The 72,089-nt window shown below is 39.8% G+C and overlaps 2 protein-coding genes and 1 pseudogene across 4 annotated transcripts in view; 2 read left to right on the top strand and 1 right to left on the bottom strand.

The window, feature by feature from the left end:
- The first annotated feature begins 22,055 nt into the window (after positions 1-22,055).
- HPSE (heparanase) lies at positions 22,056-52,650 on the top strand. 3 transcript variants are annotated; one of them, XM_063108394.1, is made up of 12 exons: positions 22,056-22,282; positions 33,505-33,650; positions 35,406-35,531; positions 38,362-38,535; positions 39,549-39,717; positions 40,032-40,079; positions 40,715-40,808; positions 41,244-41,350; positions 42,419-42,533; positions 45,557-45,675; positions 46,816-46,962; positions 52,366-52,650. In XM_063108394.1, the coding sequence occupies exons 1-12, from the start codon at positions 22,056-22,058 to the stop codon at positions 52,523-52,525; spliced, it is 1,632 nt and encodes a 543-aa protein (XP_062964464.1). In that variant the 3' UTR covers positions 52,526-52,650. The 3 variants fall into 3 exon arrangements, with proteins under 3 accessions (XP_062964464.1, XP_062964465.1, XP_062964466.1); XM_063108395.1 differs by lacking the exon at positions 38,362-38,535; XM_063108396.1 differs by lacking the exons at positions 41,244-41,350; positions 42,419-42,533.
- Positions 52,651-57,386: 4,736 nt separating this feature from the next.
- Positions 57,387-58,739, bottom strand: LOC134385742 (zinc finger protein 124-like; annotated as a pseudogene).
- An 8,472-nt stretch (positions 58,740-67,211) lies between these two features.
- The window catches only part of COQ2 (coenzyme Q2, polyprenyltransferase), a 19,415-nt gene continuing 14,537 nt past the window's right edge, over positions 67,212-72,089 (top strand). Inside the window, exons 1-2 of the mRNA XM_063108378.1 lie at positions 67,212-67,479; positions 70,838-71,004. Of these exons, the coding sequence (XP_062964448.1) occupies positions 67,227-67,479; positions 70,838-71,004 (420 nt within the window). The 5' untranslated portion in view covers positions 67,212-67,226. The remainder of the gene's footprint in view (positions 67,480-70,837; positions 71,005-72,089) is intronic.

Genomic DNA, 72,089 nt, shown 5'->3' with positions numbered 1-72,089 from the left:
AGAGGTTCTCTCTTCAACTTCGACAAGCCTGCTGGTTAAACTCTCCATTGTGTTTTTTATTTCGCTGAATAACTTCTTCAGTTCAGCAAGTTCTGCTACATTTTTTTTCAGGACATTGATTTCCTTGTATATTTCCTCTTTCAGATCCTGTATACTTTTCCTCATTTCATCATGATGTCTAGCTGAGTTTTCTTGTATCTCATTCAGTTTCCTTAGAATTATCACTCGAAATTCCTTGTCAGTTATTTCAAGGGCTTCTTGTTCTATAGGATCTAGAGTATGAGATTTATTAACTTTTGGTGGTGTACTTTCTTGATTTTTTGTATTTCTGGTGTCTTTTTTTTGGTGTTTATTCATTGTGGCAGGGGGTTTCACAGTCCACCGGTTTGAGACTAATGACTAACTAGGATGTTGCTGTGGTTGCCAATTTGGTATGGCTCCCGCCGTGACTGCTCAGTTGGCCTCTAGTGTCTTGTGTGTGTGGTTGCCTCGGGTCTTGGGCTTCTCCGGGGATCCACCTTTCTGGTCAGCTTGGACTCTGCTGGGCTGGTGGATCACGTACCACAGGGTGTGTGATCTCTGTTGAGCTTTCACTTCCTGTACAGGACTTCTCCCCGTTCCGTGTGCTCTGGCCCAGGCTGTTAGATCGTGCAGTGGCGACCCCACCGGGTGTGTGGTTTCTGTCGAGTCTCCGCCTCCCTGGCCGCACGTCTCCCCCCTCTGTGCACACTGTGCTGGGCTGGGGTGTGTCTTCTGCACCCCTCGTCTATCAGCTGGGCCTTCAAGACCCTGCTCAGCACCGCCTCGCCCTGGAAGTCTACCAGGTTTCTGCTAGGCACAGACGACCGGTCTCTCTGGGTGCCTTTGTAGCACTGTGTAGATCTTTCTCGGGTCTTGTTCACCTTTGTATTCCCCCAGGATAAACCGAGTCTAGTGCCCGCCTGCAGCCTGCTCTCCGGCAGGTTCAAGCGGACCTGGGAACTCTCCTACCACACTATTCCCAACCAGAAATTCGTTAGGCTTTTTTCCAAACTGGTGGTCGCAGAGATGGTATCTGCCTCCCAGTAACAGGAAGTTTACCGGGGCCGGAGTCCAGGGTGTGGTGGAGTGACAGTCGGCCCGCCCGTACTTCCTTGCCCTCCCAACACTGGTCGGGATGCCCCACACCCCCAGCCCCGCCAGAGAACCGCGGAGGGAGTGGGAGAGGAGGCCGGCCCGCAGGCTCCGGAAAGCCCCGCGCCAGGCCCAGCAAATGGGCTCAGTGATGGCCAAGCAGGGCGGAGCTGCCCGCACCTGGGAAAATGGAGGCAGCACCGGGCGGTGGGTGGCCTGGTGGTGCAGGCGGGAGCCGCGTGGGCATCCACCCCCCGAACAGAGCTGTGCCAGGGATCACTCACAGTGCTGTGCCAGGTCGGGCGCTCGCTCTGTCTCTGGTTTGTCGCCTTCCGTGTTCTCGGCGCTGCCGCCTCGGGCTGTTCAGTCGCGGCGCGGCTCGGGCGCTCCCAGGAATCTTCTTTAATGCCGGCCTGAAACCTCGAATCCTGAATAGGGCAGCTGGCCGCCTTCAGTGCGGCCCCAGCCTCCGGGATCCTGGCTGCATCCACAGCAGCCCTGGCGCCGTGTTCCCTGTTTCAAGACTCGCTTTTGCAGCTAAGAATCAGTTCTTTTCCTGCTCCACACTTCAAAGCTGTTGCCTGTAAATGAGGCAGCCTCTCCTGCCGGGGGCAAAGTGGCGTTGAGTCCCCACGACCGGCCAGCAGCAGCAGACCTCCCTTAAGAGATGGCGAGAGGAAGGTCCACAAGTTTACCTGCTGCCTGAGGCCCAGTGGCCACCTTTTCCACCTCAGCTACTCCGCGCCAGCCGCCGCCTACAACCCATGTTCTTATAATGAGGATGTGTGGTTAGAGTGCAGCCTTATTACACCAAGGTCATGGGTTTGGATCCCCACATCCACTGCCAGCTGCCAAAAAAAAAAAAAAAAAAAAAAAAGATGATGTGAAGACACAGGGGGAGAATGTCATGTGATTTTATAGACTGAACTGTGTCCCCCCAAAGTTTAATGTGTTGGATGGAGGCTTAATCCACACTGTAACTGTTGAGGGTGGGGAATCCTATTAAGATAATTGAAAGGTGAGGCTTCAAAAAGGTGATTAGTTGTGAGGACCATGCCCTAGTGAATGGAATAATAAGTTAATGGTTTAATGGTGGCCATGGGCATGGTTCTGAGGGCTTTAAAAGGAGAGTGCAGGAGCAGCTCTCTCTCTGCTCAACCATCTGCCATGTGAGACCCCTGCATCACTGTCACCATCAACAAGGCCTTCACCAGGTGTGTTCCCTGTATTTTGGACTTTCCAGCCGCCAAAATTGTAAGCAATAAATAAATTGTAAGCAATGTTTCTTTATAAGTTACCCAGTTCCAGGTATTTTGTTATAAGCAACAGAAATGCACTAATAGACGTGATGACAGAAGCAGAGACTGGAGTGATGTGTCTACAAGCCAAGAATGGCCCTGGGGCACCTTGATTTCGGACTTCTAGCCTCCAGAATTGTGAGAGAATAAAATTTTGTTGTTTTAAGCCCCCTAGTTGTGGTGCTTTATTGCAGCAGCCCTAGGAAACTCATTGGTGGTGATGCTTCTTCCCCTTCCTGGTCTTCCAAGTAGGCGGAGGCAGCCCTACAAATATATCACCCCACCTCTCTCTACCCCTTCACCCACTCTTCCCTAGCAGAGAAGGAGTAAATTGTGACTGCTGAGCTTGGGATAAGGAACAAGGCTGTGTCCCAGCTCTGTCTTCTCCTGCTCTCCTCTTGGAAATGCTCCTGCCCTCTTCTGCTCAGCTCTGCCATGCTATAAATGTTACCAGGTTCTCTAGAAGCAGAACCTGAGAGGAGCCTTCTTGTTCAAGTGCTTGACTGGAGGAGTGCTCTCAGGAGGAGCAGAGTGAGGGCAGCAGGTGGGCACAGGCAAATGAAGAGCAGCAAGAGGTGGCCTGGCTTCAGTCTCATCCATGGAGATGCTCCAGAGCATGCATTGCAGTACAGAGTTAGTCTCCTTGAGGGGAGAGGGACAGCCTTTTGCTTCTCCCCCATAGGCCGGTTATCTGACGACCCAGGGGAGGGGGGTTAGAACGTGGCAGAGCCTCCTGGACAGGTCAAGGTAGCTTGCATTTGGTTGAAGGCAATTCTCCAGCAAAGGGGGCAGCTGTGGGATGTTATCGGCAGCTAGGGGGTGGGCGCACCCTCTGGCGAAGAGGATGGGGGGTGGCTCCCAGTTACCACCCAGCTCCACCACTGGGAGGCTGCTATATAGTCCAGTGCTGCTTCTGCCTGGGTGAGCAGATGAATGGAAGAACCAGAACCAGAAGTCCCCTCCTCCTGCAGTGTCCTTCCAGCGTCCTCTGTTGACAAAACCTAGCAGTGCTCACTGCAAAGGGGAATTGCTTACAGAGCAACTAATAAATACATTATTAATAATTACATTATTACAGAGCAGATAACGATGTGTAGATTTTGAGCTGAGTGACAGTCAAATAACTGGCACACCCACTAGGATCACATCTACACACTAACCCTTCCTTTGTGTTTCTTCTCTTTTCTCCTGATTTTTGAGTGTTTATAATATTCTCCAAAACATTAGCAACAGAGCCTGTCCTGCCTTGCTCTTTTGCTTGGGCCTGCAGTGTTGGCAAGATAGTCACAGTCTTCATATTGCCAGGACCAAGCTCTGTAGCCACCGATGCGACCAGAGGTGACATGATAAACAGTACTAGAAAATCCATATGGGCACAGCCCTAAAGACCAACCCCTTTGGAGGCACGTCCTGTGCAAAGGGAATTGTGCTGGAAAAAGCAAGCCAAATTTTGCCATGCGAAAAATGCCATGCATCTGTTCAAGTAATCATGACTTCTCAAACTTTATTGAGGAAAATGATGAAGTTCTGGTGGCTGGATTTGGTGGGATTTGGTGCTGTTGGTGACATTCCTGGAACCCACTTTAAGGTTGTTAAGGTAGCCAGTGTCTCTCTTTGGCCTTATACAAAAGGCAAGAAGAAAAGACCAAAATCATAAGGTTTTGATGATGCAAACATGGTAGTAATAAATCTCCATAAAATATCTTCATCTTTTTATATTTACATTTTACATATTTTTATATTAAAACATATTTGAAATAAATTTTCTAAAAAATTAGCAAAAGAAAATAAAATCACATGATATTTTCCAAATAATTTTTTCATCTGTCATAAAGAGAACACACATTGTCATAGCTCTCCCCAGAAGATATAGAGGAGACTGTACAAAGCACTGAAGAAGGTTTTTTCATGTTCTCTTGTCTGTGCTGACTGACCTTGAAAATTAATTTCAAATAGTGTGCTCAGCATTTACTGTGACTGTAGAGCTGAGTGAACCCATCAGGCACAGAGCTCATTTATACTCTTGAACCTTGGGGGGGAAAATCTGAACCACTCACTAGTATTATATACTTGTCAATCCTATATATTAGGAAATAGCTTTACATTACTTGTATTGCTGGATTTTTCTTTTCTTTTCTTTTTTTTTTAGTGTTTTAATTGTGCACTTACATGTATTAGAAAAGCTATTCATTTTTTCCAGTAATCAATAGGAAAATGTTCTAAAAATCAGCAATTGCCATCATCTTTATGGGGTGATTTTAGAAATTATTATTATGATGTTCTTCCATTTCTGGGAACATTAACATTTAGAGGATTAATGGTGATAGGTGAAAAGTACAATACAGCATATTTAATGAAAGATATCATTACTGTTATTCTCTTTAAGTCGACTTCTGTGAATGAAACAAATGTATTAAAATGTTTGTCCACTTGATGATATGGATAAGTATGGAGAAGTAAATTGGGTAACATTGTGGTGTCTTAGTGCTGGTGACTTCTCTGTAGCCACATCCAATGGCCTGTTCTCAGTTCTCATTGAAATGCCTAATTCTGTCAGTCAATTCCACGCTTCTCTTTACTCTCAGATGCTTAACAGTGACTGCTTCTCCTTTTCTCTGTGCACTAGTCCATACCACTGTTCGTTCCTCTCGCCCCTCTGACCTGGGGGTACACCAAACACTCCTCACGCTCCTCCTCTTTGCTATAATCATAGGATTAAAATGCATCTTGCTGGTCATAGATTCCAAATTCCTGCCCCCAAATTACCTCTCCCTAAAGGTTTCCTTGAACACCTAATGAAACTCTCATATCTTTCTACACGCTCTCAGCCAGGGCTCGAGGAGCTGGGACCACAGTCAGAAATTGCACTACATTCTCTCATCAGCTCCCTCCTCCCATCACCAGAATGGCTACTTCAAACTTTCACACCCATCAGACCCCTGAAGAATGTAAGGTTCTGTTGCCCTCTAGAATGGAGGAAAAAACCTACCTTACCTGTCTCAGAAGCAAAAGGCAAATTATTTCACAGCCTCAACCACTGGAAGTGGGAGCAAAGTGGAGTCTAGACCCTGAGGGACTGTAGGAGAGACCAGAGCAAGGAGGGAAGTAGATTTGTAGGAGACCATCCTAAGCTGCCTTCGGATAAACAGAGGGATGACTCAGCATGTAGACAGAGGTGGGAGTTTCAAAATGTGAAGAAATGTTTTGCAGTTCTTCCTAGAAATAGTTCGTACCTATACACAGATTGAGTACCCCTAATCCGAAAATCTAAAATCCAAAATGCTCCAAAATCTGAAAGTTTTGAGCACTGATATGATGCTCAAACGATTCATTGGATCATTTCGGGTCTTTGGATTAGGGATGCTCAACTGGTAAGTATGAAGCAAATATCCCAAAATCCCAAAATATCTGAAGTTCAAAACACTTCTGGTCCCAAGCATTTCAGATAAAGGATCCCGGGAAGAGGGCTCTCACCAGATGCACTCCCTCAACCTTGGACTTCTCAGCCTCCAGAACTGTAAGAAATAAATTTTGTTTCTCTATAATTACCCAGTTTCAAATATTCTCTTATAAGCAACAGAAAACAGACTAATACAAGAATACAATCAATAAATGAAAGAATTCAAAGCCAGAAGGGAAATCTTCACAAAAGAGGTGACATTTGAGCTTGCTTGGTCCTGAAAAACAAAGAACTGTTGACATCCAATCAGCTTGTAAGTATTATTCAGTATTGGCTTGCTTCATTTTTTTCTTTAAAAAAAACCCAGTACATATGTTGCCAAAAAATGAGTAAATTGGAAACACCAAACTTAAAGTTAAATTTGTAATTTTGTATCCATAAAAAACACAGGCAACAAAACTAATTTCAGTTTTGTTCAAACATAAATGTGTATCAGATACGATCTAGAAGTCATCTGTATTGCTTTGATAGAGTTTTGTGGTGAGCTAATCTTAGAGAAACAGATGACAAATAGATTGTATGCTTTGAATGACTGTTCACTGTTGCTGTGGCATTTCTGCCATTTAAGCCTTGGGTCTGCAGCTGCCCCAGGGGGATCGATGTGGTAGACAGCCACACAGTTGCAAGCCTAACTTCCTTCTAGTGTGCCCTCATGAGCTGCAGAGTTGGGAAAACCAAAATCCATATTTTGCTTCCCAGACTTCCTTGTAGCTAGGTTCTAGATTTGAAATAGATTCCATCAATGAGCACATCTCTCCTGCTACTTATTTCCTGTGTGACCTGAGTATGCTTAATCCACCTCTATTTCAGTTTCCTTGTCCGAAAAATGGGGATAATAACAGCATCTACTTTACAGGGTTTTTATGAGAACTAAGTGAATTAAATCACATAAATTGCTTAGCCTGTGATAGAGTTTGGATGTGTTGTCCCCACCAAAACTCATTTGGAAATCTGATTCCCAACGTGGCAGTGTTGGGAGCTGTTTGAGTCATAGGGGTAGATCCCACATGAATGGATTAATGCTCTCCCTGGGGGGGCGGGGGGGGAAGGTGCTGAGTGAGTTCTCGCTCTATTAGTTCCCATGAGAGCTGGTTGTTTAAAAGACCCTGGTACCTCCCCTCTCTCTTTCTCTTGCTTCCTCTTGCCATGTGATCTGCTTATACCCACCACCTGCCTGCTTCTTTCCACCATGAGTAGAAGCAGCCTGAGGCCCATGCCAGAGGCAGCTGTCCCAGAATAGTGAGCCAAATAAATCTCTGTTCTTTATAAATTACCCAGTCTCAGGTATTCTGTTATAGCAACACAAAATGGACAAATACAGCCTGGTACATACTTAGTACCAGTAAGTGTCAGCTTTATTAGAATCATTATTGTTTTTTGTTGTTGTTTTGAAAGTGGAAGTGAGGTGGAGGCCACCTATCCCACTATACTGTCTTCCTCTGGCAAGTGCTACCTTGGATCCATTGGGGTTTTCTACAGCAGGGTTCTGGTGTCCATCATCAGCTTTCCTGGGTGTTGGGAGGCAGCTGGTCCTGGATCAAGGTTATGGAAATGTGTCCTTGAAGTTAACATGCCCTGCTTCAGCCTCAGATTCCCTGGCAGGCCAATTCAGCCATATGTTCTTGAGAATCATCCCAGAGGCCCAGCCTAAAGCCCTCTTCTCCAGCCCGTTCAGCAATTTTGTAAGTGCTTAATTACCTTTTAAAAAATTTTCTTTCTGCTTAAAGTACGTGGAATGTATCTATGTTCTGAATCTAAAGTGATCTACCCATGTGAGCCCCTTTCTCGGTTTCCCTTTGCCCTATTTTTATTTGTGAAAATAAACAGGAAAATTATTTTAGGAAAAGGCTTCTGCAGGCTGGATGTAGGAACCGCAGAGCTGTGCTGGTATAGGCAAAGCCCAGCCTGGAACCCAGGTCTCCATTCTCCTATTCAGTGCTTTTCTTTTAGCTCAGACTCTGAGGAAGGTGGCCTATCCAGAGTCCTAATGGCAGAGAAATGGGGGAAAGGAACTGATGTTTAATTTATCCACTTAGTCCATTCAGGCTGCTGTAATGAAGTACCATACACTAGAGGCTTAGAAACAACAGTTCCTTCTCACAGCTCTGCGGGTTGGAAGTCCAAGATCTAGGTGCTCACAGACTCAGTGTCTGGTGAAGGCCCACTTCCTGGTTCATAGAGGGTGCCTTCTTGCTGTGTCCTCACATGGCAGAAGGGGCAAGAAAGCTCTCTGGGGTCTCTTTCCTAAGGGCACTAATCCCATTCATGAGGGCTTCGTCCCCATGTCCTAACCACCTATCATAGTCCCCACCTCTTAATACCATCACCTTGGACATTAGGTTTTAACATATGAATTTTAGAGGAACATACACATTCAGTCTATGGCATTGACATTCTCTGTTCATGTGTTGGACACTCCCTCTAGAGTCCAGAGACCATTGTTATTCTTTTTGTATCCCCAATATTGGCATAATCTATTATACACACATTAAATGTCTGTTAAAAGATCTCAACTGAGCTCTTGAGCAGGATATATTATATTATAGAATTCCCAAATCTCCACTGGAAAGTAAAAGTATATGAAGAAAAAGTTGCAATGTGGCTATTTGCATGTGTGTTCAGTGGTATTCTAAATTGGGCTCACTGTGCGCTTTATTTGCTTTAAGCAGGAATGGAAAACCTAAGACAGTAGAACCCAATAAAACTGATTGGACCATGATCCTTCTTTCATTTAAAATTAAATTATTTTTCTCCTAAATAAGTTAATTTTTTTAAAAAATTCAGATTCCATGACTAATATTTAGTAAATGGCCTTTACTTCTTAGTCAAGGTTCTTTGGGTTACAAGTAAGAGAAACCCAAGCAAAGTAAACTAGGATGAAACAGAGGCCTTACTGTAATACGTGGTGGCACTTCACAGATTCCAAGGACAGGACGTACACCCGGGTTCATGAGGGACTGGAACCAGACAGACAGCTGTCAGAAACCATCTGCGCTGTCTCTCTCCTGTGACTGTTTTGCTGGGCATGTCTGCTTCGCCTTCTCTCTCTGCTGACAGCTCCCCGGCATCTACGGATATGTGGTACAGGATGGCTGCCTCACCACTGTAGCCTCAGAACCCATTCACAAGCCCGGCATTGTATACCAACAAACAGGCAGCCAGGTCTCTATGTCTCAATTTCTCAGAAAGGAGTGGCCAAGCTTCGATTAGATTCCCATTCTTGATCAATCAATTGTAGCCAGGAAGCAGTGGCCATCACACTGTACAAATTTATGGCACCAAATCAATTCTGTGGGCCAGTTGGAGAAGCAGTTCTCGGAGTCATGAAGAATATGCAAGGGCTGGCCTGTGGCTCACTCAGGAGAGTGTGGTGCTGATGACACCAAGGCCATGGGTTTGGATCCCTATATAGGGATGGCCGGTTCGCTCACTTGGGAGAGTGTGGTGCTAACAACACCAAGTCAAGGGTTAAGATCCTCTTACCGGTCACCTTTAAAAAAAAAAAAAAAGAGTATGCAAATATACTATAGTACGTGGGTAACAACATCCCAGGGAACAAAGATTAGCCAACAACAAGCTTCCTTCTCTCTCTGCCTTCCAGAAATTTATAATCTGTCATTCATTCTCTTCACTATGTGGGGTTGATATTTATAAATTTAATGTGAAATTAATATAACTCTTAAACTGTCTGCATATAGGAATATCATGACCTTCACCTTTAAAAAATGATACTCTTTGCATGTGAATATGTATTCTCATATAGCAACTTGAAATAGCCCACATTAATTAGCTCAATGGCTTTAGGGTTTTCCTTATCCAAGCAATATGATATGGCTACTCTGAGAATAATTATCAAAGTAACTAGAAAGTTAAATAATGAGATAAATAAAAATAGAATTCTAGATGTTGCTTGGTGGCTAAATTGTACTCTGGATGCAAATTAGGCAGTTTGAAAGGGGCATCCATTTATTCAGACCACCAGGGCACCATTTAAGGAATTATTATTCTGGTAAATGAGGGTAAATAGGACCCTAGTGACTGAAAAATTTGAGGCTGCTTCCAGAAGCTCTAATTTTCACCCAGGGAGTACAACGAAGAATTTTTGGTGGAATAAATAGCCAGATAAATAATGCAAAAGCAGAAAGTGTGGGCCCAGGTGGAGGCCGTATTTGAGAGATCAGGTATTGATGGTAAGTTTGAAAGTGTGTTTTGCAGAAAGTTTAATTCTTAGGCTTAGCCACAGAACCAAAGAGGGTAGAAGCAAGTTTTTCCTTCCCTACAATGGCTATAATAAAAAAGACACATGATAAAAATTGATTGACATAGGGCTATGACATTGGGGTATCAGTATGTATAGCATGTGCCATATAAATTCACAGATAAATTCATAGCCCAAGCTGAGTTTGAGCTTAGGACTGAGACCAAAAAAAAAATTGCAAATATGAGGGTTGGGCAAGAAGAGCAGGCTTCTATTCTCACTTGGTTCTTGGAATTTCTGCTTTACACACCTGCCCTTTTCACTGCTGATTTTAAGCACATTTCCTTTATTGTGGCACATATATTGTCAGCACAAGGTTTTTTTCTATGTCCTCATGGGCGATTTTTGCACACAGAGAGAAAACTATTTTCATTTTAAATATTAGTATTCAAATTATTCAAAACCTAATTATTTCTTAAGCTTTTTTTGTGTGTGTGTGACTGGTAAGGGGATTGTAACACTTGGCTTGGTGTCGTCCGCACCGCGCTCAGCCAGTGAGCGCACGGGCCATCCCTATATAGGATCCAAACCCGTGGCAGGGAGTGCCACTGCACTCCCAGCGCTGCACTCTCCTGAGTGAGCCATGGGATCGGCCCTATTTCTTAAGCTTTTAAGAAGCCACAGTTATAAAAACATTTATTTATAAATCTAGACAATTTTAGCACTCATCTTAAAGAAGGATTTTTAAATTTGAGTAAATCCCTTAAATATTTTCAACTATATTTCTACATTTAATATATTTTATTTTCCTTTCAAGTACTGCTTAAACAAAATCTTCCCACATTCTTAGATAAGTTAAAATTTAATCTAATTAAACTTTTAACACATCAACTTAAAATCATTAACTAAATCCATTGCTTAATTACACATTCAGTTGGGAATTACAAACCTAAAATATTACTCTAATAGGCCAAATTCTCTTAAACACTTCCATATCAAATATGTATATTTTCTGTAACCCAAAAATATTCATGTATAGGTGTGCTTCTCCTAAACACTTTCATATCTAGTACTTTCTGAGGTTGAGAGATGCTTACCTACCAAGAATAAGATGATGTCATTCCACACTCTTTGGGGATCACTTTCTCAGGTGCTTGAAAGGTTACAGAACGACCAGAGGTTTCCGCCAGGACATTAGGCTTGGACTACAGAACTTTAGGGCAGCTTTCCTAAGAACCCTGACCTAAGCTGAGTCAGGGTTTGTATAATTACTATAGAATTTTGTGCTATAACTTAAAGAGGGTGTAGTCACTTACAAAGCTGACTTGTCCATTAGTCAGAGTGGTACAATGCCTAGAGCTCATGATATTTTTAGATGCCCACAAATATGTTTTAATTTCAGTTTCTTTTAAAATTAGAAGAAAAAATTTAATATAATAATAATGAACATATAATACCAAATCCAGCTTTTTATATTCATCTATATGTCAATGCAGCAGTAAAATATAATTTCTAATACTTTTCCCACAAAGGCAAAAGTGCCCAGGGCCCACCAAAGTCATAATGTGGCCTTGTCACCTAGCCCATGTTTCTGAGTGTGAGTCCTATCAGGACCTAATTTTTAAATCAATTTACAGGACTCTGACACCGCACCTAGAGTGGCCCATCATGCATTTTGCATTTCTTTGGGTCTTCAGATATTTACATATCTGAATTCACAGATTCTGCATTCTTTATTTTTACTATCTTGAAGGTTATATAATCCTTATGTATGTTAAAATGCTATGAAATAACTAAAAAAAAGTAAAAATCATTCATTTCGTAAAGGAAACTATTCAAATGGCAAATAAGCATTAAAAAAAATTGTTAGTCTTAGACAAAAATTAAAATTAAAACCACAATGAGGCAGGATTATACACCCACCAGAATGGCTAAAGTTTTGAAAAGTGACACTAAATATTGGTTTAGTGGAGCAACCAGAATTCATAGATTGTTCATGCGAGCGTAAAAGGGTACAACCACTTTAGAAAAAATTTTGGCAGTTTCATACCAACCCTATGACCCAACAATTCCACTCCTGGCTATTGCCCTAGAGAAATGAAAATATGCATTTAGAAAAAGATGAAGATAAAAATGCTCTTAGCAGCTTTATTCATAAGAACTAAAAACTGGCAACAACCTCAAAAGCCCATCATTAGTAAAATGGATAAACAAGCTATTGTATTCATATAATGGAAACTACTTAGAAAAAAGAAGGAATAAATGAACTCCAATATACCCAATAGCCTGAATTAATTTCAAAAATGTTATGCTAAGTGAAAGAAGCTTTACACAAGAGTGTGTAACATGTGATTCTTCATTTTTTTAAAGTTCTAGCACAAGCTAAACTAATTTATGAAAGATAAAGTCAGAACAGTGATTGATTGGGGGTGAAGGGGTGTGCAGGGATTTACTGGAAAAGGGCTCAAAGGAACTTTCTGGAGTGATAGAGGTTTGGGTTTATACATTTGGCAAAACCCATCCAATGTTACACTTAAGATTTGTGCATTTCACTGTATGTAAATTTTATCTTAAAACAAAAGAACCTAAATGTTGAAGTCTTAAGAGTAAAGAGACCAATGTCTGCAGTTTATATTAAAATGTATAAAAAATATATAAAATAATGGGCAAAGGATTTAAATAGACATTTCTCCAAAGAAGATAAACAGATGGCCAAAAAACACATGAAAAGATGTTCAGCATCATTTGTCGTCAGGGAGACGCACATCAAAATCACAATGAGATATCACTTCACACCCACCGAAATGGCAAAGGGGTTCAGAACATGCCACTACTCCAAAATATGCATACTGAGTATTTTGAACTGAAGGCACTTAAGAAGCAGCAGTTGCAGGAAGAGCACTCTGACCTCCCCATTTCTACCTAGAAGCAGGTTATAAAATTTCCCTGGAGAAAGGTGCCTTCGTACCAGGAAGAGAAGAACATCTTATCACCAGAGACTGGGAGTTGATGCTGAAAAAGTCCTGAACAGAAAAACCTACTAAAATAACCCTTATCTTCCATTAGTTTCCCTGTATATTTCCTAGTCACTATCCCACAATCTACTGCTGTTAGCCCAAGCCCCTTTGTCCTGTCACATCACCACAAATTTATCTTTCTTTGTGTAAAAAAGTATATAAGCTTTGGGGCATAATGGCTTCTGTGGGTCTTCATTTTCCTTCTGAAGATTCCCTTGGACATGTAAAAATATTAGTAAATTTGTATGCATTTTTCCCATCTTTCTTACATCAGTTTAAGTCTTAGGCTTAGCCACAGAACCAAAGAGGGTAGAAGCAAGTTTTTCCTTCCCCACAATGGCTATAATAAAAAAGACACATGATAACAAGTGTTGGTGAGGATGTGGAGAAATCGGAACTCTCTTATACAAGGGGTCTTCAAATAGTTCATGACAAGATTCATATTATCTTTTAATTCCATTCTTCCATGAACTTTTTGAAGTACCCTCATATTGCTGGTGGGAACATGTTAAGAATATGGTACAGTCATTTTAGAAAACAGTTTGGCAGTTTCTCAAAATGTTAATAGTGCAGTTACCATATGACTCAGCAATTTCACTCCTAGGTTTATAACCCAAAGAATTGAAAACATACGTTGTGAGGAAAATAGAGCCCTTTAATCAGGTCCCCTGGCCTCAGGTCCAGTTGGGGGTGGTGCAGCACATTCTTTGTAAACAAGTTGTGTGGGGGGTGGAGTTAGTGTGCATGCACACCCGGGTATTTTTAGCTTGTTGCTATTCTCGTGTGTTCTTCAGAGTGTGTGAAGCAGAGGCTCTGAACTGCTGGTTTGCAGAGCTCACATCTAGAAATAAAGACTATTCTTTCTTCACCTATGGCTCCAAGGACCTTTTTCCTGTTACCTAGCTCATAGACCTGCATATGAAGGGTTTGTGAACAGGCTTGAGGGGTCTGTGAGACCTAGCCCTAGCTCTACACATGTCCATACAAAAACTTGTACATGAATGTTCATAGGAGCACTGTACACAATAGCCCCAAAGTAGAAACAACACAAATGTGCATTAATTGATAAGTGGGCAAACACAGTGGTATATTTATATAAGGAAATATTATTCAGCCATAAAGAGAAATAAAGTACTGATTTATGCTACAACACATGAACCTCGAAAACATTGTGCTAAGTGAGAGATGCCAGGCACAAAAGGCCACATATTCTATGATTCTTTTTGTATGAAATGTCCAGAATAGGCAAATCCATGGAGACAGAAAGTAGGATTGTAATGGAGAATGACTGCTTAGTGGGGATAGAGTTTCTTTTGGGGGTAATGAAAGAATTCTGGAATTAGATAGTAGTGATGGTTGCACAACCTCGTGCATATACTAAAAACCACTGAATTGTATACTTTAAAAGGGTGGATTTATGATATGAGAATTGTACCTCAATTTTAAAGATAAGATGGATTGATGAATAGACAGAGGGATGGTTGGATAGACAGACACATAATAGAACAAACAGAAAACATTAATTGTAGAATCTAGATGGCAGTTATATGGGTGTTTACTGTACAATTCTTTCAACTTTTCTGTATGTTTGCAATTTTCATAATAAAATGATGGAAAAAAATAATGACCAACTGACACAACTTTTTATGATTATTCTACCAACATATATCAAAGACTTTTAAAATAAAAAGCAAAAGATAGATGATACATAGATGACAGATGATTGAAATATAGATGATAGCTAGACGATGGATGGATAGACAAATAATAGACAGACAGATGGCAGAGAGATGATAGACAGATGATTGATAGATGCCACACACCTTTGACTCACCAAGTCTGCTTCAGCAACTTAATCTAAAGATATAACCATACCTTAAGTGAAAAAAGATGTGCTCCGGGATGTGCACATGTGTATGTGGAAGTACATTTCTCAAAATGTTGTTTTTCAAAACAAAACATTTGGAAACACACTAAAGACTGCAACAAACGTGCATCTCAGAGCACTAGTGGAGATGTGAACTAAATAAAAAACTTTAAAAACATTTTCTATAACAACTTAATTTTTATCTTGAGCCCATTACACTGGAGGGGTAGACACATTCTCAGTCAATTAAGAATTTTCCCTGTTCCTCAGGGTTACATCTGAGCTCTGGGGCACTTGCCTAGTGTGGTATATGTGGGGGATGAGGCAAGGAGCAGGCAGGTGACAGGGGGACCTGGTCTTCCAGCCATTTGTCCACCCAGGTGTCAACTGGAACATCTGTTGGTCCATCTTCCCCTTGGTCATCTGCAAGCCCTTTCTGTCAATTGCAGCTTCATCATTTTGAAATATTTAATGTGAAAAGTTCAATTATATCTAAAATCCTTTCACTTTATCACAGGAAATTTCAACATTATCTTTGTCATGTAAAAAAGGAATTGTAGTGAGATTTTTTTGATATAAATACAACTGTTAAAAGATGTTTAATTGGGTTGGCCATTTAGCTCTGTTAGAGCATGGTGCTAACACCCTGCACTGGCCAGCTGCCAAAAAAAAAAAGAATTTCATTTTTTATTACCTACATGTGTGAGCAAACTTTTTATCATGAATTTGAAGAGATCATCATTTAAAGTTTTTGATCAAAATGGTAGACAGGCATCTCAAACACACTGGGTATTAAAAAGTTCAGTTCATGTGGTTCAAACTCCAATCTTTTATTAAGAAAATGGAGGAGAGTATTTGAAGGTTATGTACAAATAAAATATGTAGTAAACACAAGCTCTATTTTCTTGTAATTATGTAACATACAAAATGTAATGCGTTTTTCACCAAGTATATAAAGATTCCCTCTAAAACACTAGCTTTTTCCAAGTGCCCTACAAATGCTGTCATTTTCCATGTGGTCAAGGTGTGTACAAGGTTGGGAAACTTCACTAAGGTGAAATGTTAACTACAGGGCTGGCCCGTGGCTCACTTGGGAGAGTGCGGTGATGATAACACCACGGCCCTGGGTTCGGATCCCATATAGGGATGGCCAGTTCGCTCACTGGCTGAGCGTGGTGCTGACAACACCAAGTCAAGAGTTAAGATCCCCTTACTGGTCATCTTTAAAAAAAAAAGAAGAAGAAGAAGAAATGTTAACTACAATGCATCTCACATAATCTCTGTAATGGATCTAGGTCTAGTCTTTTGAAAATAAAAGCTTTATCTCTTTTTTTCTCCTTTGTCACATCCCTCCTTTAAGGCAGTGAGCCTGGCTGGCTACTTGTTCAAAAGGGAAGACTAGAAAGAAAAAAAGACAGAATAATATCTCTAAAACAACCATTCTCAAAGTGTGGTCCACAGACCCCTAAGGGGCCTGGAGACCCCTGCAGGGGGTCTATGAGATCAAAACTCTTTTCATAATAATACCAAGGTGTTATTTGCTTCTTTCAGTCTCATTTTCTCCTGAGAGTACAGTGCAGTTTTTTAGAGTCTACATGACGTGTAATGTCCTAACAGACTGACTGACATTCACATGGGAACCCAGCTGTCTTCTGTTAAACTAGACATTATAGACATTTGCAGAAATGTAAAACAATGCCCCCTTTCTCACCAATTTTCTTGTTTTATAAAATATAGCTTTTTTAATAAAAATTTTATTTATATTTTTAAAAAGGTGTTTTTATAGCTATTTTTAATGAATTAATAAATATTTTTGAGATTTCCCAGTTTTAATTTCTAGTACATCAAATATTACAGATATAACCCACACAAAAATATTATTTGGGATCCCCAATAATTTTTAATAGTGTAAAGGGATCCAATAGTATAAAGAGACTAACTCTGAGAACTGCTGCCAAAGTTTTATTCTGCCACACTTGTAATACGGCAGAAAGCTCTGCAGCCATTGAAATGTAGATAAAAGCATATTTATTGTTACGTAAGTGTGGTGTCATCCTATATTTAATTAAAATAAATTTGTGTGTGTGTATATGCGTCTTTAAAAAGTATGGAAGAGTACACACCAGTTCATATGAATTATTTCTAGGCTGTAAGATGATGAAATACTTATTTTCTTCTCTATTTCTTTTCTATGTATACTAACTTTTTAAACTTTTTTTATTACAATAAAAAACAAAATAAAAATCACCACCGTAACCATCTTCAAGGGTATAATGGAGTAATGCTAAGTATATTACTGTAACACAGATCTCCATAACTTTTTCACTTTGCAAAACTGAAACTGTATAACCATGGAATAACAACTTCTTTCTCCCACCAGCCCCTCTCCAGTCCCTGCAAAACACCATTTCATTTTATTTTCTTATGTATTTGACTACTTCAGATACCTTACACAAGTGGAATCATACAATATTTGTCTTTTTGTGGGTGTCTTATTTCATTCACCATAATGTCCTCAAGGTTCATCAAGGTTGTAGGATTGTGTCAGAATTTCCTTCTTTTTAGAGGCCGAATGGTTTTTCATTGTATGTATAAACTGCATTCTGTTTATCCACTCATTCATCGATGGACAGTCGGGTTGCTTCTATCTATACTATCTTTTTTAAAAGAACATGTATTCATTTTATAAACAGAAATAAAATAAAATTATTTCCATTTTGGAAGAAAGCAAAACATACTCCCTCACAAAGCACAGGGAAAAAGAGAAGGAAAAGGAAGTGCATAGGACTTTAACTTAGCTAATCAGCTTGTTCTGCAGGACTTCTGGGAAGTTAATCAACCATGTAGTGTGTGGGGTTTAGGGGCAGGGAATGGCGGAGATTGTTCCTAATCCAAACATCCATGAAGAAGAAACAAGGGTTTGGGCTGCTTCTCTACATCTGAAATCTAGAAATGTACTTAAAACTGCAGTTAATTCTAATTCTACCTTTTCACTCTAAATATTGGAATCTCCCTTCTGACGACTCACCATACTCTCTCCTCTCCAATTAAATACAAGTAAACTCGTCGAGACAGTCTCTGACTTTCACACATGCTGCATGTGTATAAGCAAGGCATCTGCAAAAGTTTTTTATACTGTAAGAGGGGCTCTGTCTCTAGAGTGCTATGCTTTCGTAAAATCTCTAGTTGCATTTCGCCTTTTAGATAAATCTGACAATATATTTCCAGCATTCTTTTTAAATGGTCATACAATTTTTTAAAAATGTTTTATTACAGACAATTTCAAATAAATACAAAAGTAGGTAGAATATCATAATGGTGAGGGCTTTTTTGCTGCATCATCCTATGTCAGAAGGTGGAAAGAGAGGGAGAGAGAGAGAGAGAAAAAGAGAGCCAAACTCGTCCTTTTATAAAGAGCCCACTCCCGAGATAACAGCATTAATCCATTCATGAGGGCAGAGCCCTCGTGTTATAATCACCTCTTAAAAGGTCTTGCCTCTTAATACTGTTGCAATGGCAATTAAATTTCAACAAATGTTTTTTGAGGAACTCATTCAAACCATGGCAATGCCTGAACCAACTATTCAATATCAGCTGTGGAAGCAATTGCCTACCCAGCTCATTGACACTCCAACGTGCACTTTGGCTGGAATCTGGACGCAGACAGTAGCCTTTACAAGGCCTCAGTCACCAGTGCTAACTCAGTTCTACAAGAAGAGCTGTTTCCTACACAGGCCACCTTCCTTATTATCTCCTTATCTGGAGTCAACAAAGCAGGAAATACTTTTGTTCCACTTCAAAGCACTTATTTCTTGAGAGAACCCAAAACTAACTGATACCTGGCCAAAAGTCAAGAACATAGTAGAGAGTCTGACTACATATGATGTTAGGACAGGACACCTCCTCTCAATCTGTCCACCTCTACCAATTCCTTGTTTCCAATGCATCTGCTGGAATTCTCATTTCTCTGCCCTGTGTTTATACTGTTTATACTGTTTGCAGATCTTGGGGGTAACAATAAATAATGTCCCACTCAATTTACTTTATTGTGCTTTATTGGCATGAGTATAATTAGTAGGATCTAGCGGGGCCTTCATCATCCCAGAGATAGGTAACCAGAATTGGGCAGTCGGCTCTTCCCTGGGGACTTTTGAATAATCCCCCAGCCTTCAGTTTAATAACCTACCTGATTACTGTGTGTGGCCACTAGAGCTTATGTGTTCTTAGTCTAGGGACATTTTCTGCTTTCTCTGACACCCTCTGGCTCACTTGCTGGTTCCCAGTACCCATTTTCCTATAGATACAGAGAGAAATACATATTTATAATGTCTATATATACATATAAGTTTAATAAAGGAAAATTAGAAACTCTGTCTATATCTGTAGAGAAATGCACATCCATGTTCTATAAACAGGCATCTAAACAACAGAGGAAATAGAACATTTACTGTTTGCCTTTTTAAATCATGAATCTGACCATATCATATCCCTCACGCAGGCTTGAAGTCCTTTCAATGGCTTCCCATTGCTCCCAGGATACTTCATGACTCTGCAGTATTTGTCCCTATGTCCCCAGTAGCCCCCTTGCTCTCTCTTATTCAGATCCCTTATTCTCCTCTCAGTCCTCTTACTTGCCATGCTCCCCTACACCCCAGGACCTTTTGCACATGCCATCCCTTTAACCTTGAATTGATTGCTCCCGACACATACACCTTTGCCTACTTGTCTATTCACCTTTCAGATCTCAATTCAAATGTCATCTCCTCAGGGACCCCTTTCCTACTCACCCCAAATTCAAATCCTCCATCATACATGTATAAAGCACCATGACCATCTTTGGAGCACCTACCACACTTGCAATTTTACTTTTGTGTGATTTCTTAAAATTACCTTCTACTTCTCCAGTAAGACTTCAGAATACAGGAACCATTCCTGCTTGCTGCTTATTGTTGCCTAGCTCAGTGCTTGGTACATAGTAGGCTCCCAATAAATATTTGCATGAATAGATGAATAAACCAATATGTGAAAGCCCCAGAAGAACAGCATGCACTCAATGGATATTAACTCACTTCCTTTCAGCATCTAGCAAAGATTTTTAGTTTCTCATTATTTTAGAGTATAGTTTGATAACTAAATAGTTAAAACCAAACTTAACTTTAGTAAGTCAAAAGCCAATAACTCAAAACAACACAGTACACAACTGTTTAAATAGTATGTAACTGTATGCAGTATGTAACTGTTAATATAAAGTTAACTGTGGTTAACTTTAGTAAGTCATAATCCAATAACTTAAACCAACACAGTATGTAATTGTTTCTATGCCTGGAGATAGCCACAGATGCCTAAAAGTTTGCCTCCTTTAAGAGTTTCTTACATTAGGAAAATCTTAATTTTCTAGACAGATAAGTGAAAAGATTATTATTTTCTGAAAACACCCTGAAACTGGCCTGTTATTGTACTAGTATCTGTAGTTGTTGACCAGGTAAAACTTGTGTGAATCCCTAAAAACCAAATGCCACTACTGAAAATAAATCCAAAGGCTACATGGAAATAATATATTATAATTATTAAATGATTCACATGAACTGCCCTAGGTTTTTTGAAGTTTTTTTATTTCTAAATTATTATCATCACATAATTTGTGAGTCACCAAATCTGGGTCATAGAGTGGAAAAACTCTGGACTTGAGATCAGAAAGCTGTGCCTGAACCTATTTTATAAGCTTATTGTAAAGATTTGTTGCTTTACTGGTGGTGCAATCTAAGTGGAAAAACTAAGGGTTTTTGTATCATTTATTTACTCAACAAATATTGATTGGATGTCTATGAAGTGCCAAGCATGGTGCTGTGCATGAGCTGTGGCTAACAGACCGTACATGGCAAAGCCCACCTCTGCTTTCGTCAAGTTCGCAGTCTAGCAGATATGGCCATTGTGGTGCATCATCACAATACTAACAAATGTGCTAAGTTCTCACAAGTTCCGGCTGCTTTGACAGATGTCATGGCGACTTCAGTGGCCTGGAGTTTCAGGGAAAGCTTCCTTGAGAAAGTTATCTTTCAGTTGAGACAGGCCACCATCTGTTCAGGGTCGTGTAACTGTGTTCACATCTCAATTCTGACACTTGGACAAGTTACTGCCTCAGAATACAGATCCTCACATGTAAAACAGGAAAGGATGCACTTGGCAGGACTGTTGTGAGAATGAGAACGCAGGTAAAGCACCTCTCACGGTATAAGGCATACAGTTGGCACTAAGTGCATGGTGCTTGCTATAATTACATATCAACGTAAGCATCAAAGGAAATATGAAGAACAGTCTGGCCAATAGCTAAAGACGAATGCACAGAGGGGAAATTTGGCAAAGGTCCCGCACTTTGTATGGGGGCTTCGTGTCCTGAGCTTCAGATGTTGGAGCACCTAACGCTTTAAGGCTCTGCTAAATACTGTTTTTATGAGAAGTTGATTAGGAATTTTTGGCGGCTGATCTACTAGTTGTAGTTTAGCTGATGCTTGGTCGGATTTTTCAGTTAAAAGGGAGAAAAACTTGAGAAACATCGCCCTACCCAGTGGACACAGGGTTAATCAGATTTAGGCAGGTTCAAGTGACAAGCAAGAGTTTATAAGCTAGATGGGAGGGGAAGGGATGAATGCTCAATTGGAGGCACTAGTGCAGGGTCAGAAGTCTCCCCCCCTCCACCTGGACGGGGCCTGGAAGTGGGAAACGCTGGTGCCCCCCCCCCCGGCCCCCCAGTGTGCGCGGGACATTGCGCGCGCGAAGCTCAGTGCAGGATGCCCAGCGCTCCTCCCCGGCGCGCCCTCCCCAGGCCTCCTGGTGGCTTGGATCCCCGCCATCTCCGCACCCTTCAAATGGGTGTGGGTGATTTCGTAAGTGGAAGTGACCGCGACCAAGGGGCCAGCGTGCGAGGAAGTGGGAGTGACGGGGGAGGCGGGGCGGGGAGACACGCGGGAGGAGTGGGAGGACGAGCGCAGTGGGAGGGGTGAGGAGCAGCGCAGGGAAGGGCGTCGCGGCCGGGCGGGAGGAAGTGCGCTGGCTCCGGACTCGCCGCGCGGCGCTCGCGGGGGGCGCGCCAGGAGAGCCCGAGATGCTGCTGCGCTCGACGCGGGGGCTGCCGCCGCCGCTGCTGCTCCTGCTCCTGGGGCCGCTCGGTCCCTTCTCCCCCGGCGCCCTGGCGGGACCTGCGCCGGCCGAGGACGCCGTGGAGCTGGACTTCTCCACCGAGCGGCCGCTGCACCTGGTGAGTCCCGCGTTCCTGTCCTTCACCATCGACGCCAACCTGGCTACAAACCCGCGGTTCCTCACCTTCCTGGGGTAAGCGCCAGCCTCCTGGTCCTGTCCCCTCTCCTGTCCTGACACCCGTGCCAGCCCCGCCAGCCACTCTCCTCTCTTTTGCGTTGAAACAACTTCACACTCGGTCCCCGGGAACCTCTCCCGCGTCTCTCTGTCTCTCTGTCTCTCTGTCTGTCTCTCTGTCTCTCTGTCTCTCTCTCTCTCTCTCCCCCTCCCCTCTCCCCTCTCCCCTTACCCCTCTCCCCTCACCCCTCTCCCCACACCCCTCTCCCCTCTCGTCATTTATATTCATTCAGCAAGTGTTGGCTGAGCGCCCGCTAAGGACCAGGTATTAAAGGGAAATTCGGAAAAGAAACTGCCCACCCGCCCCAGCACTGCGCCAGGAGGAGGGAACCCGGGCAGGTGCACTTGGAGAGCTGTGAGCGCTTGAATTTGCTGCGCAGTGTAGGGCAAATAAGATTGTGGAGTAGGCTTCCGTCTTCTAAACTCTGTTAGCAAGATTTAAACAAACAAAACGAAACAGACGCAAAAGGTGTCAAAGGAGAAGAATAAGTGTTACTCCTTTTTTTAAAAAAAATCTAAATTATAAACAAGTGAGACCTGGGAGACTACTGCACTGACCTACAGAGCCCTAATACAAAGATCTCTCTCCAAAATTAGGCTGCAAAATGTGGTGGTGCTTTGTCAGCTGTAAGTTTTTTTCTCACCTAAGGAAAAGTGAACTTGGTGCAGGTTTATGCCTCCTGCCCCATGAGTGCAGGCTGACCCCAAGATGGGGAGCTGCGGGGACAATCCCAGGTCATCTAGGCCACTTATCTAGGCCATGGGAGCCTCCAAAGTTGGCCACGTCTCAACTAGCCCAGACAGATGGGAATCTCGCCATTGTCAAAGACCTAGGCGATGTCCTTCCTGAGCCTGCACTATCAGCTGCCATTGCTAATTTTGCAGGTAGCCTACTGGTTAAGATATTGGCAGTCAGACCACCCTGGTTCAACTCTCAACTCTGCAACTCTGGCAAAGCTGGGTGACCTGGCTTTTACAGGTTGCTTGGTTACTCCAAGCCTCAATTTCTTCATCTGTAGAATGAAATTTCTAAATCCTGACTCACAGGATTATTATGAGGATTTGATGAGATGATAAGTATTTAGCACAATGTTTGGCCCAGAATAGGTGTTTGAAGTTTAAGCCAATTGTTTCTTCCTGGGAAATGGTGAGTGCTGGGCTAACCATTTACCAGCTTTCTGTGTGTTTCTTTGATCATAGTTAACCTCCACCTTTTCCCTTGTGGCAGTAGAGAGAATTTCCTGGTGGGAGAATTTCCTACACAGGTCCAAAAGAAAAAACCTACGGTATGACTGTCAGGGTCCAGGCCTGATCATCCTGTAGTCAAACACCTTCCTCTCCAAACACATAGAACTTCCAGTCCACAGTTAAAACACCTTTATTCTTAAACACATCTCTTAGTTATCCATAGCAGTCTTTCTTCTCCCCCGCCCAGCACCTTTTTTTTTAAAGACTGGATGATAATGAAAAACCAAGAGAGCACAGTGCACAGTAGATAAAACTGTTTTTTTCAGTTAACAAAACACAGTTTATTCTTGTCCATTCAGGCTTCTCCTGAGGACTGGCTCCTGTCCCTTCCAGCTGTCTTCTCTTAGAGAGGACATCTTCCCTAGCTGCTTCCCAGAAGCGTCCACAGGCACATCTTCACTGTTAGCTGAGACCTAAAAGAGGCAGGAGCTGCTTCTCCTCACCTGAGACCTCGCTTCCAAATTAGGTTCTGAAGGTCCATCTCCCCGGGATGTTTAGCACAGTGTTCAAATGGCCCAGCCACTTCAGAAAACAGCACTAAGCTTAATGTCTGTCTACAGTAGAGGAAGCAAGAGAGGTGTTGTTTTACTATAGTTCCCTAGTGAAGCTGCATGGGCAAAGATGGCAAGCACCGAGCAGATGAAAGCTGAAGGAATAAGGAACAAGAGGATAGCACAAATAGCTGACCCACGCCCAGCCCTTGTCCTGTGCCAGGCCCTGGTTGAAGCACCGTCTAGGCATTAATTCATTTAGTCCTTGCCACAACACTAGGAGATGAGTACTGTTATCATCCCCATTTTAAAAAGGAAGAAATTGAGGCTAGGGGAGATTATATAACTTGGCCATGGTCAGCCAGATCGTAAATGAAGGAGCAGAATTTGAAACCAGACTCTAATCACAGGGACAATAGTACACACATACACAAAAGGAGAACAGTTTACATTTTTTAAAGGAAACAGAGTGGGGTATGGTAGAAAAAGCTTGTCTGGAGACAAACTGAGAGAGTAATATAATGAAAAGAAGCACTCACATGAGAGTAGGAGTATCGGGGCCCAAATCTCCAAGGTACTTCAAAGGAGGCCTAAGCACATTTAATCAGGTCGCATGGTTCTAGCAAACAGGTTTTTTTTCACATTTGTAACCAGAGAACATAGAGTACGCAAAACTTAAATGCCAATGATAGAACAATCTAGAATTGGAAAGGAGCATCTTTTTAATTTGTCCTCTTCCCAGAGGGAATTAGTCAACAAACCAATCGAAATACTTCTTCAGCCCAACTATGTGCAAAACTCCAAAAAGGCCCTGGCCCTAGAGCAACACTGTCTAATAGAAATGTAATGCAAGCCTCATATGCAAGCCACATATGTAATTTTAAATTTTCTAGTAGCCATATTTAAAAAGATAAAAAGAAGCAGGTCAAGTTTAACATTTTATTTAGCTCAGTATATGCAAAGTATCATTTCAACATCTAATCAATATAAAAATATTAATGAGGTATTAAACATTCCTTTTTCAAAAAGTCTCTAAAATCTGCTGTGTATTGTATATTCACGACACTTCTCACTTTGCACTAACCACATTTCAGGTGCTCACGAGCCACATGTAGCCAGTGCCACTGTGTTGGACAGTGCAACTCTACATTTCAGATCAGACATATGCACAAGCCCAGTTCACTAACACAAAGGAAAAAGGAGAGTGCTGAGTCGGTGGGAGAGATCATTATGTACCGAACAGCAGAAGTGGTACAAACAGCAATAGCAGTAATCTGTTGTGCTTGCTTTTCACAGCAGTTTGCTTGCTTTTCTTCAGTGAAGTTCATCTCTTTTTGCCAATTTGATAAATGTTTATCAATAGTAACTTTCAATAATTAGATTCCTGCATCTTCATCAAGTAAGCTGCTTTTCATATTTGGAGAAGCATTTACTATCAACGTTAAACACGCATTTTGAAACTGATTTTGGTAAGAGCCACAGGTCCTCTATGTGTATGACAGAAATATCCATGGCCAAATGACCCCTGAGAAGGGCTATCTCCTGATTGAACTCTTATTGTTCCCTTCCCTTCCAAAACTTTCTCTTTTTTTAAAAAAAAATTTATTTATTTTCCCATGACCTTGGGGTTATAAGGCTGCACTTTAACCAACTGAGCTACCCGGCCAGTCCCCAAACCTTCCCACTGTGTGCTGTGTCCCCGGAGCACTTTGCATGGTAGCCCTGCTCTGTCCTCCTCACAGAATATCCCCTGCACCTCCTTGCCCAGCTGGAACTTGGCTCTTCTCTGAAGACACTCTCTTCCCCTATAGCCCTTTGGAGGAGAGGCTGCCCAGTCTCCCATACTCCTGACCTTTTCCAGTTCCCCAGTGCAGCTTCTAGAGGACGGCCCATTAGTTTGGACTCCACACTGCTGTAGTTCAACTCCCTTTTGACTTGTTACCTTGGATAAATTACTTACCTCATTTTGTTCAGGTTCCATGTCTGTAAAATGAGTTTAATAATGATACTGACCTCATCGAGTTCTTTCGAGATTAAGTGAAAGAATCTATGCAACATGCCTAAGGCACTCCGTTTGGATTAACCTCTGGTGCATGTTAGAGAGGATCCATCCCACATCTGGCTCTCATCTGCTGCCCCTTGTCACTGTACTCTGCTCTCCTTTCACTCACTTCTCCTTACTGATGGAAGTTTGGCATGGATCTCACTGTTTCCTCTCCACCTCCAAGCCCCACCGTCACCCTAGATGACTCCGAGTTCATCCTGATAAACTGTCTTTCAATTTTTTCACCCCCACATTTTTTGATAATCTTCACTCAGTGTTGTAATGAAACCAGCTTGCACCAGCTTATGAAATGTGTGCATTTCTCTCAGCTCTACATTCAGCCACAGCACACTGGTATCTTGAAATCAGCTATTGGGGGGATTATTTACACCATGGAAAATGACAAACACTAAGAAACAGGGCACTTTTTTCGTGAGAGCCAGTTTAGCACACACTCCGTTTCATCCACCTTATGCCATGTTGGATGAGCCTTGACTCTTCTGCTCTATGAGCCTCTCAACATCTGAAATCTTAGAGTCAAACCTACTGTTCTTGGACCACAGTTCCTTACCTTCTCAGCTCTTTTACCCTGTGGTTCCCATCACAAGTGTTTATTAATATCTCCACTGAACAGCTTCTTTGCCTCTCTACTGCTTTCATATCTGATTTGGATTTCTTGATTTATTATATGAACCACTCTTGTGACAATATCCTCAAGCCCCTGCCCCAAACCTGGCTTAGTCCAATTGTATTTTCTCTCTTTTGGTGAGAAATTGTATTTTCTCTCTCTACAGGGTGGGTCAAAAATCTGGAAATGGAAAAATATTTCTTAATCATGAATTTTAATGTATATTAATAAACCATTTTTTATGTATTTGCCTGTTTCCAGTCTTAGTGGCCACCTTGTATAGCTGGGCTATTGAGCTCTTGGGGGATGGGGAGTGGACAATGTCGCAGCCACATAGATTGATGTTGCACTATAAATTTTTGGCGTCCAGACTTACTTGGCCCTTAGTCTTATTCCTTAACTCTCCATTTCCCTGCCTTTCTCATTCTTTACTTTCTTTAAAACTCTGATTCCACCTCCACTTCACCACTCTTAGCATGGAACCATTCTTCTGCTACCCAAAGAAAATGAAGTCACTAGACAGGAGCACTCCCTTTTCTTCCTGCCGTCAGACCTGCAGACAAACCACATCTGTGTCCAGCTCTCTTCCTTTCTCTTGTCTCAGGCCAGTTCTTCCAGCTCTGCTCTGGATCCTGTCCCCTCCTGCCTCCCCAAGGTCGTTGTTCGATCAATGGTCTCTTCACTCTCCTGAATCTCTAACCTCTCCCTTTTGGTTGGCTCCTTCCTCTCAGCACATAAACACCCTCTAATATTCTATTGTGTGTATATATCACATTTTCTTTGAGTCTTTCCCATCTCAAATACCTTCCCACACACGTGTCTCTGCAGGAAGTGCTGTATTTCTTTCCTCCTCTTCCTGGTCCATCCTCATGATGTCACCATCTCCAACATCATCAATGACCTTCTTTTGTTGTGAAACACAATAAACATCTTATCTGATCTCTACTACGGGTTGGTGTCCCCCCACCCCCGCATTCATATACTGAGGTCCTAATCCCCAAGTATCTCAGAATGTGACTTTATTTGTCAATAGGGTAATTTCAGATGTTATTAGTTAAGATGAGGTCATACTGGAATGCAGTGGCCCCAATCTAATGTGACTGATGTCCTTATAAAAAGGGAAAATTTGGAGACAGATATGCACACAGGGCAAATGCCATGTGAAGATTAGAGTTGCACTGCTACAAGGAACTACTAGAAATTAGGAGAGAGGCCTGGAACAGATCCTTTCCCAGTGGCCTCAGAGGGAGTATGGCCCTGCCAATACTTTGATTTCAGATTTTTAGCTTCCGGAATTGACAGACAATAGATTTCTGTTGTGTAAGCCACTCAGTTTGTGGTATTTTGTTACTGCAGCCCTAACAAACTAGTAAGTACAGTGTCTTCAAAATGTTAGGGTCCAGAAAGTGAGACTCCAAAGAGAAGGCCTCAGAAGAAGCCTCTAAAGCAAAGTTTTCCTCTGACGTTCTCCTGTCCTCCTGTCTCTCAGCCTCATTCTCCCCTGAGACAAGCCTAGAAACTAGAATCCCTCTTCCCCAAGGCAGGACACAGATATTCTCTAATCTTCCCCTCTGCCCTCTGTCTTGGAGCTGGCCATAAAGAAATTCTCTGACCTACCTTGTCTGATTGTAGGTCATAGGACCCCCATTCCAGACAGGGCTCTGCTCCATACACTGGAGGAACAAATGCTACACGGAGAGGCCAAGAACCTGAACAGACAGGCCTTGCTGAGTTTCCCCACTGAGTCTGTTAGCATTAGGCCACACTTGTCTTGTCCAATCACATTTCTACGTGGCTGTGCCTGCTTCACAGAACCTAAGCATAAATATGGACAATCTTCCCTGTATCTTTGGGTCTTCATTCTGAAGGCTCCTGTGTCACATAAAACTGTGACATAATAAAACTTGTTATTATCAGGTGATTTTTCAGAGAACCTTCAGGGGGTGGAAGGGATGTCTTCCCCTGGCCCCTCCAAAAGCATTGGGCAAGACTGACGACGGAAACACTTTTTCATCCCTTTGGACCCGTCACTTGCATTTTGGGGGGATTTCGCCCACCTCTCTGACAGTTCTCCACCTTCTCCAGCTTGTCTTCAGTGTTGTTGCTGCTCAGCCTCCTCTCCACTTCTAGTATTCCTTTGAGTGGTCTCATGCGGTGGTGTGCTAGAAAGTATTTAACTTGGTCTCTGGGAGAAGGGAAGACTGAGGTATGATTTTTGCTGATTTCTGTGGTGTAAATACACCCACCACAGCCAGTTTCACACTGCCAGCAGTTTAGCAACTGGTTCACATTTCTCAGAATGTAACATTTGGCTCTCACAAGCCAGTATGAGCCGGCACAAGCTGACACCAGCACACCTCTGTTTTCGTGTCAGAGATAAGAGACTTATTTTTGCACAAAAGGTGAAATAAAAAACACCTGCAGACACTCCTTTTTTTTTTCTGACAGACTGATCCGGAAATGGAATAGTTGCAGCTGCTTTTATGCGTTCCTTTGTTATTTCCGTGTCATCGTGGTAGTGTTTTTTTTTTTTTTTTCCCTTTCTTTTTCCTGTAGATGATTGAAATACCATAGCTTTGATCAATTTTGTTTTTATGGCATGTTTTGCAGCTGTATTAAATCTGGTTTTTGTCAGAGGGCATCAGTATTGTATTCTCAAAACAAGAAAATATTCCATTGCAAAGGACACAAAGAAAAAAGTCCTTAATAGCAAAACTTTGAAACATGTGATTTCTTTACTTGGCAGCAGCCACAGCATTGGGTTTTAATTTTGTTCAGAAAATGGTCTTTGACCTCCACTTGACCTTTCATCAGGCTGGCCTCACTTGTTCATTCACTTAACAAATATTTATTAAGCACCAGCTGCATGCCAGGCACTTGTCTAGGTGCTGGGGAGATTCTGATAAGGCAGACAGACAAGGTCACTGTTCTCAGGGAGCCTGTGTCAGGGATGGGGGTTGGGATAGATAGTAAACCACATGAGGAAGCTAAGTTCAGACAGTGCTGGATGGTGTGAAGAAAATAAAGGCAGGGTAATGTGATGGCGAGTGCCTGGGGTGGTATGGTCCTTCCCTCTGGGGACCAGGCTCTGGTGCTCTAGTACCATGACCAGGCCAGGCACAGATGCCTGTCTTGTGACACCGCAGCTCCTTTTCCAGGTGCTAGTCTCCCCCTCACTTCCCAGAGAGCATCAATCTCTTGCTCAGTCTCAATTGCTTACAAATACCAGCTATACGAATCTAAATGAGTTTCCTCTATCATCAAACATGATCAAAATACCAAGGACCAGAATCAGTGTCTAGCCAAAGGCAGTGCAACGAGGCTAGCTGGGAGGAACTCTGAGGAAGTTCCACACATCGGTTTTAGGGTCATGTCTCAGCATCCGTGGGATAGGGGTTACTAGTCACTGACTTTTATACTGAGGACTCACCTATCTACCTCCCCAGACTAGATGTGTCTCCTGAGTTCCAGACACACATGGCCAAAGGCCTGATGGAAATACAGTTTTTGGTGTTCCATTGGCATCTCAAATTCTACAAAACTGATCCCCCTTCCCCTTCCTTCTTAAACCCCATCTCCAATCTATCACCCATTCCTCATCTCAGCAATGATATTACCATCTTCCAAGGTGCTTCCCAGCAGTAATCCTTGACTCCTCTTTAACATCCAGTTAATTACCAAATCTATTATTTCTACCTCTAAATAGGTTGTGAATTTATCCACCTCTCTCCCTCCCCACTGCTGTTACCTTACCCCAGTCCATCACTTTGTGTCTACATCAACAGTGCCACAGTCTTGGTCCTTCTGTCCAATTATTTACACTGCAGCCTGAAATTCCTTTCTGAAATAAGTCCCGTGAGGTCACTCCAACTGCTTGGAAGCCTTCCATGGCTCCCTAGTGCCCCCAATTAAAGTTAGACCTCCTGAATACCGTGTATTACAGGCTCAATATGGCCCCATTTGCCCCTCCAGTCTGTTCTCTCTCAGCTTCTCTGTCCCCTTCTCTAGACACCAGCCACTCTCTAGCTCTTCAGTGGTGCCATACTCTCTTCTACCTCTAGTCTTTGCACCGTCTCTTCCGTACACTTGGAACAATTTCTTTAGTCCCACCCTACGGTCTTTGATCTGGATAAGGTTTATTTCTTTTGTATATTTAAGAGTGAAACCATTTTCTCAGAAAACCTTCTCTAACCAGTCTCTAACCCCAGCCCAAATTCTGGGTTAGAAGCCCCTCTGTATGTTCTCATAGCACTGTTTTAGAATTGCCTATTTACTTGTTCATCTATATCACCAGACTCTAAATTACATGAGAACAGCAGCTATGTCTTGTTCACCATTGTATCCCCAGCAACGAGCATAATGCCTGGCACAGAGTGGGCCTGCAATGAATATTTATTAAATAAGTTCACCTATTAGGAAATAAACACACACAAAAAAACTGTCTTATATAATTTAAAATATCATGTGCTTATTATGGAAAACTTGTAAAATACAGAAAGCAATAGAAAAGAGTCTATCTATCTCACCACATAATAAGGACCGCTGTTATGCTGGCAGATTTCTCATATATATATGGATGTATGTATCATTTTTATTGCTAAAATGACTCTATGTGTTCTATTAATTAATTTATTTTATTGTGGTAAAATACACAGAACATAAAACTTATCATTTTCACCATTTTAAAGTGCAGTGCAATGGCGTTAATACATTCACATTATAGTGCAAAAATCACTACTACCCATGTGCAGAACGTTTTCATCTTCCCAAACTGAAACTCTGTACCCGAAATGCTAATTTGAACTAAATAAGAACACAAATATTTTTATTTGACTTTGTACCAAACTCGAAATAGCTTTCTTCCTCCTTCCAAATTAGTATTTCCATTTATTTTCCAGTGGTTTTGAGGCTGTCATGGCAGGTGCTATCCTTCCTAGAGCTCCACTGTGCTGTCAGCCATCTCAGTCAGGGGGAATTCCAGGTTCAAGTCTCACTTTACACTGCAATGCCTACTGTCAGGGCCCACAGTACTTTTAGAGGCCCACAAAAATATCTTAATTCCTTTCAGATCCAAGGAAAACGAACTTCTAGGTCAAAGAGAATGTTTTAATATGTAGTATCAACATATTTGCCATTATAAAGGTATCACATAAAATATAATTTTTAATATTGTTTTTGGAGGAGGAGGCCTATGAAGACAAATGTGCTTAGGTAGTGCATTAAAAGGCTCTCAGGTTATAAAATGGTGAGGAGGAATCACTGAAGTGTTTAATGCAGGAGACATATCCTTTGGTCAATTTCCACCTTTCATTTTTTTTTTTTTTTTCCTGAGTATAAACAAAGAAATCTTTCAAAAAGTTTATATAGTACTATGTATAGTGAAACAGAAGTGCATCTTAAAATTTAGTTTAGGTCATGTCTTTAATTCCTAGGATGTTAAGAAGTGTTGGCAATTAGTCCTCCAGGAAAAATTTTCCAACTTGAAATAAACTGACATGTAAACAAATAAATTGGGCCATTTCGAGAACTACACAGCATTGGTTTTATGTGTTTTAAGAGCATTCCTGGAAGCAGACTGACCAGGATCACATGTGTGAGACTTCAGAAATGTATGGCAGATGTCCCTGTTACCTGGGTCTTCTGTTTTCTTAGCTGTGCTCACTTAAATATCCCTGCTGAGGGAAGGGATTACAGATCATTCTAATTCCATTCTATAGCAATTGGTACCATTCTGAGCACAAATAGACACCTATTAGGAGCATTTTTGGCTTGACGGGATATGTATTTAGAATTGTTCCAACTAGAGGTGTTGTGATTGGAATTATTCTAAGTCATTTGACAAATTCAAAAGGAGGATTTTCCCCGGGGGAGGGGGATGCATTTGAGGGTGAGAGGAATGAGAGAGAAGAGAAGGAATCCTAAGTCATTTACGAACTTCTCCGGAAACATAAGTTTGAAGACAATCTTTTTTTTTTTTTTTGTCATCCACCAAAAAAATTTTTAATAGACTTTATTTTTTAGAGCAGTTTTAGGTTCACAGCAAAATTGAGCAGAAAGCACAGAGATTTCCCATATACCCCCTGCCCCAAACATGCATGGCCTCCCTCATTGTAAACATCCCCACCAGCGTGGTACACTTGTTACAATTGACAAGCCTACATCAACACATCATTATCACCCAAAGTCTCCATAGTTTACATTAGGGTTTACTCTTGGTGTTGGATGTTGTATGGGTTTGGACAACCCATACTGTACAATGACACGTATCCACCATTACAGTATATCACAACAGAGTATTTTCAGTGCTCTAAAAGTCCTCTGTGCTCTGCCTATTCATCCCTCTCCACCTCCCGTTCCCACCCCCAACCCCCAGAAATCTTTTTACTGTCTCCATAGTTTTGGACAATCTATTTTTCAAAGAAGACACAGAGTCATTTTTTCTTAGTTTCCATTCTCTTATTGCTTTTCCTCCATCCATCATAAAAGGTGAGGAGTTTTTTTTAAAGTACTGAACACTGTCCTACTTGTCATGTTAAAATATAAGCTCTTGCCAGAATTAGAGCTCCAAGTTGCGTTCAGTTACCTAGAAAAACTACCCTGCAATTAGAAAGATTCAGATTGAGACAACTCCCCTGTATAGCGATATGACTTCTCCCTCCAGGGCCTGCACAGTTAAGAAATAGGTCCACCAAGAGAAAAGGAAATAAAAATGACAAACTGGATTGTCTTGGAAAGCTTAATTACACTTTCTAGCCTGTCTTTGTAACAGTTCTCCAAAGCTTCGTACTTTGGCCAGAGGTTTGTCCCCTGCGTACTTGAGGTTTGGCGGCACCAAGACAGACTTCCTAATTTTTGATCCCAAGATGGAACCAACCTTTGAAGAGAGAAGTTACTGGCAATCTCAAGTCAACCAGGGTGAGACTTTTTAAAGATTAACTATATATGTTAACTAACTCAAGTCAGTCATGAGAATACTTAGAGAAAAGTGTTATTGCTCACACCTAACAATTAATACGAGATTAAGGCCCCCCAACTGACCCGTGGCAGTACCTAAACGAAAGAAGGGAGCAGTGGGCAGGGTTTTCCTTATGATGTTGTTATGATGTGAGCCCTCACACACAAGGTGTGCTGGGCCTGAGAGTTAATTGTGTTAGAAATAGAACAGTGATTGTAGCTGAAGGACATTGCTGCTTAGAGGGAGCATGGGGGTAGGCATGTGTCCGACTGAAGAGAGTGTTCACAGCTGAAGACAGATTGAAGCATTCCGATATAAAATGTGATATAAAATGTGAAAGAAAGATATGACAACGGGACACGGAGATATACTCTGCTGCTAAGAATGGATTGTAAGACTTGACTTACTGGGCAGTGGTTCTCAAGCTTTCTTGACTACCCATAATCACCTGGGGTGAGTGAATATTTGGACTTCTGGACTCCGACCTTAGATTCCAATCTTAGCAAGCTTGTCAGGTGATTCTGGTATTGGAAGTCTTTAGACTTCACCTGAGAAACCTGCCCTAGGAAGCCATAAGGATTTGTCCTGTGTCTTTCAAAAGTGCTAACAGATATCAAATGGAAGTTAAGTCATTATTTCAACAATTGCTAAAAATATTGTATAATCAAATTATAAACATGTATAATGTAAATATTAATAAGTAATATTTGTTTCATATATTACATATTTTCCTTCTGTTTATTTTCTCTAATTAGGAAGCATTTAAAAGAGTTAATCAGTTATTGGGCCAAAATTGACAGAACAGAAGTAGAAGAAACAGGAAAAAGTCAGGAGGGTTCTCTTTGAATAATAAGTTGAAGTAGTTTATGTTCAGACTTGGCCCTTTCCCACCAGTCATATGCATTCAAAAGGTCTCGGAAGTTTAGACAGGAAATTCTCCTCTGCTCATCAGTTTTCTACATACCATGGAGTGGGGGAGGGGTGGGCACTGGGATTATCCAGATTCCTCTGGAACGTTCTTCATGAGCACAGAGATGGAGGGAGGCACCGGTGGCCAGCCAGTCCCAGTGCGCGGCTTCCCAGAAAGGAAGTCGCTGGCTGCCCTGCTAGCCCTGCGGCAAGCGCCCTGCGTCCCTGCTGCCTTGTGATAAAGAAAGTCTGCCCACAGCATCCTGGTGGATTTTTCCAAGTGTGCATGTTGTAGTCCCAAAAGTTTGGATGGTACCCAATTTAAATGGAAAAAAGTCAACGATTCTTGTCCTACCTTCTATTATGTCAAGAGGAAATCACCACAAAGCAGATTTAGCCCATGAAAAACCAATTTCTGTGTATTTTGAAAGTGATCCTTAAGAAAACTGAACTGTGTTTTCATCATTAGGGCTCCCTGGTAATTTCAAGCTTCTGAGGAGCCCTCTGAATTGTTGAATAACTTGAAGTTATGTCCAGTGTATCTGTGTTCAGTGTATGTTCAATCTTTCTTAGGAAACCAGCCCTTCGGGTTTTTTTTGTTTTTGTTTTTGTTTTTTTTTTGGTGATTGGTTAGCCAGCAAATTTGACATTTGTAACAGAACATATCTTTCTCTGATCGTGTACCCGATAACAAGAAACTTAATAATCTTCCTTTAGTCACATAAGTAGCTAACTAAATACATATATGGAATTTCAACCTTCTCACTGTGAAAATAGATTTTCTAAATTATCTCTTCCACTTGCAGATATTTGCAAATCTGGATCCATCTCTTCTGATGTATATAAAAGGTTACAGCTGGAATGGCCCTTCCAGGAGCAATTGCTGCTCAGAGAACAATACCAGAAAAAGTTCAAGAACAGCACCTACTCAAGTAAGAGGTGAAAGGCACCCTGTAGGAGTTCCAGCCCCAGAAACATCTGGATAGGTTGGCATGGGCTTGAATCTAATAAACCCTACAACAATGGTGTAAAGCAATACAATACTCAAATGCTATCAAGAGTTAATGGGAAATCTTGAATCAAAACTTGTTTTTTCCTTTTTGTCTAACTTTGCCTACTAGCCGCAGAGTGAAATAGAGAAATCAACCATTCCCAAACTAACAATGACCTTCACTGTTTTCAAGAACTAGGGAGACAAAGAAGGCATAAATACCCCTATATTCCTCATGAAAAAGTAAAATACAAAAGTATAAAGTGTAAAATGTGAAAATCCTTCACACCTCGTTGTCCATCCATCTCCCCTCCCTGAAGTGACTCCTACTATGAGTTGATGTATATCATTAAGTGGGAGAATCCTGGGTCTTGCCAGTCTTGACTACCAAGAAACTTTCTCTTTTTCTTTCCTCTATGGCTTTGCAAACACAGGACTAGCTCAACTAACCAGGAATTTTTTTCCATTCCTTAAAACAGTTTTCCAGTCTTCAAAATAGGATGACATTGTCACACAGGGCTTTAAAGCACATGAAACAAGCAATCCTTTTTTTTTTTTTTTTTACTTCTCAAAATACATTGTACTTGATTTTAAAACAAGCAATCCTTATTTAACTATGAAATATATTTTTATCTGAAAGTTAGTGTTTTATGCCCAACCTACTTAGATGCACTAAAACTTTTTTTGACTTTTGAAAAATAAATTGTCTTGAAGTTACTTTATTTGTGTTAGTCAATATTTTTTAAAGTACATTATTTAAAATAAATTATCTTTGTAAGATTTTACTGTACACTACTTGAATTTCAGTATCTCAGATGGATTTTTAATTTATATGTATATATATTTATTTATAAGTTACAGAAAAAAGGCGAGACGTAAGAAATCAGAAAATAGCTTATGTGCTAATAGCTGATGTAGTCCTCTAAACTTATCTTTTACATTTTTAAGAGGAGGAAGGTGCTACTCTGATACTTTAATACACATGATTTATTGTTGAATAGAATTTGGCATGGGGTGGGGCCATCTCGGATTCTGTTAAAGTGACAGTACCAGAGACCTACAGTAGTAAGGTATCATTTGTAATAAATCATTATGATATATGCCTGCTGGGGGAAAGTTCCATGGTATTGGGTAATCAGTGGATTCCCAAAATTTAATATTTTGGTCATATTAAACATTATTCTAGTTTATCTTCAGTTTCCGAAAAATGTTTGCTACTGCACATGACCTTTCTGTTACTAAAATGGTAGGTTTCCAACGTCTTTGCCTGCCTCCAGGACTTGGACCTTCATAGTTTCTACACCAGAGGAAGGCCTTCCTTTGCTAACCATGCAACTGGGTTAATATAACTCTGGTCACCCTGTTGGCAATGTTAAGATGTATAACAAATACAGATATTTTATTTGTACTTGGAAATATTTGACTTCTGGTTTAAAATTTTCAATTTTAATCTGTATGTCGTGGAAACATAGATAGAAATCTACTATGTTTAGTCTGGACACCTACTCATTATACTGGCAAATGACTAAGAAGCCAACAGGTGTTTCCACACATTGTTCTGAATCCATGGCTGAAACTGGTAATGGCTGAGTGACTTGGAAAAATTCCTGGGATGGAGATAATCTAGATGACACATTTTAAAATGGCACTGACTCGTTCCCTTGCATTATTCCATGTATGTTTACATAAGGGTGCCCAGCATGCAGTGTGGCACTGGGTACTGGGAGTGGAAGAATGGGATGATGAGGTGGAGATATATTAGCTCACTAAATATAATTATTTTAATAAGGGAGTACTCCTCTCTGCAGTCATACCCAGAATTACATCTCTAACATTGCTTCCTCTTCCTGCCCAAACAGGTTTACAATGTGAGTCCATGTTCTCATGACAAATGTTTTTGTCATCTTCTACTTAAGTGGAACACACGATCCAAAGGGACCTCTATTAGAAAACTTACCTATGTCTTCTAGGTTACCTGTCTTAAGGTTGCAGCCCACTAACTAAGCAATTAATGTGTCCTTGCTGCAACAGCATGTGGCAGTAAAGCACACTGGGGGCTGCATGTGAGCAGCAAGGGTCTAAAGCATTTTTGAACCATCACATCTTTTCTCAACTATTGCACAGGACATATTTAAACTAAAAAGTATTCATTATTTATCTGAAGTTCAAATTTAACTAGGCATCCTATATTTTATTTGCTAAATCTGACAACTGTGCCTGTGAATTTCCTGTGGCGCCCCAGTGTGCCTTGGCACATAGTTTGAAAAACATAGCCCTATAGCCCTAGGCCAATTTTTTAATGTAAAATTTTATTCATTTTAACATAATATATCATATACAGGAATTTTTCAAAAAGTTGCTCTAAACGTAATTAAAATTACCAAAATATTTTGTAACTGAGTGTTTGAGTAGACATATTTAGATTATGAAGAATAGGGTTTATGCTGATTAGTGAAGGTCTGGCCTACACATGCTGAGCACTGAGCCATAGACTGTGGTTTCCCCAATGCACTTGCATAGCTTGAACAAAACCTGAGTGCCAGACTAGAGCTTCTGGTACCTTCCATGGGATTCCATTCAATAGCTGAAGCACATGAAATCAGATTGATTTTTTCTTAAGTTGCCTATTCAGTTTTGTCGTCTCTTAGACATAATTATAGCCACTTACTGGGACTGGAATGCCTTCAGTTTAACAACAGAAAGAGCAAATCTGGAGGCATTCTTCACTGCAGTGCCAACCTAACCATGAAATTGCAACACTCTTCTTTTAGGAAGCTCAGTGGATATACTGTACACTTTTGCAAATTGCTCAGGACTGGACCTGATCTTTGGTCTAAATGCATTACTAAGAACAGCAGATTTGCAGTGGAACAGTTCTAATGCTCACTTGCTCCTGGACTACTGTTCTTCCAAGGGTTATAACATTTCTTGGGAACTAGGCAATGGTAAGTACCTCTGGGAACATTTCATTAATAAGGAGATTCCCCCACTGGTATTATTTGTTTCTATTTATGATATATATAAAAATAATAATGACATTCTTTTTACTATTAGCAAATATATTTCTGCCTGGGCACATTCTTGCAAGTGCTCAACAATGCAACTTTTGGAACTGCATATGTCAGAAAACTCCTTTATATATCTCAGAATCTAATGCTAATCCCAGTTTATGTCACATTTGAGGTGGGTATAGCTAGTTGAACCCAGCAACCTTCTCAGGTTCCTTCAGATTTCCAGTCACTTTAAACCTGTATGTTTGGCAGGCTGGACGCAGCAAAACTGAGAAGTATGCAGTTTGCTTGTACTCTTTCCTTCCTTTCTCTGTTTCTCAACTTGTCAATTAATCTTAATTAATCAACCCCATTCCAACTTCCATACTCAAGCTGTCTAGAAGTTGCCAGTACAGAATACTACCAAGGTCAAGCTCCTGATTGTCTCCTTCTTCACTGCTTTTTGCAAGGAATTTATAAATTCTCACTAAAGAGTAATGATTAGTCACATTCATTCAAAACATATTTATAGTGCTTTTTCCATAGATTGGCCAATGTCACTGAAGATAAAATGAGAAATCGGGTGGAGTAATATGATCAGTGCATTGTATATATGCCAGGCACTCTTCTAAGCATTAAATGTCTTCCCCTGCACAGACTTTTTTAAAAAAATAAATCAGGTTATTAAATACTGGATACACACTATTTTCCAAATATCCATTGGTTTATTTTCCCCATTATTAACTTCAGTTTGTTTAATGCCACCTCATACCTCAGTTATATAATTAAAATTTTTGTTTTTCTAGAATATCTTCTGTATAACCAGGGGGAGTTACTTTTCTTGACTTTGACTTTTATGTTTTTGTAATTTGAAAAATGTTTTTGTTGCATTTATATGCTGCTGTGTGTTTGCTTTTAAATAAAAATTTTCTAGGTAAGTGATTATTTTGAGAATTGCTGTCTTTCAGAACCTAACAGCTTCCGGAAGAAGGCTGGTGTTTTCATTGATGGACTGCAGTTAGGAGAAGATTTTATTGAGTTGCATAAAATTCTAGGAAAGTCCACTTTCAAAAATTCAAAACTTTATGGTCCTGATGTTGGTCAGCCTCGAGGAAAGACTGTTGAGATGCTGAGGAGGTAAGAGCTAGAGGACACAGAACCACTTTTCTTAAGGATAACTGTTCTTCTCTCGTGGAGAATCCTCAATAGTCTGCATGTTACCAGACAATTTGCTGCCTGACTAGATGACTGAACAAAAGAAGAAATATTGACTGTCTCAGAGTACCAAGGATTCTGGGACAAATGGCACCTATCATAAAATTTGTTATCAGGATTAGGAAATTTTTGTTTATTTGATCCTAACAGTAACCAGCCATTTCTAGGAAATAAAATCGTTGTGCATATCTTGTGCATACGTAGTAAGTGCTAATGTGATAGAATTTTTGTTCTAGTTTCCTGCAGGCTGGTGGAGAAGTGATTGATTCAGTTACATGGCATCAGTAAGTATGTCTCCTATTCTTAATACTAGGAAAGTAATGCTAGCTTTACTTATTATGTAGTTTTCAAAAAATTATTCCCATTTAACTGCTCATTCACTTCGTAGTTCAAATAAGAAATAGTGTCTCAAGCAGCACTGTACTAGAATTTTAATGTTAACAAAAAAACATTAAAAGTTATTTTAAATAATATGATGGTTATAAAATCAAGGCACACTATCAATTAGCCCATGGAACATACTAGGTCACTTCAAAAAGATCGTGGAAAAGTAGAAGTAAAAGATAATGGCTCTGGCTGGTTAGCTCAGTTGGTTAGAATGCAGTGGTCTAACACCAGGGTTAGGGGTTCAGGTCCCCAAACAGACCAGCTAAAACTTATTACTTGCCAAACAACAGGTAACCCACAAGTACCTGCACTTCTGATTGTGTCTTAAGACAGGGTAATTGATTCTAGTTATCTGGATAGAACGGACTCTTCCTCACATCCCCTTCCATCTTGGTTCCTCCCTAGTAGAACTTCTGCCTTTGTTTTATAATAGGGAGTGGGAGAGATAGGAAGGAGAAAAAAATCAGCAGTTAACCTAAAAGCAGAAAGTAAAGTCTGTTATTTTTTTCTAAATATTTTCTGAATAATTTAGCTACTATTTGAATGGACGAATTGCTACCAAAGAAGATTTTCTAAACCCTGATGTACTGGACACTTTTATTTTATCTGTGCAAAAAGTTTTCCAGGTAATAGTTTTTTTCCTTTTAACATAAAACCAGAGTCCTTATTTTGTAATCTGTCTAGTTCTCAATTCTATAGGTATATAAATTTACATGATTTTTCTCATTTTAGAAAAGAGGAACTCTGTCTTATTCACTTTTGTTTCCCACTGAGCATTGGGACTTACCCATGTGCATTGATTAGTATTTTAAAAATACTTCTAACAGCTTTTTAGTAGAATTAACTATCACAGATTATAAGAATGAGTTTATTTACATTCCTTCCATGCCCTAGTGTTTCAATAAAAGAAAATTGCCCAAGACCTAAATGACTGTGGACATACTTTATGACAATATAGGATGGATGGGTTTAGGAATACAAGGTTTTGAATGTTCTTGATTTTCAATACTATCGTTGGTCAGCTTGTTCGCAATTACCATGGAGATTTTCCTGTTCCATAGGTGGTCGAGGAGACCAGACCCAGCAAGAAGGTCTGGTTAGGAGAGACAAGCTCTGCGTATGGGGGAGGAGCACCCTTGCTGTCCAACACTTTTGTAGCTGGCTTTATGTGAGTGAAGCAGCCCTGGCCTCAGGGGCTAGATTGCAGCTCTTTCTCATCCTTCAATTGAAATAGCTCCTCAGCCAAAAAGCAGATCACAGATGGTTTCAGTGGCTGAGCTGCAAAATTCATGCCAGATTTTGCAATAAAATGATTTACTAAACTTGTTGGACATCTTTAATGGGTGTCCCAAATCAATCATTCTAAGAATGAATTGTTTTAGAAACTTTGTTTCTTATTTATGGCCCATAAATAAGCCAAGGAGGCGTTCCTCTAAAGAAGTACTTTGTAAAGAATACATCTGGCGCTTTGGCTCTGAAGATACTTAGTGAACATAGTTCTTTACACAGATTCCCAAGAAGTCCAGAGCCTGAAGTAGGAGGTTGTTCCAGAGGGGCTACCAATGAATTTAACGATTTACTAGATCACCTCGTTATCCAACATCACAAACTTGATTGCTCTAAATTAGGGATTTACTTACATTCAAGAACTCTGTTAGCACTCTTAATCTAGAGTTCTGTAGCCTCACGTTGAGATTTTTTTCTCTTTGCTTTCCCATCCTTATTCGTCATTATTATAAGCTCAGAAAAGCACAAATCCTTTATGCTCATGGAAGAATGAGAAGGGGGTGGGGAGAGGAGAGGGGGAGGTGTCCATAAAAGTTTAGGAGAGGTTCAGTTTATTTTATATTTCTACCATTGGTGACTACCACCTTTTCTTCAGCCCTCACACGGTGGGGGACATGCTACAGAATGAGGACTTGCCTGTAGGGGTGGGAATTTGTCTGCTGTGCTTTGTAGAAGTTGTCTTACCCTGAAAGGGCCTCCTCTGACATGTTAATGGTCTGCTAGGATTTGTTATCATGCCGAAGTATGGGAAGATGTGAAGGGAGGCGTTCTGCTGCTACTGCACAGAGTCCCCTTTTCATTTGAATGACTTATTTATAATTAATGCCACTTTTCTTGTTTCTTGTTAGTTCCTCCCACATAGATGGATAAAACAGGATACTGTATATAATTAGAATTGAGTGATTCTGTTTTCCAAACCTGAAGTAAGCTGGGTCTCACTCTGTCCCAGGTGGCTGGATAAATTGGGTCTGTCAGCCCAAATGGGCATAGAAGTGGTGATGAGACAGGCGTTCTTCGGAGCTGGAAACTACCAGTTAGTGGATGGAAACTTTGAGCCTTTACCTGTGAGTGACCATTGTTTTCCTCTCTCTATGAGTAGATTAAAGAATACTCAGGGCCCCTGGTATTAACCCCCTGTGAACAGTCCATCCTCTCGATAAATAGCCAAATCACGGGATGATGAGTTGGAAGGAAAATTAGATCATTCATTCTAACATTTTTGTGTCTCAAAGAAGAAATCAAGAGCTAGGAATAACTTCTTAAGTGTGGGCCATTTGGGGCATAGTGTGGATTTTTTTTTAAAGGGACAATTTGAAATTATGTGACATTTAATAAGATAATAAACTTGGATCAAAAATGTTTTGCAAAGTAAATCAAATTAAAATTGCCTACAGTATTCAAGGCTTCAAAACTTTTGTGTCATGAAATCATAATTCATTTAATTTAAAAATGAGCCAGTACCATGTACTTGTTAAAAAATTTCACCCTAAGAATTGACTATTTTGTTAATAATCTTCAAGCTACTTATAAATAAAGTCTCATTTCCACCCTACTTCCAACTACATCTGGTGCTGAATAAAACAGGAAGGGTAGCCTTTCTACCCAAAAAGACACCTGAAAGATACATATGTCTAAAAATTGGGATAATATAGCTGTAGCCCTGAAAAATATGACCTTGATTTGCATAGTTTAAAATGGCATTTGAGGATATCATTTTTTAAGAATAATTCCTAAGGGAATTATTTTAATATTGTAGGAAAGCTAAGAAATTTTGCAAAGAGCATATGCCAAAACATAAACTAGGCTTTTGTGGTTCGTGGATAGATTTCCCCCCAAAATTGCTTTTTATCTATAGCAGTCCAAGCTCAGGGAGCACATTGCTCATAATTGTTAAGAAAATTCTTAGAAAAGTGACCTTGCAAAAAAATAGAATTTGTCTTTCCCCAAGTATATTATGTCATCTGTAAAATTTAACTTAGCATGGCAATTTCACTAGACAAACATTCAGAATCTACTCCTGGCCCTTTCTTAAATCGGCCTTGAACAAGGAAGATGAATAAGTAATTTCTGCAAAATTCACATTGAGTACAATGTTTAGAAATTAGCCAACTTACCCTGTCACTGTTCATAGTGTCACCTATTTATTATATTATCCAGATCTTCCCAGGGCCCACACATAAACCTTTGGCTTAAGAACCCTTTGTATATGAACTAAATGTTCTTCTTCAAGGTTCAGAGTCAGCTAGAAAAACTTGCAAGAGGATATGGCACCCTTGATACCTGAAGGATCCAAGGGAATCAGCCTCAAACCCACTGTACATGTTTGTTTCCTTATCTGATTTGCTCAGTAATCTTATAAGGTGGCAAGGCAGGTATCTTAGATCCAGTTTTCAGATGAGGAAGTTCAAATTGAGAAGAGGCGGCATGATTTGGTAGAAGCCACACTGTTGTCCTGTTACTCTAAAGAATTCCATTAAATCCTGCCTGTTTTTCTACCCTGTCAGTCGCTGAACCATGCTCAAGTAATGTTTCCTTTGAAAACATTGACAGTCATGCGAAGCTTAATGAAAGGGATACGTTCTGAGAAATGTGTCGTTAGGTGATTTCATCATTGTGTGAACATCACCGAGTGTACTTACACAAACCTAGATGGTGGATAGCCTACTACACATCTAGGCACCAGAGGAATCTACATTACAAACTCATTTATTTTTCTTCCCACAATTTGCCACTCCTAGAGACCCAATATCCTTTTCCTTTGTCTTGTCACTTGACTAAATATTTATTGTTCTTTGTTGAAGATGCTACGTAAACCTGAGTTCTAAACCACCTCTTTGAGAATTACTCATTCCCTGGGTGTCTTCCCTGTATATATGAAATATACATGTTGATAAACTTTGGTTTGTTTTTCTCTTGTTATCTGTCTTTTGTTACTCCAGCTAAGAACTAAGGGTACAGGGAAAATTATTTTTTTCCTCCTGTACACCCCAGTCTCCCAGTCTTGTTTGATCCATAATCCTACCCACTCCTTACCTCCCACCTATTGGATTACTTTGAAGCAAATCCTAGATATATTATTTTATCCATAAATATTTCAGTATGTACTTTCTTTTTAAAAACAGCATAATACCATTATCATACTTTAAAATATTAACAAAATTTCCTCAGTATCATCAAATATTTAGTCAATGTTTTACATTTTCCTTATTGTCTAAAATATTGTTAACAGTTGTTTTATTCAAATCAGAATCCAAACAAGGTTCATATGTTGCATCTGGTTGGTATGTCTCTTAAGTCTGTTCATCTTTAAGTTCCCCCTCTCTTGCCCCTTGTTATTTATTGATTAAAGAAACCAGGTAATTTGTTCTATAGTGTTTTCCACTATAGAATAAATCGTTCTGGATTTTGCTAGTTATTCCTGTGATATTACTTAGTATGTTCCTCTGTCCCCTGTATTTCCTATGAACTGGTAGTTATATCTAGAAGGTTAAGCTTATTCAGGTTTTTGGTTTTTTGTTTTTCTGCAAGAATTCTTTATAGGTGATGTTATGTGCTTCCTTTGGGAAGCACATGATGTCTGGTTGTCTCTTTTTTTGGCCTTGATAGCTAGTGATTAGGTAAATGCTTAATCCATTAACTAGGGGTGCTATAAGATTTTAAAGGAAATTATTTGCCTCTTAAACATACAAAAGTTTTATTTCAAAAACTTGTGTTTGTTTGTGTGTGAGTGCGTTTGTGTCTAAAAGTTCTGCTTTGAGCTTTGCTTTAAATTCATGGATGAAAGATAACCAAGAATATTTTAACTCTCTGAGCAACGGATTACATTCTTGAAATATACCTCCTAGTGGGTATGGCCCTCTGAATTATAAAAACGTAGTGCTTTGGTGATAAAAAGCAGTAAATGACATATTGCCCTCAGATTCATTGTAGTCACATGCACCGAGAAAAGGGACAAATCCTATTTAAATACCCCTGGGATAAGTCACATTCTTTGTAGGATAACTATTTGCTCATCACTGGTTTTGTTAAATAAGGAAATAAGTAAAGATTTATTTTTGTCCCTTTCCTCCCCAACCATCACAACTAGGATTATTGGCTATCTCTTCTGTTCAAGAAACTGGTTGGCACCAAAGTATTGATGGCAAGTGTGAGAGACCCAGACCAAAGCAAACTTCGAGTATACCTTCACTGCACAAACATCAACCAGTAAGTATGAAACATGCCCTGTACCAATCAATAAGTTATCATCAGTAATAAGCATATAACTTCCTACTCTAACATCCTATTGCCACCTATCTATACTGTGGGTCTAAGGTGTATTATTGTTCTTTTTTGTTTTTTGTATTCATGATATGATGCCAAAGCCTAAATAAAAAAAAAATTGCTTAAATATAGGCATTTGCAGTTCCTCAGAGATTTATACAATGATTTTAATTGTCATAATCTATAATGAAAATATACCCTGAATTTTAATAAAGAATTTACAAATGTGAGAAAATATAACTTTTTATATGAAAATTAATTCACTGAAGGACTATGAGTGAATATAAATATGAATAATTAGATGAATATACTTATCTCCTCACATCATACCTGACAAATTTAATAATGAGAAGACTTAAAAGAAGGAGAACAGTAACAACAGCAACAATCTTATTTTCAAAAGTTGCAACCACAATTTCTAGACTTGAGAGAACATAGAGATTTTTGTAGCCTTGTACTCTGGCTTTAGTTAGCAAAAAATGTTCCTAAATCTTAGAGATGTTCTCTTCTTCTTAGTTTTAATTTATCATTCCTAATAGGATGATACTAAAATACTACTTCTAGCCAAAGATGTCTCCTGCCATTTCCCATTTCTGGTGATTGGGAACTCTGCGCATAGTGAGGGCCCCACTAGGAAGCAGTAGGGGTACAGTTTGAGTGGATAAATTCTGAAAAGTGTTAGTAGACTTAATATTCTTGTTTCAGGCTTTTCATAAGGCTAGGAAAAGCCCCTGTTTTTATGGTGTATAATCTGAATTCACATGAACCCCCAAAATTTGCTTTTTACCATTTAATCTTCCTTTGTTTGAAAATGGGTCGTCTGTCTTCCTAGCAACTCAGCCTGGCAAAGCAGCCAAGATCTCAGAGCTCTAGCCTAGAAAATGTTAGTGTGAAGAGCAATATTTTTTTTATCATGTTTTCAAAATATGAGTGGTCAGTATTATCATAAAAGGAAGGATACTAAGAGGGCCATCATCATTATGGATCTTAATACTTAGTATCCATGATCATATTGGTAATGGAATTTTTATTTGCTTAAATTAGATAAATATTTTTATTGAGTTAACCTATTTGCTTTTATAGTCCAAGGTATAAAGAAGGAGATTTAACTCTGTATGCCTTAAACCTCCATAACGTTACCAAGCGGTTGCAGTTACCATATCATTTATTTAACAAACAAGTGGATAAATACCTTGTAAAACCTTCGGGACCTGATGGATTACTTTCCAAGTGAGTAATTTTCCCTGTTCATTTCAAACTTTCAATAAATGTATTTATTTATTGGTGATCATCAGAATAGAGAGTTTTGACAGGGAGCAAAAAACAAAAACATCAACTATAGTAGTACCCCCTTATTCTTGGTTTCACTTTCCATGGTTTAAAGTTACCTACAGTCTGAAAATATTAAATGGAAAATTCTGTAAACAAACAACTAATAAATTTTAAATTGTGCACCATTCTGGGTAGCTGATAAAATCTCACACCATCTCGCTCTGTCTCACCTGAGACAGGAATGGCCCCTTTCTCCAGCTTATCCAAGCTGTATGCACTACCTGCCTATCAGGCACTTAGTAGTCATCTCAGTTATCAGGTCAGCTGTCTTGGCATGAGTGTCAGTATCTGTACTGCAGTGTTTGTGTTCAAGTAATCCTTATTTTACTTAGTACTGGCCCCAAAGTGCAAGAGTACTATGCCTAATTTATAAATTAAACTTTATTGTAGGTATGTATGTATAGGGAAAAAATACTATGTATAGGATTCAGTAGTATCCATGGTTTCAGGCATCCACTGGGGGTCATGGAATGCATCCCCTGCAGATGAGGGAGGACTATGGTATTTTAAATTCTAACAATTCTTAATATTCATGAAGTTTATATATAAATACTTATTAATACAGTATAACTCACTCTGAGTGTCCAAAGCAGGATATAAACACCAACTAGCAGTTATCTTAGAAAATAGTTTGCATTTCAAAATAATTTGATATATCAAGATTCATCCAATGCATTCAGATTTGCTCTATACAAACATAATTCTTTGTAACACAATCACTAAAACGAAACATACCTAAATGTAATTGCTATTAAGGGCACATGGGTTGGTATAAATATCATACCATATGAGCTGGGTGTGATTCTCTTACAGCATTAAAGTAGTTTTTTTATTGGTTAGAGTAAGAAAAAAATGGACAGAAATGTACTTCCAGGTGGATTATTTGAAGTTCGTTCTAATACATTTTGGTTGTAAAAAACAGTCATTGAATATATCTTATAAAAGCCCATAGTCAACAGAGTACCAAAAAATGACTGCTGAGCCTTGAAGAATTAGGCATATACACATTTTAAGGATTCTGTCCAATGTGTGTTGGAAGGAGCTCTTTTCATCATGACTATTCTCATATTAGAGCATAAAAAATTAAGTTTACAAAATTCTCATCATCTCCTCACATCTTTGCAAATGTTGTATGAGTGATGTTTTCAGTGACTATTAACACTGAAACCTTAGAAAGTACTGTAAGCATGCTTTTTCTAAAGTCTTATCCCCCACAGACAAGCATTATTAACATTGGGTACCATGCCTTAATTTTTTTCCCAAATGCTTTATTTTACTTTATCTATAATCATATAAAATATAATGGGAAAATGGCAAGGGGAGGGTGGACAGGAAGCGATCCACAAGTTTTCCCAAGCACTTTTTCATGCATAGCCTTGGTAGATATTTTCAGTGGGCTGCATGTTTTATAAAATGTCATGGTTTACTTAACCAGTTTCCTCCTGTCTAAACTCCCCCCCCCATTGCAAATAATGCATCTTTGGATAATAATACTTTTCTCTACATAGGTTCTGACCCTTTTTGAAATGGGTATTTTTTCTTTTTTTTCTTTTTTTTTTTTTTTTTTTTGAGCAAGGTACAATTTTTTATTTATTTATTTATTTATTTATTTATTTATTTATTTAGGCTTCCTTTATTTCTCTCAGCAATGTTTTATAGTTTTCAGTGTATAGGTCTTACACAAATTTTGTTAAATTTATCCCTGATTTTTTAATACTGGTATTTTTTTTTTTTTTAATTTTATTTTGTCGATATACATTGTGGCTGATTATTGCTCCCCATCACCAAAACCTCCCTCCCTTCTCCCTCCCCCCTCCCCCCCAACAATGTCCTTTCTGTTTGCTTGTCGTATCAACTTCAAATAATTGTGGTTGTTGTATCTTCTTCCCCCCCCCCGTTTTGTGTGTGTGTGTGTGTGTGTGTGTGTGTGTGTGTGTGTGTGTGTGTGTGTGTGTGAATTTATATAATATATAATATATAATATAGAAATGGGTATTTTTTCTTTAGCATATTTATGTCTGTTGCTGATAAGGAAAAAGCTTTTCTGTAGTAACTGAATAATAGTTGTAGAGTTCGAAGTGTCTTTAAGAGATTATTTTAGGGCCGACCCCATGGCGCACTCGAGAGAGTGCGGCGCTGGGAGCACAGCGACGCTCCTGCCGCAGGTTCGGATCCTATATAGGAATGGCCGGTGCGCTCACTGGCTGAGTACCGGTCACGAAAAAGACAAAAAAAAAAAGAGAGAGAGAGAGAGAGATCATTTTAGTCCAACCACCCATCTAAGTCCATCCAGCTTGGTTTGATTCTTCCTCTCAAGGCTACTGTTCACTCCGACAAGGATAAAGTGAGCCTCTTTGTGCTTCTGCTTGCTGCTCTTAGTTCTATTCTCTAGAGCAAAGGTCAGAAACTATACCTCAGGCTTGTAGACAAGTGGGTTTGGAGGATTTTTTCCCCCTTTTTCTGGTAGGGGAGGTTGGTGTGCATTCTGTGTTAACTTTTGTTTTTAATTTAATTGCCAACATTTAAAAATTAACGAGTAATAAAATATCTGGGTTTCCAGATTTTCTTTTAAAATGGATACTGTCGAAACTCTGGCTTATTTTCCCAATTAGCTGGAGTTGAATTGGAGTTGTTTACTTTAGTCAGGGTCTTTCAGCTTTTTAGTTCTCTACAGTCCTTACCCGACTCTGTTGTCTTCTGCCTTTCCTACTGTACTTGTATAGATAGATAACTTCCTTGGCCCTTGTGAGCATTTGAGTTTGCTACCCCTGATCTGGAGCAATGTTGAATACCTCATTTTCTCCAGAATTCTCAAATATTTGAAGGATGACTGTATTGTCTTCTTTCCAGGCTAAATATGCTCAATTTCTTCAATGATTCTGCTTTTTTGCTGTATTTATCAGACCCTATTGCATTCTGATCACATATTTTATGTTTTATAATTGGAAAATTGGTGAAATTATGGATAATGTTTTATTCCCATAAATTATCCTTGATGAGTATGTATTAGTTACACTCTTCTCTCTTTAAAATCTTGCAAAAAGTATCCCAAATACGTCTGAAGAGTGCAATCTGTACACTTGCTCTTATTAATGACCTCCAAAAGTTAAACAGTGATCCCCTTAAAAAATATTTTTTACTTGAACAACTTGTATAGTGCCTATAGAGAGGGTCCTGTATAGTAAGTACTTAATAAATATTTGAGTGAACATATTTTTTAATATGAAAGCAGTATTTTATATTTATCTCAGATAAATTTTGCCCAGCATCCCTAATTCTCCCAAACCTCTTGCTTGCTAATTCCTTCCAGCTTTGTTTCATCTGAAACTTGACAAATATGTCTATTTCTTTGTCATCATGTGACTGACTTCAAAATATGAAACAAGATGCTACCCTCAAATAAAAGTCCACCCTCATTGCCATCCTGATGTGGAAATAATCATTGTACTTTAAGCTTATACCTAGTATACTTATAGCACCTTTTAGATATATTTATTAAACAATGTAGCATAATAGTATAGTATCTTGCTTATGTTCCTCATCCTACCCACAGCAGTATTAATTTACAATGATCAGATTTACCTTTAAACTCTAGCAAAATACCCTCTCCAAAAGCATTTCTGAAACTTTTGTGTGTACTCATGCAAGGTCCTTAATTTCATGCGGAAGAGACTCATCATTGTCATTTAGAGATGTTTTCAAGACCTATTTTTGTTTGTGGTTTCCTGACAATGGTTATGGCATTTCCTCCCCGACCCCATCTGGAAATTGATGTGATATAGGCTTTAAAACAAAAACCAACATGTGTGGACACAGTACAACTGCAATGTAGCCTCGTTAGCCTTTGGCACAGTCATGGGTATGTTACCAATATGACTTAAGTTACAGAATCCAGAGCTGAGCATCTAACCAAGGTTAAATGGAAACCAGTTTTTCTGCTCATTGATACTTAGTAAGGATAGGGTGTGGGAGATCCTTACAAATGAAAAGTATATAATAATGCTACATGGAAACACAAAATATCTAACATTAGAGAATTAAGTAAATAAAGTAATACACTCACACCATGGAATCATGCGTAGCCATTAAAATTATGTAGGGGATGAATGGTGTGAGCAAATGTTAAGGAAAAAAGAATCAAGTTTTAAGAAAATATGTATGGCATACCCATGTTTGTTTAAGTAAAAATATGTGTGTATATACATACATAGAAAAGAGATGAAGGAATGAATGTATATCAGTATATTAAAAATGGTTATGATGATTTAACAGGTTACTTTTGGTGTATTTATCTGAATAATAATATTTTCATAGTGCTTACTGTATGCAAGGGCACTGTTTTAAGTGTTCTGCATATATTAGATGTATTGCATATATGATATAGACATAATTCTGACATTAATCTTTTAAGTTTTCAAAAATAAAAAAGTAATTTTTTACTGTATAAAAAGAATTTGAGAAAAAGATAGAGAGATAAGCATCATTTAGAATTATGAAAGTAACTCTCAGCTAAAGCAGACTAGAGCTTTTCTTCATAATCTCTTGTCCATATTGGATTTGTTGCTGTCAGCATGCATTAGTTTGATTTAAATAATAGTAAGTATTTATAAGGATTAACTCTTGTCCTTAAAGTTTTTTCATTTTTTTTTTGGCCATTTAAAATTTGAATTCCAGTAGTGAAATACACAGAAAACATAAATTTTTCTATGGTTTAGCCAAACAAAATTGTTTTTGTTTCACCACAGCTATACACATTCTACAAAAATATTTTAACAACATAAGAAAATGAATGAATACCCTTTGTGGGGGGAGGGGAGTTAGACAGTTAATGGGTATAGTTACAAGTGGGAAATTTCATTGGCTGTCATTTTTATGTTACATTCATAAAATTTACATTCTATTCCACATATATCCTTATTTGCTTTATCCCAAAATGTTTTCAATTATTGGCCATCAAATAAAATAGCCACGACTTTAGAAGTTGTGTTATATTTATCCTTTTCATACCTCCGTCATTTTGCCTAATATAGATTGCATGTGTTCCATCTTCTGTAAAGGGCAGAGAGTAAATATTTCAGGCTTTGCAGGCCATATGGTCTCTGTCACAAGTACTCAACTCTACCATTGTAGCTTAAAGGTTATCTAGGTCAAATACCTAATTGATATAGTGCTGAAATACAAGTTATATAATACAGGCTGCCACAGAGAATTTTTTTGCTCTATGGAAGATTTCACGAGTTCTGTAGGGAGCGTGAGGCACTCACAATTGGGCTAACTTGGGTGCATCTTTCCTCCTTTCAGATCTGTCCAACTCAATGGTCAAACTCTGAAAATGGTGGATGATCAAACTCTGCCAGCTTTGATGGAAAAACCTCTCCGCCCAGGAAGTTCACTGGGCTTGCCACCTTTCACGTATGGGTTTTTTGTGATAAGAAATGCCAAAGTTGTTGCTTGCATCTGAAAATGAAAGTCATACCCCAGCCCTGAGCCTGAATTTTTCAAGCATATTGATAAGAGTAAAGCTAAATTCAGGCTATAGGAAGGCAAGCAGCTATGTCACAAATCTAACGGGAGCTTCAGAGACATTGGGACACTCTCAGTGCTAGATTTAGCACAGTATTTTGATCTCTCTATGTAGAACACTGCTAATAAGAATGGCTAATAATACTATGTGCCAAACGCTATGCTTAGCATTTTGCATGTGCTATTTTTATTTAAGGTTATTAAAAATGTATGTGAATGCTCCCAATATGGCCAGGAGGCAAGTAAGTGAATGATATATTATTAGTTTTAAGAAAGTGCTTAGTTGTTTTTATTTTAAAAAACAGTTAAGAGAAGATTTTCAGATTCTTTCTTTCACATGCTATCTCTATGGGCTCCCACTGGAGAAAGTTTACTACCACAATCTTGAGACTGGTTGTAAAAGAGAAACCATCTATTTGCACTTTAACACAGAGCTAGGTTCAGCTGCTGCTTCTCTTCTCTCTGTTTTGTTTGTCTTTGTCAGCAATAATATACAATGTGATAGTATTTTTAAAAAATGGTTAGTAACAATTTAGAAGGAAGGAATTATGTAAACTTCAAAGGAAATTTTTAAATGACTGTAAATGAAATTGATGTACCAAGAGGAGAAATTTTAGAAAACATCCAATACATTATAACCGTCTGTCAATGTTTGCTTTTTTTGCTACCTTTAGATCTTATTTCAGTTGGGAAGATTTTGGCCGTAAGTAACAAAAAACCCTGACTTGAATGGCTTAAACAGTAAGAAAACTTATAATCCTACATAAAAAGTTCAAGTAGAGTAGGTGGGCTCCAGCAGCTTGGTATATCAATCACCAGGGACCCAAGTTCTTCCCATCTCTTTGCTCTGCCATTTTTTTGTGCTGGCTTCATTCTCAGGCTGGTAGCTTGATGTCTGTATCTGTTCCACCCATCCAGACCTACTAGCAACCAGAAGAAGATGAGCAATTTTATCTGTGTCTCCTTCACAGACTTGAAGAACTCTGAGAGTTTCTCCCAGCAAACCTCTCCTCATGTCTCCTCACGACTTATTGGTCAGAAACGGGTCATGTGGCCATTTTCCCAGTCATTGCCAGTGACAATGAGATTCCTATAATTGTCTCTGAGTAATCCTCCTTCAGAGGAGAGAGGTGCTGGAGAGTCTACAGCACTGGACATTACAATTCTGTGCTTTTTATCAGTAACAGAATGTATCATTTTCCCCTGTATTTTAATCCCCTTAAGGATTAATATTATTTATATTTATGCCTGTTATGAATAGACTCAATTAAATTTAAGTAAATTTATAAAGCTAGAACTTCAAGTTTGGATGCATCAGTACCCTTAAATTTTATATGTGAGTGGTTTTTAAATTTTCACATTTGAAATAAAGTAAGTTTTATAACCTTAATATGGCATGATTATTTTTTTAATAAAGCTAAAGCCTACAGATTCCTACATTTGGAAGCCTTGTTTTCCTTCACCACTCTGTTTATACCTTCTACCTTTATTTGTCTTTTCAGCCTCCCCCACACCAAAAGACTTGACCTTGAAAAAAAGAGACCATCAGGCACAAACACTATTTCTTACCTCATCTTATAGATTCAATCACAATGGAAGTCCTGTCCTATGCATTTTTCTTTTCCCCGTTCCCTCTGCCATTTAATAAATCAAAGGCCTAGTTTCTCACTTATATTATTGTAATAATCTCTTAATTGTTCACCCTGACTTTGCTTAAAGATCTTAAATGGCCCCCCATTTCTTACAGGCACATGAGGTATTCCATAACCCGGCACCTGCCTCTCTCTTCAACCTCAGCTTTTGTCACTCTCCCCATGAACTGTTCTCCAAGCACATGTTGGCTGAGGAGTCTGAACATACATGCTCTTTACCTTTTGCTCCTATACCTTTTGTGTTGCTCCTTCTAATCTGCCTGTACTATTCTAACTCTCTTCTCCATGTGGCAAATGTTCATGTTTATTACGACCCAGCTCAAACACCCATCAATACCTCCTCTATCATTCAAGTGGCTTTCATCATTATTCTTTTCTTCCATAGCACTGTACATTTACGATGGCACTTAGGATGCATTTTAAGTGTATCCATAAAGCTGTCTCTAAGCTTGACTCTAAGTTTATAAGAAGCAGGTACAATATCTCAATCATCTTTGCATTCCCTGTGCTTAGCACGATGTCTGCCACACAGTAACCATTTATTCAGGTATTTCCTTAATAACATAAAATAGCACTCAAATTTGAACCTAGCTGAGGTATTCTGACTTTGAATATACAGGAAGATGTAATGATGTTTCAAGCCTGAAAAGATATTGCCTTGGGTTGAATGTCCTCCCAAAACTTAGTCCCCACTGTAACTGTTGAAGTGGGAAATCCTATTACGGTAATCGAAAAGTGGGGCCTTGAAGAGGTGATTAAGTTGATGGTTTAATGGTGGTTGTGGGTGTGGTTCCGAGGGCTTTAAAAGGAGAGGGCATGTGGAACTCTCTCTCTCTCTTCTGCCATTTTCTGCCATGTGAGACTCCTGCATTGCCGTAAAGCCACCACCAAAGAAGACCCTCACTAGATGTGTTCCCTGGACTTTGGACTTCCCAGCTTCAGAAATTTTAAGTAATAAATTTTGTTTTCATACAAATTACCCAGTTCCAAGTATTTTGTTATAAGCAACAGATACAGACTAATACAGGTATTGTTACCTTTAAAAAATCCTTTAAAAATGATCGTTAGTAAGCTCTTACTAAGGGAGGGTGGTTATTGTAAAGAATTGAGGGCATGGTTATGTGAAGAAAGGAATCCTCTCAGTTATATGTTGATGAATATTAAATATTCAGTATTAAGTGTTAATAATGTTTTCTTAAACTTTCTTAGAGGAGGAAGTTCTTTCTTGTCATGTCAGTGAGACTTTTTAAGCCCACACCCTTTTGTTGGTGTTTATTCAATCAAATACATTTATTTTATGCAGCTTATTGTATTGGCTCAAAATTATTTTTGTCTTTTATTTTGGTCCTTGTGATTCACTTCAGCTCTGTGATACTGGAAGTTTCCAAGTCCAGTTGTGAAATTTGTGTGTTCAGGCTTGTTAGTTCTATAAGGGTTTTCTTTTTCTTTACTTTTTAATAATTCTGATATGTCTCAGCAATCTGCTGAATTTATTGAAAGTTTATCAACCTGCTGAACTTAAATTATGAATCTCACAGTTGATAAGTCCTTTAATTATCCTTCCAACCAGATTTTTGATTACCAACAAAACATAAATACCCATCTCTTTTATCTGACAATGTAATACAAAATCAAGGCAAATGTATTTAATACTAAAATTAAATGGTAACAGAATAAAACTAATTTCAACTGTAGATATCTTTAGTGATCATTTAAAAAATTCCTTAGAACACAGTATGCAGATTTTCAGAGTTCTGTTTTGCTTTGTTTTCAAAGATACTTTTGTCTTGTCCTTTTCCAATTTTATGCAATTCTCAATTTTACATAATTATGTATTGAAAAGTCCATTTAGATACTTAAATACTTAACAGTATTTTTTGAAAATCCTCTCTTATTGTCATTAAATGCTATAGGTCTTTATGACACCTTTGATATAAGTTGAATTTGTTCTTTCCTTATTTTCACACATTTGATGAGAGTCCACCAGCTTCTGAATTGGTTTTTATTTTACTTTATTAAGTACAACTTATGTGTTTATTCAAATCCCCATACACCTCTCAAAGGACAGTAACAGTTTAGTTTTTCTGATTCTGCAAAATTTTAAATATAATAAGGCCAACTTGCACATTTATTCCTAGACACATTGAAAAAAAAAACCTCATAAATCTAATAGAGCACATACGCATTTGGTAGACCAAGTTCTCTAAGCATTTAAATATCTGAAAAAGGAAACAAACATTGATAGTAAAACCTATGTAAATATAACTTGCACAAAAATATCATTTCTTTATTCCAAAATTATAGATTTTCTCCCCTAGTCATAGTTAAAAGAATTACCAATCCAGGTCCACTATACTAAGGCAACAGTCAGATTTTGGATGAGAGAGTCTGGAAACGGGATATAGAACCACTAGTGTTGGATTTGGCCCCTTCTTATGCTTAGGTGTCAAAGGTAGGGTTCTTCCAACACAAAGTCTCAGACAGGGACTTGGAGTTGGGTGGTTTACTTGAGAGGTGATCCTAGGAAGGAGGAGTGAGAGATCAGGGAGAGTAAGAGAGAAGGGAAGGAAAACCTAATATATTAAGCTTTGTTGTTGAGTTTTCTCTTGTAGGCAATGAGCTCTCAGTTCCACAAGCACCACTGAGAAGCATATGGGATGCCTCCCAGAATCTCTCTCTTATATAAAAAATATGAGAATATTTTTTAACATTGTTTACATTCATATCATTTTATAGCCACTTTATTGTAAATTATAATTTCTATAAAAACACTAACTTCACATAAAATTTTTTTCTGCATAAACATAAGATGTTTATCCATTTATTTAGATCTTTATTAATTTCATAAATGTTTTGTAGTTTTCAGAGTATTTGTTTTGTTGACATTTATAGAATTTCACTGCAGTGTGTTTTCCCATGACTTTTAAAGTATTTGTTAAAATGTAAAACCTTGCTATATTTATAAAACTCATAGGATTTCAATCCAGTGTACATTTGTACATGTCTTTGTCAGTATATGGACCAACTAAAGGCTTTTCCACATTTCTTACTTAGCATTTCTTATTAAGCATTTTATCCAGTATGAATTTTTTCATGCCCTCGAAAGGAACTGTAAGCACTGAAAGCTTTACCACATTTTTTACAGTCTTATTTCTTTCCACCTATGAATTCTTTCATGTGTTTGGAGGGATGTGGGCCAACTGAAGGCTTTACCACATTGTTTAAATTCATAGGATTTCTCTTCAGTGTGAGTCTTCTCATGTTTTCTAAATGAATTGAGATACACAAAGACTTTCCCACATATCTTGCATTTATAATGTCTATCTCCAGTGTGCAGTATTATGTGTCTTTGAGTGCTTGTGAGAAATGAAGGCTTTCCCACATTCTTTACATTCACAGGGTTTTCTTTCATTGTGAGTCTTTTCATGTGCTTGAAATGAACTGGAATACTTAAAGCCTTTCCCACATATCTTACATTTATAAGGTCTGTCTCCAATGTGCACTATCATGTGTCTGAACATTGGCAAGAGAAATGAAGGCTTTCCCACATTTCTTACCTTCATAGGGTTCCCTCCAGTGTGAGTTCTTTCATGTCTTCATAAGCAACAGGAAAACCTGAAGGCTTTTGCACATTGTTTACATTCATATGGTTTCTCTCTAGTTTGAATTTTTTCATGACTTTGACATGAACTGGGATAGTCAAGGTCTTTCCCACATACCTTATAAGATCCTTCTCCAGTGTGCGTTATCACGTGTCTTAGAACACCTTTGAGAGCAACGAAGGCTTTCCCACATTCCTTACATTCATTGGGTTTATCTCCATTGTGATCCCTTTCATGGATTTGAAATGAACTGAGAGTATCAAAGGCCTTCTCATATACCTTAGCTTTATAAGGTCCATCTCCAGTGTGTACTATCATGTGACTTTGAATGTTTGTGAGAGATATGAAGACTTTCCCACATTCCTTACACTCATAGGGTCTCTCTCCAGTGTGAGTCCTTTCATGAATTTGAAAGGAGTGGAGGCTTTCCCACATTGCTTATGTTCATATGGCTTCTCTCTGCATTCCTTATTCTCATATGATTTGGGTCCAGTGTGAGATGGGATGTGCCTATTAAGGAATAAATGACATATGCAGACTATTTCACACAAGCTACATTCACAAGGTTTTACTCCAGAAGAATTTTTCTTGTTCAGGTGAAGATTTGGAATCTGGTTGATAGTTTGTCCACAGGCACAACTTTCTTCAACTTCACTGATGTTCCATACAATATGATTGCTTAGATTTCTGCAGTTATTTTTGTACTGATTTTCAGTGTTCTGGTCTTCCCATTTTTCCTCCCTATAGAAGCCAAGTTTGTAAAGATTTCCCCCATAACATCTCTGTAGAGTCTTTTCGAGGAATGATCCAGCATAGCCCACTCCTCCATGGTGAAGTTGACAGCCACATCCTCAAAGGCCACTGAGTCCATTTCCTAGCTTCTGGGAGATCCCAGCATCCTCCATATGGCTCCCAAGGTCACTGCAGGTCACAGAGCACCAGAGGCTGCTGCAAAGTCACCTGAGGTCCTTACAGGAATGTGAACTACAGAAAATTATTTTAAGGCCTGAAGCAATTATAGTTAATGATAGTACTATATAAGCTTGAAAATCACTTTTACAACTTTAACATCTCATTTTGCGAGTCAAATGATATTTTCTTAAAACCTAAAACACCTTCTCTAGGACCCACCCTTCAAATCAAATGAAAATGGTAGAAAATTAAAAATTGTTCTAAGAATCAGGTATTATGATGAATGTAGAAGTGCATCAAAAATGCAAACCTATTAAAATGAAGGGCACATATAGAGTAGAATGTTCTAGCTGATTCACCATTTAAATAAATATTTGTAGAATGAATGAATTTAGGGCTGACCCTGTGGCTCACTCGGGAGAGTGCAGCGCTGGGAGCGCAGCAGCGCTCCCACCGCGGGTTCGGATCCTATATAGGGATGGCCGGTTCGCTCACTGGCTGAGCTCAGTCACAAAAAAGGACAAAAAAAAAAAAAGAATGAATGAATTTATTCATCATCTACTAGGTGCATAGTTCCTGCATTAGTCAGGGTTGTCCAGAGAAACAGAACGAATAGCATGTGCATGTATGTATATATGAGGGTACTTCAAAAAGTTCATGGGAAAATAGAATTAAAAGATAATATTAATCTTTCCATGAACTTTTTGAAGTACCCTTGTATATAGAAAGCGATTATTTTCATGAACTGGCTCAAGTGATTATGAAGGCTGGCTGGCTGGCTGGACACCAGGAAAGAGTCCATGTGTAGTTCAAGTCCAAAGGCCATTTGCTGGCAGAATTTTTCCTTGCTCAGGGGAAGTCAGTCATCTGTTTTACTCAGGCCTTCGACTGACTGGATGAGGCCCACCCACATTACAGAAGGCAATCTGCTCTATTCAAAGTCCACCGATTTAAATGTTAAGGATTCCTTTGGGGCTGACATGTGAAGGGGTGCAGTGTTGAGGAACTGAATCCTTCATTTATGGGGTCTGCACTAACTCTGGGCAGTTAGCTTCAGAAATGTATTGAATTGTAGAACCCCCAGCTGGTGTCAGAGAATCAGAGAATTGAGAATTGTTGCTGGGAACCATTTGTCCCTCTTGGGGAGATAAGAGACATTTTATTATCCTTTTGGATCAGAGCAATTCACATCTATATGGCTATAGATCTGATCCTCATGGCATGTGAAAAGTAAAATATTTCTAGGGAAAGTAAAGGCAAACATTTTCTGTCTTTATATCATGTACATCTCAGTGTCCAAGGAGGCCAGGGCTTTTTATAAGAGCACTGAGAAACCCAGGAAGATTTCTTTCCCTACACCTCAGAACTTTGTATGTGCATTTCTGACTAGCACATCTTGTCCCCAACTCTTCTCTTCCTATCCCATCTTGGCTTGGTTAATTCAAACCTGAACTTCAGATCTCAGACTACAAGTCACTTCTTCTGGGAAGGCTTTCTTGACCCCTTCTCCACTCAGGCTTAGCAAGATGCTCTTCCTGTTGTTCTCCTCCACTGCCCTGTTTCTGTATAAGAGAGCACTGTCACTAGTATTGAACACTGTTTTTCTCTCTAACCCGTGTGTTCTTTTAGAACTTTTGAGAATAGGTCTCTTTCTCCCTGATATACCCTGTGCTAAGCACAGTGTTTTCATAAAATAAGAATACAATAAATATTTTCTTAAGTTATTTACAGTCTCTGAGTTTAAGGAATTTACAATCAAAATGAGAAAAGCATACAAATTACTATAATACTATAATAATAATAAAAGCCCTGGCCTCCTGGGACACCAAATATTTAAGGAAAATTACTTACATTACATAAAAAAGATAAAATTCTATTAGTATTTTAAGGAAAGAAAAAAAAATCCTTTATAATTGAAGGACTATGTCTACAATTCCAAATGCTCATGGCAATGAGAGTGGGAAGATGCTGCGCTCACATGTAAATTCCAGCAGTGGAGAGCGTAGTCAAACAAAATAGCAAACTCAGAAACTTACCCTTCACTTCAACCCCCCAAAAATATCCAGCTCTGGAGCTCTTTCTCCTACCAAACACAGAAGCTGCCCTGATGACAAGTCTGAGGGTTGCACTAAAGATAATAAGGCCACCAAGGAAGCTAGAAGAGGCCTAGCTCCAGGTAAAGGCACTCCATCCACAGTGATGACTGCAGGACTGGATCTGGGACCAGCACTTCTGCATCAAGCCACACAGTAAGGTCTGGCCACTCTGGAAGTTCCCGTTTCCTCTGTATCTCCCCCAGTTCTTCTCACCAGAGATAGGACAATGGACAGCATTCTCACTCCAAATCTAAATCACCTAAAAATGATAAAAAGGAAAGGAAAAGGTGGACTCTTTCCCCAAAATCTGTGGAAATACACACTGAGAGACTTCCAAGAAGTATAACTAAGAACCCACCCAATCAGATAGATATTTTCCACTTTGGCGACAATCTAAATGCTTGATGTGCCTACAGAAAGGATGCATTACCATGTGTCCAAAGACTGGGCAATGTTTTTTTTCATTGAGAATTCAGATGAAGAAGGTATTGAAACACATGAATGAGGGTGTCTGGATGGCCAGGAAGCCCCTCCAGCAATGCTGGCCCTTGGCTAAACATCTTACCTATCCCCCACCCCACAAGGCTCCCCACGAAGACTCAAATCCCCAAAGAGTATTCTCATCTCATCCCATCACGAGTGCAGCCTTGGAAGCTTTCCATTGTAAAACAGGGCTTTAGGAACTCCTGCCCCTCTAAAACAAATCCCATCCAGCAAAATACTGTGACTTTTATAACTGGGGGAGGATAGGTAGAAAAAGCCCATGCCAGATGTCTGGTGTCAGCAAGGGCTATCATTTTAGAACTCTTCTTTTCCCCAGAGGCAGGCTTACAAAGTCATCAGTTGAAGCATTTTATCTAAAGTCTATTTATTTTGCCTGTAAAAGAATGGCAGTCTCTGCGCTACTGTTAAATCAATGCCCTCCAGTTGTTCTGGCCTTAAAAGTAAGCTCCTCTGTTTCTAATTTCTAAGAGAATAAGTTGCAAAGCCAGCTGGAACAAGTAACTACAGGATGCCACTGCTCTGTCTCATCCTTGAAGCACTTTTTTTCCCACAAGAAATAGCCTAAGCTTATAGTAACCTGATTACAAATATTTGCCTGTTAGTCTGTTAGGAAGGAGGAAGCAGGGACAGTTTCTTTTCTTTCTTTTTTTTTTTTTTTTTTGTGATCGGTAAGGGGATCGGAACCCTTGGCTTGGTGTCGTCCGCACTGCGCTCAGCCAGTGAGCGCACCAGCCATCCCTATATAGGATCCGAACCCGCGGCGGGAACGCCACTGCGCTCCCAGTGCTGCACTCTCCCGAGTGAGCCATGGGGTCGGCCCAGTGTCTATTAGGACTAGAATGGCTATACTTTTAAGTCCTCTTCTGCAATTGATGAACACATCGTGAGCTAGTTTTATAGAACCATCAAGGACTGCCCCCTCCTCACCACCATTGGAGACTGTTGGGAAAGTGAAAGAAAATGGTCAGGACCCTCAGATGTTCAGAATCTTGCCAAGCATTTGATGTAAATAGGCACGTGTGCCCAGGTGTTCCTTGGTTATTGTCTAATGTAATTGCACATGTGCACCCAGGTGTCCTGGGTTAGGACTTAAGTCACCACTGCTGCTACTGCTGCTGCTGCTGTTGCTGCGGCAGACTGAGCTTGTGTCATCTCCCAACAGCTCCCAGGATCTTTCCCAATTACCTAGCAAGGACCTGCGTGTGAGGGGTCTGGTGACCCAGTCTGTACAATGGGTTTGAAGGATCTGAGCCCTAGCCCTGACAATACAAACGGAAACTTGGTATAACTAAAATAATGAGATGTTTTGGCTTTAGTTATGAAAGACCTAACCGTACAATTAGCGTAGCAGCCATTGCCTCAACCCGACAACTGGCGTATTTGCATAGCTTTACAGAACCTCAGAATCTTCCAATAGGATATCTTTATAACATACAAATATATTGTGCTTTGAATATTATAAGAAATAAAATTGTTTTATCATTTTTTTCCAATGTGGAAAGAGTATTCATGATGCTTCTTGAATTTTAGATCAACAGGTGGAGTCTACAGTGCAAACTCTAGGCAATGGCAAATAGCATGCAGGTATAAAAGTGCCATGTGTTTGGTACTACACGCACCTCTGTTACCTGGAGAGCAAGCTTATGTATAAACAGCAGGGAGTAATATTTGAAAAAGTAAAGTGAGGTCAAAGGCCTCAGATGTTAAGTTGGGGAATTCGGACCAAAATTGGTAAGTCATGAACAGCCTAAAACCTAAAACCTCTACAAAAAAACTCTTGGAATTGATAAATGATTTCAGCACAGTAGCAGGATACAAAATCAACACACAAAAATCAGTAGCATTTCTTTTCTCCAATACTGAACATGCAGAACGAGAAATCAAGAAAGCCTGCCCATTTACAATAGCCACCAAAAAATTAAAATACTTAGGAATTGAGTTAACCAAGGAGGTGAAAAATCTCTATAACGAGAACTACAAACCACTGCTGAGAGAAATTAGAGAGGATACAAGAAGATGGAAAGATATCCCATGCTCTTGGATTGGAAGAATCAACATAGTGAAAATGTCCATACTACCCAAAGTGATATACAAATTCAATGCAATCCCCATCAAAATTCCAAAGACATTTTTCTCAGAAATGGAAAAAACTATTCAGACATTTATATGGAACAATAAAAGACCACGCATAGCCAAAGCAATGCTGAGCAAAAAAAATAAAGCTGGAGGCATAACACTACCTGACTTTAAGCTATACTACAAAGCTATAATAACCAAAACAGTATGGTACTGGCATAAAAACAGACACACTGACCAATGGAATAGAATAGAGAATCCAGAAATCAACCCACACACTTACTGCCATCTGATCTTTGACAAAGGCACCAAGCCTATTCACTGGGGAAGGGACTGCCTCTTCAGCAAATGGTGCTGGGATAACTGGATATCCATATGCAGGAGAATGAAACTAGATCCATACCTCTCACCATATACTAAAATCAACTCAAAATGGATTAAGGATTTAAATATACACCCTGAAACAATAAAACTTCTTAAAGAAAACATAGGAGAAACACTTCAGGAAATAGGACTGGGCACAGACTTCATGAATACGACCCCAAAAGCACGGGCAACCAAAGGAAAAATAAACAAATGGGATTATATCAAACTAAAAAGCTTCTGCACAGCAAAAGAAACAATTAAAAGAGTTAAAAGACAACCAACAGAGTGGGAGAAAATATTTGCAAAATATACGTCTGACGAAGGATTAATATCCAGAATATACAAGGAACTCAAACAACTTCACAAGAAGAAAACAAGCAACCCAATTAAAAAATGGGCAAAAGAGCTAAGTAGGCATTTCTCTAAGGAAGATATACAAATGGCCAACAGACATATGAAAAAATGCTCAACATCACTCAGCATCCGGGAAATGCAAATCAAAACCACATTGAGATACCATCTAACCCCAGTTAGGATGGCTAAAATCCAAAAGACTATGAACGATAAATGCTGGCGAGGTTGCGGAGAAAAAGGAACTCTCATACATTGTTGGTGGGACTGCAAAATGGTGCAGCCTCTATGGAAAATGGTATGGAGGTTCCTTAAACAATTGCAAATAGATCTACCATACGACCCAGCCATCCCACTGTTGGGAATATACCCAGAGGAATGGAAATCATCAAGTCGAAGGTATACCTGTTCCCCAATGTTCATCGCAGCACTCTTTACAATAGCCAAGAGTTGGAACCAGCCCAAATGCCCATCATCAGATGAGTGGATACGGAAAATGTGGTACATCTACACAATGGAATACTACTCAGCTATAAAAACGAATGAAATACTGCCATTTGCAACAACATGGATGGACCTTGAGAGAATTATATTAAGTGAAACAAGTCAGGCACAGAAAGAGAAATACCACATGTTCTCACTTATTGGTGGGAGCTAAAAATTAATATATAAATTCACACACACACACACACAAAACCGGGGGGGGGGAGAAGATATAACAACCACAATTATTGAAGTTGATACGACAAGCAAACAGAAAGGACATTGTTGGGGGGGAGGGGGGGAGGGAGAAGGGAGGGAGGTTTTGGTGATGGGGAGCAACAATCAGCCACAATGTATATCGACAAAATAAAAATTAAAAAAAAAAAAAAATTGGTAAGTCATGGATACAATAGATGACTGATATTACACCCTTTTAAGGTTTGGGACTGACCTAAATCATCTCCAGTCTAAACAACTATGAGCTAAGGAGAGTTTCCCAGATGGCCAGCTGGCCTTTATTCTTTGCAGATACGAGAAAAGCTAGGGCGCCCCCTACCTCATTACACCTGAAGCATCCAGGCAGCCAGCTTGCTGTACTTAGAACATGCAAGATATCACAGAATCACTCTACCGATTTTAAGCAAAGGACCTTAGAGATTAGCCCAACTCCCCAGAATACTGAAATTCAGATGAGTGACTTGCCCAGGGTCACTAAGTGAAGGGCTGAATGGGATAATACATGTAAAGTGCCTATCACACAGCACTATGCAAGGGGTTGACTATGATTAAGAGTGCCAACCAAATGTTCTAGCTGCAGGCTAGCTCTTAGCATCACACACGCTCCCTGTCTCTGGATTATACAACTCTTTTGGATGAATGGCTGTCAAATTTAAAGTTTTCACTTGTGTAATGATGCAATCTTTTAACACCCTTAGTCTTAATACAGTTTTAATTTACATTCTTGGATTTAGTATCCTTTCAGATTTAAAAAGGAAACACATGAATGCAAATTAATATTTTGGGTTCAGTATATTTTTTGCGGCTTTTTTCCCGGTACAACTCTTCCGTATAAATAAACACTATCCTTTTCCATTTATTGTGAAAGCTTATATTAGACAAAATTTATAAGAGGCCATTGTTTTGGACTAAGTTCCTATACTAGGCTCCAACAGACCAAACTAAAACTCAAAATGGAATCACCCGTGCTGAGGTTCCACATCATCAAACGAAAACTAAGTTATCTAACCTTCTGAGAATCAGGAGAGACAGGTAATGAGGCAGGGACAAAACAGGCACACGACCCAGGGAGGCTACTCAGAAATATTCAGACTGCAGCAGTCAGAGCCTGTGTACTATGCAGGACAGGAGGGGCAGAGGTTGGCCACTGGGAGTTTGCAGGTGGGATGGTGAGGCCGGAGAAAGTCTGGGGGAGTGCGTCTCTCTCTGGGGGAGATGCCTGTGCACTTTGACACCTACCTTAGCTTGGTAATGAAGCCCTATCATGTTCCGTTTCTCTGTCTCTCTCTTCCTTTTCTTTTGCAGGTCCGTTAAAGATGATTCTTTCATAAACCAAGATCCTGGATATGCCATCCGGTAACAGTAACTGTTAGGCAATTATGTTTTAGCTGATGTCTAAGATGGCAGTGGGCGGATGGGAGGAACACCCAAAATGGCTGCAGAGAGTTTCAGGTCCCTAGCACAAAACATTTTGGAGAATCACAAAAAAACCCTCCCTCTTCTTCCTCACCACCACATCCCCTGCCCCCTCGCGAATTTCTCTACCATAGGAAAAAATCCCAACTCAGCTTAAACCCCCGCTCACTTCCCTACCCTTCTTCCTTCTTAGCCAATAGGAACAGTCCAGCTCAGCCTAACTGGATATAAAAGGCCCACCCCGACTCCCCCTGCTGCTGCTCCCACTCTCTCTTGTTCATTTTGCCTGCCTAATACACTTTGGTTGAGTCCCTGTCTCCTGGTGTGTTTTATTTTTGCACTCAGGCAGGGGATTTTCCTTGGTAACAACCAATTTCTCAAAAGAGTCCAGTTCCAAACCGCATGCTCAGTTCCCTCTGTTTGAATCCTTAACCTGAAGTAACCTGATCTTAGCTAACCAGTCCTTCTTCTATTGTCTCCCTGTCCCCGCCTTACGGGAAAATACTTTGAAATGACCAGTCTGCTTTTTGTTGTTTCTGCTCTAGTCAGCCCTTTCTCTGTCTATAAAGCCAACCTTCTCTGCTCAGTTCATTGGAACATTTATTATATTTTATGCAATGAAGTGTTGCCGGATTCTAGAATCGCAAATAAAGCAATTGAGATCTTTAAACTAAATTTGTTGATTTTTTTTTTTTTTTTTTTTGGTCCATCACTGATGACAGGAATTCCTTTTTTTTACGTTAAGTACTCCCCCCCACCCCCCCGACAAAGTTAGCGGCCACGATTATCCCTATTTCAAGAACACTGACTGGAAAGCGGTCCCACGCCACCGCCCACTGGGGCAGGAACTGAGGGTCATCCGCTGCCCCACTGCGCATGCCTGTCCGCGACTGGACGCCAGGGAATGACGTCAGTCCGAGCGGGGCCGCGCCCTCCCTAGCGCCATGCCGGGCTTGCGGGGCGCGGGGCTTGCGCGGGGCCTGCAGACCGCGGCGCAGGCGTGGTTGCGGGGCTCCCGCGGCCGCTCCCTGGCCCTGGTGCGCCCGGTATGCGCGCCCCCCTCGGGGAACTGGCAGTCCCCGGCTGGGCCGGAGCCGCGTGGGCGTCCTCTCCGCCGGTCTGCGGCGGCGGTCGTGGAGTCCGCACCGCGCTCTCTGCAGCCCTACCTGCGCCTCATGCGGTTGGACAAGCCCATTGGTGAGTGCGGGCGGGTGCGCGAGGGGCCAGAGGTCTGCGGGCCGCGGCCCCTGAGTCTGCCCCGCGTACTTGTTCGCCGTGGCTGGCCCAGGCGTAATGGAAATGAGAGTCCGAAAGCCGGGGCTCAGCTCCCAGGCGCCGTGCGACCCCGGGCGAGTCATCTCTTAACACCGGTTCGGGACAATCTTTGAAGGGACTCGCCGGCCTTCATGCCCCTCTGAATCCTGAACCCCCGAGATGGGGGGAAAAATTCACTCCTTCCACAAATACTTGTCTACACGGTGAAACTAGCAGAACATTCCGTAGGCGGTGGCCCTGCATTTGCTCAGATTTATAGTATGGAAGCACTCAACATTCAGTATAGTGTTTGATCCTCCCCGCAATCCTCTCAGGTCCACAGGGCCAATAATTAAGACAGTTACAAAGCCGAAGAAGCTAAGGCTCCTTGTCAGAGCCAGACCAGAAGAACCCAGTGTTCTGATGCTGAGTCCAAGCTCTTTTTCCAGGATCACCTGTAACGCAAAGATTTAATTCTTCTGATCGCAGCAGGTACTGCGCTTATGGACTATCATCTCACAATCGCCCCCTAAGGGAGGATTTCCCTGAGCTTCCTATTTAGAGGTTTTTTTTCGGTTTTTTTTTTTTTTTTTTTTTTGGTGGCTGGCCATTGAGCTTCCTATTTAAATTGACATCTACCACTTCACTCTCTGTCCCTTTATTTATTTTTCCTCATAACACTCACCAGTAACTAATCTTATGCATTTATTGGTCGATTGACTTCTCCTGTAAAATATAAGCTCCACATATATATGACTTTTCTATCTAGTGCGTAAAACATTCCTTGGCAGTAGTATTTCATGATTAATAAATCCCTACCACATTGCCTAGCCTCAGAGATAGAAAGAGCTATGGAAACTCCCTGCTTTTCAATGAACTCCAGTCTAGTTGAAAAAGACAGACTATTTGGTGAGCTGGGAAAGTATGGGATCAAATATGACTGATAAATTACTGTGGATCTCCATTGCTGGAAAAAGTTTCAAGAAGAAATTGTACTCCAAAGGACAGGTCGATTTTGCACAGAGGGGAAGAGATCTTCCCTTCTGTGGGAGAAATATTTTTGCAAAGACCCAAGGGTAGAGTATTAAAGCACTAAGAATATAAGCCCAACCTGGAACACCAAGAGGACATAGAAAATAGTGGGAGACGAGGCTGGACAAGAGCTGGACAGAAGAAGATGGATAACGAGAGAGAACAAGACTGATTTACCATTGCAGTGTATGGAAATACATTCAATGCCTAGATACATTCATTCCTTCCTTGCCCATCAAAAAGACCCCAAATTAGGCCTTGCTTTCAGTATTCTAGTTATATGCACTACCTATTTGGGACCAGAGCACTAAGAGTTATAACAGTCAGCAATTAAACTATAAAAGCATATTAAATGATAGATACAATCCTATTATCATTGGGAGACTGTGTGATGCGTTGTGTTTTGGGGCCAGATTTAGGTTGACAGGCATAAATTTCTAAGCCCAGTTCTAATCTGAAGCCTGACTATAATTCTGTTCCTGGGGTCTGTATCATAGAGCTGCAGCATGGGCCTACAGGCATCCAAGACAGATGAACAGCCATCATTCCCATTTCTGCAATTAAACCTCTGGCTTCTGTCTTAGTGACTGGAAATCCCACCATGTAACAGGAGGTTACAGAGGGGTTATGCGCAAAGCTATGGGGCCAGACTTCTTGTATTTGAATCTTTGCTCATTTGAGGGGCTTTGGTTAAATTACTTCACCACTCTGGGCCTTCATTTCCCATCTATAAAATGAAGATACTAATAATTCTGACTTTTTAAGGTCATGAGAATTCATTAATATATGTTAAGCGCTTAGAACAGTGCCTGGCATATAATAAGCGCTCAAAAAATATTAGTCATTATTACTCCAGAAGTGAGGATTGGAGACAATTGTGCTTATAGTTATTACATATGATGAGCATGTTAAGAAAATCTCAGCCTGCATGTTCTGGTTCTAAATAAAGCGATGATCACAGGATTTTTCGGAAAACTTTTTAATAGTACTGTCTTAGAATTCATTCAGCAAACATTTTTTGAGTCCCTGCCATATGGCAGGAACAATAATTGACAGTAGTAGAATTCCAGGTTTGATATCCTTTATCTAAATTCTTTTGTGAGATAACTTATTGTTATTGTTGTTGGCAGATAACTCGTTGTTGTTGTTGTTGTTGTTGGCAGTTGGTCGGTAATCAGGTTCTGAGCCCTTGATCTGGGTGTTATTGGCACCACATCCTCCCAACTGAGCTAAGCAGCGAGCCCTATGGGATAATTTTATGTTCCTTGTTTTACTTTCTTGAAGTTATATCTTGCTACCTACATAAAACAATTAGGAGGTTTCATTGTTTTTGATAAGGCAATATAACTTCTTTCAAATGGGTCAAACTACATTATTTTAGGAAGTTTCAGCAGGTGGCACTCTTTCCACTAAATTGGCAGATAATTGTTTCATTTTACTTCAGACGAAAGTTGCTGGGAATCAGTAGGGGCAAAAAAAGAAGTAGAATTTACATGTATGTAGAGATTTAGGTATAATTTTAGATTTAGGACTTAGGACATAGACTGCAGCCAGACTGCTGGGGTTGGAATTCCACCTTAGCTACTTTCTACCTGTGTGGCTTGGGCAAATTACCCCATGCATACACACAATAAAGATTTTTAAATTGTCCTCCATAAGCATAGGACCATTTTTCAGCCTCATCAGAAGTACTTGAGAGTGTCCAACACCCCAGGGTGTGTTGTCAGAATTTGGGTTTTACCAGCCTGATAAATGAAAAATGTTATCTCAATATAATTTTGTTGTGTATTTCTCAAAGTTGGGTATCTCTCCATAAGCCATTTGTATTTCTTTTTCTGTGAGCTTTTATTATGTCCTTTATCCATTTTTTAATTGATCTCTTTCTTCTCCATTCCTAAAGGAGCTCTTTAATATTAGGGAGAGTGATCCTTTGTGTTATGAGTGGCAAATTTTTTTTGTGAGTGTGTGTGTGTGTGTGTGTCTTTTTTGAGACCGGCCGCACAGCGCTCAGCCAGTGAGCGCACCGGCCATCCCTATGTAGGATCCGAACCCCCGGCGGGAGCTCCGCTGCGCTCCCAGCACCGCACCCGCCCGAGTGCGCCACGGGGGCCGGCCCCATGAGTGGCAAATTTATTTTCCGAGTTTTGTCGTGTGTTTTTTTGACTTTATTTATAGTGTTCTTTACTTCTTTGGGACACGGTGTTTAAACAAATGAAGACAGTTAACTGACTTGAATTTTTACCATCTTTGTCTTTTCATTTTTGCTTAGGAACCTGGCTACTGTATCTGCCATGTACGTGGAGCATTGGTTTGGCAGCTGAACCAGGTTGTTTTCCAGATTGGTACATGTTATCCCTCTTTGGCACTGGTGCTATTCTGATGCGTGGAGCAGGCTGTACTATCAATGACATGTGGGATCGGGACTACGATAAAAAGGTAGTTTCGCCCTGGAAAGGAATGGAGAGCCTCCTCTCAATTCTGCAGAATAACATGATGGCATCACTTTTGAATGCCACATAAAGCAACAAGATCATTTAGTGTCTTCACTGAAATCCAGCATGAGAAGTGCCGGTATCAGTTGAATAGCTGGTGTTACAAAGTACAGTGTGACTTCCTTTCTCAACACAAGAGTGGCCACAGGGGCAAGGTGTGTACTTCATCTTTACAAAGTAAATTAAGAATTGGGATGACCTAAGGAAAAGGAGTTAAAGTTTAGGAGTGAAAGTGGAAAATCCATTCTGAACCTTTGAGTGTCCAAAAGATCTGTCATCACTTCCTTTGAGACATATTTTGGAGTCCTAACTATTCTTATATAAATCAAATATTAATTTAAATGAACCGAGGCAGCCTTATTAGCATTTGCTATAATTATTTCTTTAGAAAACATAACTTTATTCTTTTTTCTCAGAAAAATAATGCATGCCTATTCTGAAAAATTCAAACTAGACAGAAATGGAAAGGATAGAAAGTGCAAGTCCTCCTTATCTCAGTACCCTAGTTAACAGTTTGATATGTTATATTCTTTTGGATTATTTTCTGTGCATATTCTAATGTGTGTTTATAATTATTTCTTTGTTCCTCAGTGGACCATTATTTTATCAAGGGAAGTGGGCTTCTTGTTTGCCTTTTTGTCCTAGAAGCTGTGCTATAATAAGATCATTAAATGCTTGATTAAATAATCAAGTGGACTTTGAATTTAAAATAAACCCATAGTGATTTATATAAAATGAATAATCTTACATAAGCATATATAAGGTGAATAATCACCCATAGTTTGCCTTTCATATAGTCTGAATTTTCCTTAAGCAAGGCATACCTATAATAATTTTTAGCTTATGGAGAATTGTCATATTAATATATTTTTTGATTCAAAAAGCCATTATTGAGTACAGTACTTGCTGTGCGCGAGACCCAGAAACAAGTTCTAGGATTGAATGGATGAAGGATGACATTCCTAACCTCAGGGTTTAGTAATTTTAGTTCCAACAGGGAACTTACTGAAGACCACCTACCTCAACTGA

This window comes from Cynocephalus volans, chromosome 9, assembly GCF_027409185.1.
Source record: "Cynocephalus volans isolate mCynVol1 chromosome 9, mCynVol1.pri, whole genome shotgun sequence".
In the NCBI taxonomy this organism is placed as follows: domain Eukaryota; kingdom Metazoa; phylum Chordata; class Mammalia; order Dermoptera; family Cynocephalidae; genus Cynocephalus; species Cynocephalus volans.
This window is presented reverse-complemented; position numbering and strand designations above follow the sequence as displayed.

Coding starts and splice junctions, on each gene's coding strand:
- HPSE (XM_063108394.1), top strand. CDS start 22,056: ATGCTGCTGCGCTCGACGCGGGGGCTGCCGCCGCCGCTGCTGCTCCTG. Junction 41,351..42,418: donor ACTTTTGTAGCTGGCTTTAT/GTGAGTGAAGCA, acceptor ACTCTGTCCCAG/GTGGCTGGATAAATTGGGTC. Junction 45,676..46,815: donor CACTGCACAAACATCAACCA/GTAAGTATGAAA, acceptor TTGCTTTTATAG/TCCAAGGTATAAAGAAGGAG.